At 36.0% G+C, this 72,089-nt stretch overlaps 1 pseudogene; it reads left to right on the top strand.

Moving 5' to 3' along the window:
- Nucleotides 1–23,786: 23,786 nt before the first annotated feature.
- LOC149238605 (BTB/POZ domain-containing protein At2g04740-like) lies at nucleotides 23,787–64,007 on the top strand (annotated as a pseudogene).
- Nucleotides 64,008–72,089: the final 8,082 nt, after the last annotated feature.

Below are 72,089 nucleotides of genomic sequence, written 5' to 3'. Positions count from 1 at the left end.
ATTTTACCATGTCCTTCTTCGTCTTCGAGTTGTTGTTCTTTGTTTGCGGCTTCGGTGGTTTGTCCTGGGTAGCCTCACCTTGGCTTGGTCCTTTTTTCTATGGTTTGGGGCGCCTTTTCCTTACTTTGGATATCACAGATCCAAAGTCCCACTTATTTTGTTTAAACTTCTGCTCAATCTTGACAACGTACTGATATGCCTTGTCGAGCTAGGAAATGTCTAGAAATTCCATCTCGTCTTGTATGTACTTGTGCAGACAGCGCGGTACCCTAACACCAAATTCCGCTCAATATCCTTGATACGCAGCTTCATGTGAAGGGTATGGATTGTGAACTCTGGCACATCTTGGTCCCTTCCCTCCTATAGCGTGGTCCGCTTTATGTATTTGTCTTCATAGCTCTCAACAGGGTAGTATTGTTCCTTGATGGTGACTCAGAAAGAATTCCAAGTGGGTTTGGCTGAAAACAATGAGGGTTCACTCTTGTCCTTTTGTTCACAGTGGGTTTCCCACCTGTCCTTGATGTGTGGGGTAACTTTAAGAAGTGAAAAAGTAGTCTTTTCCTGATTGGAAAATTCACGAACTGAAAAATATCCTTCTAATAGATTTAACCATTTATTGATGGTGTCTGCATCTATCAGGCCTTCGAATATGGGAATATGGAAGTTAACTTGTACCTTAAAATGAGTGGCGCCTCTAGAGTGGCTGCTAGATGAAGATGCATTGCGTGTGGGTAGCCGTCTAAGGATCTAGGCAAAGTTATCCATCATCACGTCCCTTTGTCGCTCGAGGGATTCCTCGAGCAACATTTTGAAAGGATCTCCTACCCCCTCATCTTTCTTTTCTTCCGCCATGGGAGGTTGTCAGGTTTTGCGAGGCTGATCTTGTAATGGTTCAACCAGATCAAGTCCTAACTCCTTATACCCTGATCTCATTGGGGACATGCAAACTTAAACATGAATGCAACAACTTACAGATATAATCATAAACACAGAGATGCAGTAGAAAAAGACTTCATTTCATTAATAGAAAAATACAGAACTATGCTTACAAACATTTGTGGGCCCCGTTGGGCAGCCAACTCCTCAGGTTGTAACTTGGTCATATTATATCCATTTGGCACGTACAATACCTTGTTGGAAATGTCTCTGTGAGTACTACAAGTTTTGCCACAGGCCCCTGCCAGTGGCCATAACCTACCGCGGACCCAAAAAAAATGCCATTTATGCGGTCAAAACTGCTCCGGAAGTTTAGGACCAGAAAAATTGCTAAAAATAGTAAATACTGAAAGTAATAAGGAAACAAATGAAACTGACTGGGGGGTCTAGGTGGAATAGGTGGTTGACCACCAATATCCACTTGGATCAATGTGGGTTTTCATATTAAAAACCAAATTAAATTCTTCCAAGGGATAAGAGGGGTATTTCTTGATGAGGAAGGTTGTCCAAAGGAAAGAATTTGTACATGAGCTTCCAAATTAACATTCTTGTAAGCTAGGATAGCCTTCTCTCGTACAACCATAGAAATAACCAAGGATGGGAGAATTAAGTAGAATATATAAGGAAAGAGATTGGCACTCTTAAAAAGTAGGATGAGTGGAAATCCTCGAAGAGGATAAAATCAATGAACAAATAAGAAAATATTTTCTAGCCAAGCTCTTATACTTGCAAGAGGAAAGCTTGAACTTATATAGTTTGTACAAATAAAGTATCACATGGAAAGAGAGACAAGCCAAGGGCCATGATCAAGCATAATTCTTTGCTGAAAGTTCAAGAGAGTTGTGGTCATGAATATCATGGATTAAAGGTATTAACCAAGGATGGAATATTTGAAGTGAGAAAGAAGTTCGGTATTGGGTTAAGTTGGGTAATGGAACCAAAAAGCAATTTCAATAATAATGGTTTACATGCATTAAAATATGCATTCTCGTAAAAAACACCATATCAAAGAGGAGATGTTACCCAATTGAGTCAACACAATGAAGAATGTACTTTAAATCATTTGACTCTCAAGTCGAGTTGACCGACTAAGTCGACCTAGTAAAGTTGGTTCAGATATATGTATATATACTTGAATCTTTGTATTAATGTAGATTGGTTGTGAGGATATATAATACAAGTGTTGATTTTTTGGCTCTCCACTACTTTGCATCTATTCACTCTTCCATGTATTGCATATGATTATGTAGTTTACTTGTTGTTCCTTCCTACTAGTAACGAATGCATACTTTTTGCTACATTGTGACATTGGTTTCATGGCTGGTAGTGTTGGAATCAAATATACACAATATGCATGCATAAATGTTAGATATGAAAGAGATACAAGAGTGATGGTAGATAAAGATCAATAACTACCTGAAGAATTATGGAAGGAGAAGCAAATTATTGATTGGAGAGGTTAGAGCGCACTTCTTCATGGAAACGCATGAAAAATTTATTGAAGCAAATCCCGTTGAAATAAATAAATGCCTCAACCACATCACTAATGTGATAAATAGAACTTGATGGCTAACTAACTCTAAAATTAACAAACCAATGAAGAACAAAATTGCACAAGTGGGTCAAGAAGACATTAGATGAATTCTACGAGGAATAAGTGATAGAAGAACATACTCATATTGAAAGAGTTAAAGCATAATTTTTTGATGATTTGCATGACAATTTATTTTTCACTATATCTTCTTTATTACAAAAAAAATATTTGATAGAGGAGTTAGACATATTTTTGAATACTTACCATCCTTGGAAACACCATTAAACTATGAACATGCAAGCAGTAGGTTGATTAGGAGAAGTTTCTCGATGTTCGATTGAAAAAACAAAAAGAAAAGGATTACATTAATTTTTAAGAAAATAAAAATGTTCATCGGGTCCACCCTTGATGACCAGGAGTAAGTTGGGTCGGAAATGGGGGGGGGGGGTTTAATGGTTTGTGATAAATAAACAAAGAAAAAATTGAAACAAAAGAGATAAGTAAAAATTAAACTGGAAGTTGAAATGAGAGGAAGGAAATAAGTTGAAAAGGCACTGAAATATACGCTTAAGGAAGAAACATGACAGAGGACCCAAGCATGTTCATGTTGGTACTAACAATCGACTATTATTAAAAAAATTGAAAGGGACCAAAGAAAAAAGAGGAGACAAGAAATAAGGGATGAGAAATTTAACTAGAGACTAAGAATTGAAGTTTGAGAGCGTGAGAGTGATGATACACAAGACTCCTTTGAAGGTAGCAAACAACACCCAGAGTTAAGGGGTGTAACATCGCCTGCTTTGAAAAGAAGTGACAATCTACAATTAAGTTTTGGGAGGCATGTAGATAGTATGGAGGTTGATGACTTTGGGTCAACAATGTTGTGTTCCCTAGTCACAAGAATATCAAGTCCTGTTATCAAATAATTCCGCCAACAAAGACTTCATATTAATTCAAAGACATCCACAATTTGGTATAGAAGAGATGAGTAAGAAAACTTGCGATATTGAGTTGAAATCAAAATTCCCAAAATAAACCAAACTTAGATCGACAATCAAGAAAAAGAAGATATACTTATCCATATTTGAAATGTCATGAGCATGCCCCCCCACCACAATTATTATCTGTTGAAGATGAAAGAGATACAAGTCAAGATGACAGATTGATGCAATCTTGTAAGAATCAATTCACTAAATATATAGATAAGGGTTGTTAAAATGACGTCAGTGTGACAAATTTCACAAAAGTTAAATTTTATGAAGAAATAACCCCACGTATAACTCAATCATCATTGTTGAGACTGAAAAGTAAAACGAGTCAACCAACCCTAAGAAGACAAAAAAAGTCCACCTCCTTGAGCAAAAATGGGACTAAATCATATTCTCCACTATGAAGGTGACAAAGATCCAAAAAAAAAAGTGGTTCTTCTGTGAAAAATTTGGACAACCAATGACATCCAAAATGAAGTTGAACAAATGGCGCAATTTGCAACATCTCTCAAGAAGAGAGCCCTTACATGGTTCATGAATTTTAGAGAGAATTAACATACAAATAAAATTGATATCAAGCGCATTTTCTTCTCCTTCTTTAAATATCAGGATGTTAAACATCTTGTAGCCCAAAAATTAAAAGATATTAAACAACGACCATATGAAATAGTTAGGGAGTATGATAAAAGGTTTAAGGATTTGCTAACTCAAATCCCTTATAATATTGATGAAGCCATACTAGTTCAATGGTACATTGCTGGGTTATTACAAAACATCTAAGGGCCTTTGAGAATGCACAAAGTATAATTGTATGGAGAAACCTTGAATATGGCTTAGCAAATTGACATAGATGATGAATGGAAGCATTAGAGAAATTTTGAGGTCTAAAATGGTCCTCCTAACAAATATTATAAAATAATGGTGGAAATAATAAAATAATAATTACATGATTAAATTTTAGAGGGAAGAAAGAAAAAACTATTTTTTCAACTTATCTCCCTATTACTCTACCTATTTCTTTACTCAAATTTCGAGCGAGAGTATTCATTGGATGCAAAATTTATTTCCTTGTCCCAAGAGTACCCATGTTGTATACTTTTGATGGACCCTACTACATAAAAATGAGAAATACATGGAAAAAAGTGATTGCAATCACATTTTACATGTATTTCTCATTTTTCATGTATAAGAGTCCACCAAAAGTATGGAACATGGCTACACCTTGGATGAGGAATTGAATTTTGCATCTAGTGAGTGCTACTGCTTGAAATTTGAGTAAAACCATACAAATATAAGTTGAAAAAGTATTCTTCTTCTTCTTCTTTTATACTTTTTTACTCCAAAAATGGTGAATCATCCCCCATGGTTGACATCATCATCTTGAATGCTATTAGTTCTTATAAAATTGATTTTGGTTGTACATTTTTGTTTTGAGGCCAATTTTTGACCTCAAAATATCTCTAATGCCAAGTTCCTGAATGATTGATAAGAGATGAGGAGAAAAAATTTAAAATTTAACAACCAAAACAGTCCTTGCTAACGCTATCCTTGCAGAAAAACAACCTCTGGTGCACTAATTATATGAATGAAGGGCATATAAAAGATAATTGTAAATTCACTAACTATGATCAAGATGTCTGACGATTCCATATAGACACACTTTTATATATGTTAAATCACGTTGAGTCATAGCACTAAATAATGACAATATAACTTGAGGAATGTAAAACCCAAATAGTGTGGCATTTGTGAGGATAACACTCTTTCTATGCAAGAATGTCAATTGAATGCCAAAATAATCCCAATTATCATTTCGTCTAGCGTACTCAATGATCCAACTGGATATTGGTGGCCACTCGCCTATTCCACTTGGACCCCCAACACTATTTCCTTTCAATTTTTTGATTTATAGCATAATTTTGTATTTTGATAGTTTTTTTGGCCCTGAACTTCCAGAGTTGTTTTGATGCCCTAAACAAATTTATTTTGGAAAATGGGTAGACCCATATCCTACGATAGGGGTAAAGGTCTATAGTCAATAGTTGTTTTCCTTAGATAAATCTTTTTAACAAGGTATCATACACACTAAACAAAGAACGAATGCCAAAGTTACGACCCCGAGAAGTTGACGTTCCAATTAACCCCAATGAGGCTCACAAACGTTTGGAACTTCATCTCCTAGGGTTAGGTTTTTGAATGTTTAGGGTTTTCCATTGTTTCCTGATGATAAAAAATCTTGTGAGCCTCATTGTAACACAATTAAGAAGGAAGGTAGCCATCACATCACTTCTTAGATATAAGCTACTATCGCCCGAGCTAGTTTGTTTGTCTTATGTATGTAAACAATTTCCAACACTTTCTATTTATTAATTGAAGTTTTGTATGTATGTAAACACTTTATATTATCTATGTAAACAATTTCCAACACTTCATATAGGGAAAAGATTATTTTTTCACTCCTCAAATTTGCCCCCAACATCAAGAGCAAGTGGGAAAATTACTGTGAGCAGAGGGACGAGGAATAATCCTTACTATTTTCAGCGCACCCTCTTGGAATGATTTCAAAGATGACATCAAGGAAGAATATTACCCTGTTAGGAGATATGAATATAAATACATAAAATGGATCACACTACGACAGAAAAGGGACCAAGACCTGCTAGAGTTCACAAATATTTTTCATACCCTTCACACAAAGTTGGGTATCAAGTATTCTGAGTGACACCTAGTACTCGAGTACCACGGTTGTCTGCACAAATAGATCCAGGAAAAATTGGAGTTTCTAGACATCTCATTGCTTGGTTCCACATATCGATATGCTGTCAAGATCAAACATAAATTTAAATAGAAGAGACATGACTTTGGATCTCCGAATCTGAAGTAGGGAAAAGACACCTCCAAACCGCAGAAAAAAGGCTAGAGCCAAGGTGGGGTGACCTAGGAAAATCCATCAGAGCCACAAGAAAATAATAACACTATAAATATGAAAAAGGACACAAGAAAATGGTGTGAGTTCCTTAAGAGCCCCACCCACAACACGAATGAGTGTTGCGCAAAACAACCAATGGTAGTCGAGCCATAAATCTACAAGGGGAATGATAAGGGGAAGCAGATTATTGATGCAGATGCAAAAACCACCATTGCCATCACCAAGGTCTAGAAGAGTGAACTTGAAGATATAGAGGAGGGTGAGCGTATCTTCTACTTAGATGTGTGGGTAAAGGGTTCTTTATTGGAGTTCATTGTTGACAACGGGGGCGAAAAGGGCCTCATATCAGTAAAGGTTGTTAAGCAGTTGGTCCTATCAAACACACCACACCCACAACCATACGCTAGTGGGTGGTTCCACTAAGGATGAGATCTTGATGTTAGATAGCAGTGTTGCCTTCCCTACAACATCAAGCCCTTCACAAACGAGATACTGTGTGATGTTTCTCCACTTGAAGTTTGTGATGTTTTATTAGGATAACCATACTTGTGGAAGCATCACGTTGTGTATGAGTCCAAACACTGCACTGTTATTATTTCTTTGGGAAAAATACTATATAGGATACCAGAGGTAGCCCCACCTACAACCATTTCTTTGATCTTTGCTAAGAAATGCAGTAAGATTATCTCTCAGATCAATAATTTTTTTTCTTTCTGATTTGATCTCAAAGTAAAGGGAATATTGTGGCCATATCCATGGCCCATAGAAAGGGTTCCTCCATGAAACGTAAGCAAGTGGATAATGTTGTGGAAGAGTACATGGATATCTTTTCCTCACCCAAAGGGGTACTTTTGCATTGTTAGGTCAAGAATTTGATCGATTTGACTCCTGGAGAACCTTTATCCAATGGGCCACTATATTGTCGCTTTATTATGGAAAACAAGGAAATCAAGCAACAGATCTAAGAGTTGCTACAAAAATGTCACATCTGACAAAGTTCATCACCTTGCAGGAGCTCAATTTTACTCGTACAAAAGAAGGATGGGACCTGGAGACTTTGCAGTGATTATTGAACACTGAATGAAATCAATGTTAGGAAGGTATCTAATTGCACGTTTTGATGACCTTCTAGACTAGGTTAGTGGAGACAAATACTTCATCAAGATTGATTTGAAGTCAGACTATCACCGAGTTCCAATAGAACCCACAAATGCATCAAAGACCACCTTCAAATCCAAGGAGGGCCTTTTTGAGTGGTTGGTCATGTGTTCTGGATTGATAAATTCCCCTTCAACTTTTATGAGGCTGATGGATGACATCTTGCAACCTTTCACCAACTCATTTATAGTTGTATATGTGGACGACATCCTTATCATTAGAGAAATTTTGAGGTCTAAAATGGGCCTCAAAATAACAATGTACATTCAAAATCAACTTTATAAGAACCAATAGGATTCAAGATGACAATTCAACCACGGGGAATGATTCACCATTTTTGGAGTAAAAAAGTAAAAAGATAAAAAATAAAATAAAATAAACTATTTTTTCAACTTGTATTTTCAACTTATCTCCCTATGATTTTACTAAAATTTTAAGCGGGAGCACTGGTTGGATGCAGAATTTGATTCCTCATCCAAGTAGTACCCATGTTGCATATTTTTGATAGACCCTACTACACGAAAAATGAGAAATACATGAAAAACGTGATTGCAATCACATTTTTTCATGTATTTCTCATTTTTTGTGTAGAAGGGTCCATCAAAAGTATGAGACATGGGTATTACTTGGATTAGGAATCAATTTTTTCATTGGACAAGTGCTCTCACTCGAAATTTGAGTAAAACTGTAGGGAGATAAGTTCAAAATAAGAGTTGATTTTTTTTTTATTCCCTCTAAAATTTGATGATGTAATATAGTATTATTTTGTTATTTCCACTATTACCTTATAATATTCCTTAGGAGGCCCATTTTAGACCTCAAAATTTCTCTAATACTTCAACAAGAGTTGGGCAAAATACTTGCAATATATTTGGTAGGTCCTTCAGACCTCACGACAACACAAACTATGTGTCAACTTGGAGAAACACACGTTTGGCATGAATAAGGTCTAATATCTAGGATACATCATTAATCAGAAAGGCGTTCATGTGGATCTAACTAAGATCCAATTCATTCAGGATTGGCTAGCCTCAACAACTCTGACAAAACTTCACAACTTTTTGGGCCTTGCCAATTTATGTCGAAGGTTTGTGTTGGGATTTTTTTATATCACTTGGCCATTGAGTTAAGTTACCAAGGGAAAAATGAAAGATAATTTTTTTCTGGTCCGAGACCCAAAAAAAAGACTTCGTTGAGTTGAAACAACACCTTTTCTCTGCGCTTATACTCACATTTCCAGACCTGCAACTTCCATTCAAAATTGAGACAGATGCCTTTGACTATGCTATTGGTGCAGTTCTCACCCAAAAAGGGCATCCAATGGCCTAACACAGTGAGACACTCTCTGAGATGATTCAGAAATATCTTACATAAGGAGATGTATTCTATTTTGCAAGCTTTCTAGTAGTGGAAACATTATGTTTTGGGGAAGGAGACGGTCATCCACACAGATCACCAACCTCTTTAATTTATACAGACACAAGGGAAGTTGCAGAATGATCGCTAAAAAAAATTGTCCACATATCTACAAAAACGATTTTTGAAGATTAAATACAAGAAGCACAATACCAATAATGTTCCATATTTCCTCATTCGGCCCCTCGTTGTGGCACTAACCACTGTTTTCAACTATTATGGGCAAGAGACTTCTAGATGGCCACAACTGTACAAAAATGATATAGAATTCGCTACCACATACATTAGAGAAAATTTGAGGTCTGAAATGGGTCTCAAAACAAAAATTTACTTTCCAAAATCAACTTTATAAGAACCAATAGGATTCAATATGACGACGTCAACCATGCGGGATGATTCACCATTTTTGGATTAAAAATGTAAAAAGTTAAAAAAATAAAAATAAAAAAACTATTTTTTCAACTCATTCAACTTATCTCCCTACGATTTTACTAAAATTTCGAGTGGGAGCACTCGTGGGATGTAAAATTTAGTTCCTCATCAAAGGAGTACCCATGTTGCATACTTTCGATGGACTCTGCTATACAAAAAATGATAAATATATGAAAAATGTGATTGCAATCACGTTTTTTCATCTATTTCTCATTTTTTGTGTAGAAAGGTCCATTGAAAGTATGTAACATGGGTACTTATTGGATGAGAAACTAAATTCTTCATCCAACGAGTGCTCCCACTCAAAATTTCAGTAAAACCATAGGGAGATAAGATGCAAATACGAAGTGAAAAAGTAGTTTTTTCTTTTTTCCCTCTAAAATTTAATGATGTGATTTGACCTTATTTTATTATTTCCACTATTATTTTATAATATTACTTAGAAGGCCCATTTTAGACCTCAAAATTTCTCTAATTGTAGATATTGATAGATGGCAAGTAAGTACCATACTTCCACCTCGAAGACACATTGTTATGCTACCTAGGGTACCTTTGTGTTCCTTCAAGCGAACATGCCAAGATGATTTAGGGGGAACACTACAATAGGATTGCAGGGCACTTTGAATTGGAAAAAATAGTGGGAGTACCACAAAATTTTTTTTTTGGCCAAAAATTTGACAGGGCGTTGGAAAATATATCATGTCCCACATTTCCTATGCCATCGCCAAACCAACCATTAAGAGGCAAGGATTGTACACTCCTCTACCTAATCCTATCCAACCTTGGGAATCCATATCCATTGATGATATGTCTAGCCTTATTTCTACCAAGCATGGTAATGATTGTGTATTTTTGGTCATTGATAGATTTTCCTAGATGGATATATTGGTTCTTGCAAGAAGAGTATCATCGAACAAGACACTGCCAAACTCTTCTTCGAACAAGCATGGGTACATTTTGGGATCCCAAAGACCATTGTATTAGATTAGGATGACATGGTCATAAGCATAGTGTATTCGAGCGTGTGGTCATTTTTGGACACTAAGCTTACCAAGTTGAGTGCATTCCATCCTTAGATTGATGGCCAAACATAGGTCGTCAACATGATGATAGTGCGCATACTATGCATGTACAACTCCAATCATCCACTGACATGGGATGAGAGCCTTACCTATGTGTAGCAGAAATATAATAGAGCTCTTCATAGCTCGATTGGCCACAATCCCTTTCAAGTGGGCACGATATTTCAACTATTGTGCTCGATTGATGTTGCCATGCCTCTTGCGACTACATAGGAAAAATTTGCACATGTATAGTCCAACTCTGATAAAGCCACAAGGTTTATTGAACACATCCAACACACCTGGTAGTAGGTTCATGATATCCTAGATAATGCTAATGCTAAGTATAAACAACTTCGTGATCAACATCAGGTTCCACATAAGTTTCAAATCAACAACAAGGTATGGCTGCATCTACATAAGGAACACCTTGCCGAAGCCCATCAGAAGCTTCAATCACTTCAATATGGGCCTTAAACCATAACCAAGGCCATGGGTGATAATTATTTCAAGCTAGGTATTCCTCCATTCCTTAATCTTCTCCCCATATCCAATGTGGGCCGCCTTCAGCCATACTTTCCACCATTGTTGAACACATCAAACATTGTTGAGTAGCTGACACCAACATACCTCAATAAAGATTGCATCAAGCTGATCACAACTAATCAGATCATGGACATGCAAATTAAAAAAAGTCACCAATAGAGAATCTAATTGTATCAATTTTTCAAAGCTTACTAGATCCTGCACCAAGGCAAGTGGCTCACTAGGGACCAAATTCAGTAGAAGTTTCCCTATCTCATAGAGACACTCAACGCAATGGGAAACATTGATTCTTAAGGGGGGATGACTAATCCAGGTGGATATTGGTGGCCACCCGCCTATTCAATTTGGACCCCAACATTGTTTCCTTTAAGTTTTTTAATTTCAAAGACAATTTTATACTTTTGGAAGATTTTCAAGTCTTGAACTTTTGGAGCTGTTTTGAGGCCCTAAATGGTGTTATTTTGGAAAATAGGAAAACCTATAGCTTGTGACAGGGGTCTGCAATTGAAATTTATTTTCCTTGGATATATCTTTTTAATGAGGTATCGTACACACAAAATAGAGATCATATGCCAAAGTTACAACCCCTGGAAGTTGACGTTCCAACTAACCCCAACAGGTTCCGCAAACTTGTGGCGCTTTGTCTCCTAGGGTTAGGTTTTTGGATGTATAGGGTTTTCCACTTTTCTTGATGATAAAAAGGCCCGTGAGCCTCACTATAACACGTTTTAGAAGGCATGTATATATTATGAAATTGCCCTTGAAATGAAGCAACTGGAATTAATTCTTCTAACTTTTTAATTATTTAATAGTTTATTTGCTATGAAAAAAAGCGAATTATTCACGCTACAATTTATTCACCAATAAAACTACCGCAAAAGAAAAAATAATAACTAATAAATGCTAGCACACACATAAAAATTGACACAATTATTTTTGGACAAAAGTCCCCGAAAAATTCCAATCTGGGAAAATTGGTGCAGTAGCTGGGGGTTTATTTTATTATGCAAGAGAGAAAATATGAGTAGAACTGGATGCCAAAAACTAGTAAGCCATTACAAAATAAATACCGGAAAAATCCTGATTACAAACTCCCTCTGAGAAACTAGTTGTCCAACCCCTACCAGGCCCTTCTGCACCCTCACGACTGATCTTTCTGTACTCGCATGGTTCGCACGAATGCACTAGGAAAATCCATGTGATCCTTGAAGTTGTACTGGGAAAACTTGTGCAACCCTAATCTGTGGCTTCTCAAAATAATCTGCACATGCCTTGCAAATGTACTAGGAAAATCCATGTGATGATGGAAAAAAACTTGCATGACCCTAATCTGCGGCTTCTCAAAAGAATCTGCACATGCCTTGCGACTGTATCAGGTGATCTTGTGTGACCTTCTCTTCTGACTCTTCCAGAATTGGAAAAATTCCTTCAGATTTTACTGTCTCTACCCCTCTGGTACTTGCTACTCGTCTGAATCAATCTCTCCTGCTGAATCACCTGCACTAGAGAATTGAACTATCTAGATCACTGAGTATTTGCAATTATGTGTTTTCCGTCTACCCATAAACCTCTTCTTATAATCTCCAGTTGGGACTCCAACAACTAAGATTAAAACTTAATTGATGACTGAGATCATCTCCAAGTCGATCTGTGTGTGTTTCTAGAGAATTTTCACCTTTCTCAATTAATTGCCATTGATTAACCATTTTCCCTACGTTAGACTTAGGAAAAGTTTAAATTATGGTCAATTAATTTAATTGAGCTATCTCTAGGTGGAATTTCCAGAAATGATTTCTGGGTTTTGGAGAATTCTTATGTTTTGGCCTCTCCATAAAGTTTCGAGACTATAACTCCATTCGATGCTACAAAAACTAACACTCTTAGCGAGGAAGGTGTTCTCCAACTCTGTCTCCATAACATCTACCCATCTACCCATGCTGCTGATGTCTGACAACTATAGCTTCCTGCCACTTTCCATCAACCACTGCGATAACTCTGATTTATATTCCACTGACTGTAGTTGAACCATGTTGCATCTATGCTACTATTGACATTGCACTGTACATGCTGTACTACTACCAACTTTGTGTTTGCATTGCAACTCTACTATCGCTCCTTCTCAATTGTTGTTATGCACTTGACCCGTGAAGAATACCAGAATGCCAGGAATACGAAACAATATTTCTAGAAACACATAAGTATCATATGAATTGAGACAAGCTACAAAGATATTTTATTATTCAGAAGAATAAGACAATGTTCACTTTCCTCTTCGAGGGGGCAAGCTCCAACAAAGTAGAGGTCGATTAGAATAAGACTTGATGATTCTTCCCTTGCTATCTAAGAATATTTATAGCTTTATGACATCCAAAACCCTAACTATTAGTGGTCCCTTGCATAATATGAGTTAACCACTTTATTTACTAACTATGTCCCATTTATAACTAATTGTAGTCCCTTCTTTATAATGCGGGTCAACCTCTTACAATCATTATTAATGCGGATAACCACCTATGGGCTTTATTGAATCAACTAAGTAACTATGACTATGATGATGCCCCTTGGGATTATTACATAAATGAAGGGTTTAGGGTTGGACCCTAACATGCCCTCCCTCATCAAAAGCAACCTTTTCCTCAAGGCTGAAGCTCTAGAAGTTGTTGAAGAATAGTGGTTCGTTCCCATGTCACATTTTCTGGAGTATCTTTCCACTTGATGAGGAATTCCTTGATCGTGGAGCCACATACATGTTTTCATGAGTATCGAGGACCTGTTCATGCTAGAGCCAAAGTGAACCTTTTTTTTCCAATTATGGCATACTTGTTTGAACTCCACAATTCTTTTCTACAACTTTCTTGAGGCATGATAAATGGAAGACTAGATGGATTTTTGAAGTAATTGGCAGGACTGGTTTGTAAACAACTGCTTTTATACGCTAAAGTACCTAATAAGGCCCATAGAATTTTGGGGCTAGTTTATGGCAACCCTTTTCTTTGAGAGATGCCTACTTCTAAGGTTGGAGTCGCAAGGACACCTAATCACCTACTTGAATTGACCTCTATAAACGGTGTTGGTTGTCCTGTTGCTTCATTCGATTATGAGCTTGATGTAGATTGTCTTTGAGATGAGTTATCATGACTGCATAGTTTTGCAGGAGCTTATCAATTTCCTATACTTTAGAAGATCCAGGGATATAAGAAGCTGGTGAAGGTGGGAGTTGGCCATATATTGCCTCATATGGAATCATCTTGGTGGCTTCATGATAGTTAGTATTATACCACCATTTAGCTAAATGAATCCACTGTACCCAATGATGCTGCTTGTATTTTGAAACCTTGAATGTCCTTAAATGGAAGAGGAGTGCAACTCTTCCAAGATGTATATTTTGAGGGTCGAGGTTGAGGATAAAATCACCCAGTCCTTATAGTGAATAACCTCATCCTTCCAAGATTAATCCTATGAGAAATTAAGATCTGTTCGTAATATTTTAATGAGTTTGGACAGAGAGGGGTGGGAGAACCATTCATGATGAGATTTTTCAATCCAATCATGGATGGGTATAGAGACGGATAAAATGGTGCCCTCTTCCTCAAATTGGTGCAATAAGACATTGACCACTACACTTTCACGCCCTTTCTTGTAAATTATCTGATAATCATATCCCAACATTTTTGTGAGCCATTTATTTTGATGTGGCGATGATAGAAGTTGCTTTAGGAAATATTTTAGGATATTATGGTCGGTGCGGATTTGGAAATGACGCCCCAATAATTATGGTCACCAAGTGTCGACTGTATGTATGGTGGCCATAATTTCTTTCTTATATGTCAATTGACCCAAATGCTTGCCATTGAGTTGTTGACTGGTAAAAGCTAATGGTCTACCTTCCTATATTAATACTACTCCAATGCTCGTACATGAAGCATCACATTCAATAATAAAAGATTTTGTGAAGTTTGGTAGGTCCAATACTGGAGTGGAGCACATGGCTTATTTGAGAGCCAAGAAGGTATGCTGAGTTGTGTCAGTCCAAAGAAATGATTTTTTCTTGAGAAGAGTAGTCAGGGGTCGAGGAATGCATCCATAATTTCTGAAAAATTTGCGATAGTAGCCCATGAGACCCAAGAGTCCCCTTAAAATCTCCAAGGTTTTTGGTTGGGGCCAATGTTGCATTGCTTGAATATTTTTCGGATCAAACCTCACAACTTCACGATCCACAATGTGTTCCAAATATTCTACTTCTTCCATGCCAAAGTAACACTTGGATAATTTGACAAATAATTTGTGAACTTGGAGCATTTGCAATACCTGATCAACACACTGAAGGTTTGTGTCCCATATTATGTTGTAGATGAGAATGTCATAAAAAAAATACCAGGAAAATTTTCTGAGATATGGTTTTAGAAGGTGATTCTTGAGGCTTTGAAAGTGGATGGGGCATTACAGAGACCAAATGCCATGATTGGGAATTCATAATGGCCTTCATGAGCGCCGAAGGATGTCTTGGGAATGTCAACTTCCTTCATCCATGTTTAGTGATAGCCCAAGCACAAGTCCAATTTTGTAAAACAATTGGCACCATGTAGTTCATCAAGTAGATCATCAACTACTGGGATAGGAAATTTGTCCTTGATACTGAGCTTGTTAAGGGCCCTAAAGTCTGGACACATGCACCATTCATCGTATTTATTTAAAACCATGACCATTGGAGATGAATAAGGCTGGTGCTGGGATGAATAACAATGGATTCTAGGAGTTCCTTGATGATTTTTTCAATTTCATTCTTTTGTCAAAAAGGATATCGATAACAGACATTTGGCGGCTGTTTACCTAGGAGAAAAGGTATGCTATGATCATGTTCACGCTTAGAGGGTGGTAGCTCCTTAGGTTTGTCAAAGACCCGCTGGGGGCAATCTAATACTTGCTTCATATCGGGATGAATTCTAACAGGATTAGATTCAATGGCATGGATAGCATTAAATTTTTGATACCCTTTTTTAAAAGCTTCTCCAATTGGTGTGAGCTGATGATAGTAGGAGCACCTTCCTGGAGTCCCCATAGTGTATGAGAGTGGCCATTCTGCTTAAAGCTCATATATAAATCTTGGAAGTCTGTCATGATAGGGCCCAATGTACAAATCCATTCAACGCCAAGGACAATGTCACAACCGTACATTTCAATGGAAAACATGTGGGTTTTGAGGTGATAATACCTTATCTGAAGCTTAATATTTCATATCGTCCTTCACATTTTATGGTCCCCCCATTAGCAATAAGGACTTGGAAATTAGATACTACGTTTACAAACAATGAATGGCTCCTGCTACTCTCTTATGGATAAAGTTATGCGTGCTACCACTATCCATAAGCACCCTTATTGGCAAATTTTTAATAAAACCTCTGATTTTGAGAGTTTGGGGAGAATAAATTCCTGCCAAGGCATGGAGTGAGATAAGCTGTTCATCTGACATAGCTATAGTATCATTTTCCAATGCTATTTGGGGTTCATCCTCTTCCTCCTCAAGCACCTAAATGCATGGACATTCATCGATGAAGCTGTTTTGGTTAGGGTAGATTTGAAAGAATTTTGGTTCCTTGCATTTATTTTTTGGGGAGTACTTGTCATCACAGTAGTAGCAAAGTCCTTGTTTCCTTCTTTCGGTGATTTATGCTAGGGACACCTTTTGAACCTTAAGTGTTTGGGTGGGGCCCGTAGTTAGGGTGGAATGTGGGCGTGTGATTAAATTTGGATGATTGGATTGGGCATTTAAAGCTTCTTTTGCATCTAAGGCCTTGCAACATTCTTCAAGCCAAGTAGTTGGGTGATGCATTTAGACATGGGATTAGATGGATTCCTTTAGGCCACTGATAAAACATTCTGTGTAAAAGGCATCTCCTAGTCCCTCAGTCCATATGGTCAATTGTTCAAAGGCTGCAATGTAGTGCCATACTGTACTCGTTTGCCTTAGCTTAGTGAGATGAAATAGAAAGTGAGATTCCCTATCAAGGCGGTCACAAATGGATTTTGAGAGAATGTCCCTAGATAGAATTTTTGATACCATTTCCACCACTGCCATCACTCTTGGTCCAAGTAAACAACTCCAACTTGTATTTTAGTGTCATCATCCTAGATATTGTTAAGGTGGAAATATTGCTCCATTTGTGTTACCCATACTTCCAGGTTAGAGCCATCAAATTTGTACATGTCCAGCTTGGGTGTTCGGTGGCTCGAATATTGGTGACCTCCATGGAAATGAATGTGATGGCTGGATTATCCTTCTACATGTGCATCAACACTATGTTCTCCCCCCCATGAGTTCACGATATTTTCTTAGGTCTTGCAATACTACTTATTTGATTTTATTGTCAAAGGACGCCTGGAAATCATTGAATTTTTTCTCGAGGGATTCAAATTTCTCTACAACCATAACTTGAGACCTGGTACTATTCATACATGAGCCCTGGTGAAATTTTGAGCTTACTTAAGAGTAGTATGCTCTGAAATAGGGCAAGCTCAAGAGTCTAGTAATGTGGGACATTTGAAGTTAATTCGGGAAAAATTTGGGACCACATGAAAATTAGGGGCTTATAGGTGAATGGTACTACTGCGATCAACTTGTTGTCATGAATCTTATGAGCTAGGTCTCTTGCAAGTGTCCAGTGATGACCCTAGTATTTTTTTACACCAAAAGGATTTTTACTCTCAGTTGATCAATACTGCAGTGGCCGAAATGCAAAATGCTCGATACTACCAAATATCCCACTCGGGGCTGGACTGTAGTAGCACAAACCCCAAAGTATCGAAACTGAAAAATGTTCTACAAAAATATGATCTTGACTATAGCGGATAAAGTCTGATCTGCACTATGAAACCCCAACTACTGATTCTGATCTGTATGGCAACAGTAGAATCCCAACTACTGAATCTGATTTGTACAGTGGTGACCGAACCCAAACTACTAGATCTGATCTCAACAAAAAGGTAGGGGGGTGATCTAGATAGTTAAGGGAACTACGGTCACAAAGGAGTGTTAGGTGCTACAAATTGTGATATATGCAGGGGTCCAATAGTATTACTCGACCTAATCTTTCGGAGCACCAACTAAGGAGGACTGACCATACCCTTAACCTTACTACATGACTACCCTTTTGTATGTGCGAGTAATCTCCCCGAGTGCTGTTCTTAGTGTATTATAGCAGTAAGATGATCGACAACTTGTGTAAGGCGAGGTTTAACGTTACCCTAGGGGGGCTTATGATATACCCAAGGGTATGTGAAAGTGTAGTCCGTGTGTGGTTCTGTCTAATGCGCTACTACTCGAAGGGGTACCCATATGGGTTACAAGGGAGTCCAACAAATGTGACCACCTCTTGCAGTTCCTATGTGCATACCTCCCCAAATATGTAGGTTTAGGTGCCCAATGATAGATCCCATGGTTTGAATATGTCGAAACACGACTCTAGCCTAATTTTTTTTTTACAAAACTAGAGGTACAACTGGCCCTGGAAAGTGCCTGATACCACTTGTTATGCACTTGACATATGAAGAATACCAGAAATACAAAACAATATTTCCAAAAGCACAAAAATATCACATGAATTAAGACAAGCTACAAAGGTTTATTATTTAGAAGCAAAAGACAATGTTCGCTTGCCTCTTCGAGGGGGAAACCTACAACATAGCACAGCTCAATTACAATAAGACTCGATGATTTTTCCCTTGCTATATAAGACTATTTATAGATTTATGACACCTAAAACCCTAACTACTGGTGGTCCCTTGGATAATACGAGTTAACCAATTTATTTACTAACTATGGACCGTTTATAACTAATTGTTTTACTTTTTCTACAATGTGGGTCACTAACTTACAATCATTATTAATGCGGATAACCACTTACAGGTTTCATTGACTCAAATAAAAACTATGATTTTGACGAGGCCCCTTGGGCTTATTACATAAATAAAGGGGTTAGGGTTGGACCCTAAAAACTATTGCTGTTACTACTGCAACGACTGCAATTGAGAAGCATCCAAAATATTGTCCCTACTACTGAAAGAAATTCTCCACTATACCCATCTATTTTATGAAATATACGAACTTAGCTCTTCCTAGAGCCTTTGTGAGTATATATGCAACCTACTCTTCTATGGCAACATACTGTAGCTAGACTACTCCATGTTGCACACAATCTATGATGAAATAACATCGAATATCCATGTGTTTCAACTTGTTATGAAACATAGGAATTTTAGAGAGCTTTATGCAACTCTGATTATCATAATAGACACTGGTCGCCTCCATCCTCTGCATGAACAAGCTCACTAACAACTTTTGAATTTGGATAGCTTCGCACGTGGCTGTTCTAGATACCATATACTCTGATTATGAATATATCAATGGTACTGACTTCTACTTCTTTTTGCACCAAGAAACCATCCCTGATCGAATACTGAAGCGATACGTAGAGGTATTTTCCTGTCCACTAAAATTCCTGCCCAATCTACATATGTGAATCAACATAGTTCGACATCATCCCGATGGGTATATTTCAACCCATAATCTATTTTGTTGCACAAATACTTTAGAATATTCCTTGTTGTTGTATAATGCATTCTCTTCGGTCCCATCATAAACTGATTGAGAGTGTTGACTATGAAGAAAATATTTGGCCTACTGTTGATCAGATACATGAGAAAACCGATAAGCTATCTATATAAGGTGGGGTCCACATCCTTGTCCTCTGATGCATTCATCTTCTTCAAGTTGGTGATCATGGAAGTAGACATGGGTCTACAATCCTGCATCCTAAATATTTTCAGAATTTTTGTAGCATATCTCCCTTGACCAAGGAAGATCTCCCCATCTTTCTTCCACACTTCCAAACCTAGGAAATAGTGAATCAACCCCAAATCCTTCATGTTGAATTCTGCTACCAGCTTCCTCTTGTAGTCCTTTATGAGCCTTGATGACCCTGTTAAGAAGAGTTCCACTTACAACACTAGGATGAGTGGCTCATCCTCTACCATAAAATAATAAAGATTAGGATCTGTGTCGCTCTTAATGAATCACATCTACTGCAAGTAGTTGTTAATCTGACCATACCATGCCCCTAGAGCCTGTTTGAGCTGGTATAGATATTTCTTCAGTATGCACACTTGTGTGCGCTTCTCATCTTTCTTGAAACCCTTTGGTTGTTCTATATACACCCCCTCCTCTATCACCCCATTCAAGAAGGATGTCTTGACGTTGATCTGGTGAATCTCCCATCCCATCTGAGATGGTAAGGATATAACTTAGTGGATAGAAGTATATTTGGAAACTAGGGCGAAGGTCTCCTCATAATCTATCCCTTCCTTTTGTGCATACCCATTTTCCACAAACCTAGCCTTATACTTTTCCACGTTGTTGTATGCCGTGTACTTGATCATTTAGATCCAACAAGAACCCACAACTGACCTGTCCTCAGGCCTAGACACCACCTCCCAAATATTATTCGTCATGATAGAGCTGTATTCATCTACCATGACATCTATCCACACCTGATGCTATGGCCTCCTAATAGATGGGAGGTTCTTCAACCTATGCCACCAATCCTTAGTACCTGTATGGAAATATGTGTTCTCTCTTATTCATCCTAGGAGCTCCAACAAAATCCTCTACATATTTCAGTGTCTGATAAAGTTCTCTACTGGTTCAACCACTAGTGGTGGAAGGCTCAACCAAATCCTCATCCCTCCTCTGCTACAAGGTCTATCATGAACTCATTGGATCTCCTGTACCTGATGATATGCTAGTACTGGTGTACTTTATCCCTATGAATGTGATACCGATTGTCCTATTGGCTGTACCTGTGGCTATCCCCGCTGCTGGACCAATGGAGCTTTTGTTGGCTCACTCCGACCTTCTATTGGCATCTTGTGAGAACTCTTGAAGGCTATATCCCCCATGAACTTCACATTCCATCTCACTACGATCTTCCGGTTGCTAGGAATATAGGTTCTGAATTCCTTTGAGGTTTCTCTATACCCAATAAGGAACCCCTTCTTTATAGTTTGATCTAGTTTGGCGCGCTTCTCATTTGGCACATGGAAGTAAGCAATGACATCGAAGATCCTGAAGTAACCAAATTCAGGCTTCTCACCTGAGAATACCTCTTTTGGCATTATCTTCCCCAATGCTCTATAAGGAATCCTATTCTAAATATACATCACTGTGTTACATGCCTCTTCCCATAGGAACCTGGGAACATCCTAGTCATATAACATCACCTTTGCAACCCAAACTACAAATCTATTCTTTTTCTCCACTACCCCATTATGTTGTCGATTGTAAGGAGTCATCCACTCTCTTATGATTTCTTCCTTCACATACAAACCTGTGAAGTATTTACCTGTGTACTCTCCACCATTATCTAACGAAGCACCTTAATCTTCTTTCCTCTTGCATTCTCCACCGAAGCCTTAAACTCTTTGAAGCGATCGAATACCTCATCCTTGAGCTTCAATAAGTAGATCTAGGTTATCCTGGAGTTATCATCAATAAAGGTGATGAAATACGTAGCCCCACTAAGAGCTTTAGTGGACATAGGGCCACACATGTCTTAATGTATAATTCCTAACATGCACCCTTTGCACATGTCATCGTGTTCTATTCTAATTTTTGGAACACCTGTCACTGTCTCCCTGAGCATTATGAGTGCTCCATGGTGTAAATGTCCCGTTATTCTATGCCATTTCTCATTTAGTTCCTTCCCATTCTACTGTTTCTCCCTACCAGTGCCATTGGAGAATTGAGTTGTAACCAATTACTTCCAAATCCAATCTATTTCACCCTCTTCTAGCTTGGATGTTTGAAAAACACCTTATTCCCTATAAATTGGACATCATATACCTTATCCTATAGTCGGGATACTGAAATTAGGTTCATACCAAACCCTTCCACATGTAGTACATCTGTAGCACTGGTACTTGCTCTTGTCTCCCTTTGAAAATCAATGGTACCTTTCCCTACTGTAGTGCACTTGGTTCTATTTCCCATCGTAATATGGAAGTCCATATTCTATTCTTTGTGGGTAGAGAAATCTTCTCTAACCTTATCATGTGATTTGATGCTTCACTATCTATATACCAGACAACCTGTGAAGCAGAGCTAGATAAGGAAGCAAATTCATCCTCCAATCTGGAAGACAACTTTGAAGCCCCCTAAATATCAAATCTTTCCATGGCCATACTGGAGAATTATGGAGGATTTACTGAAGACAACTTGAAAAGAAATCTGTGTGCTATTTCTCTTCCACTCGACACTGATTCTGTTCTAGCAAAATGTTGCAAAATCATTTTGCACCCAAACAAGAGATCTGCTCTACGAAAATATTGAGCAGCTGCAACCTCTGCCTGCTGGAAATTCTCTCCCAGAAAAATAAAACTTTCCTACAACTTCAATGGGAAAATTGAACCCTGTCTAACAATGCGCACTACTTGGCTAGGCACTGTGCAACCTATGGTAAATTTGTCATGCTTCTCCCTCTGAAAAAGAAAAAAAATTCTCTTTTTCGACTCTTAGCCTCATGTATTTCAAATATGATTTGATAGCATGTGGAAATTCCCTTTAAATGCAACAACTAGAATTACTTATTCTAACTTGTTAATTATTTAAAATTTTATTTTCTATGGTAAACAACAAATTATTCACACTGCAATTTATTTGCAATAAAACTATTGTGGAAGCAAAAATAGGAACTCAAAAATGCTAGCACATACACAAAAAATGGTGCAATTATTTTTGGAAAAAAGTACCTAAAAAAACCCAATGTAGGAAAACCAGTGCAACAACTGAGGGTTTATTTTATTATGCAGCAGTGAAAACTTGAGTACAATTGGATGCCCTTCTATGCCCTCATGGTTCATCTTTCTCTATTTGCACGATCCATGCAACTGTACTTGAAAAATCCACGCGATCCTTGCGGCTGTAATGGGAAAACTCGTGTGATCCTAATCTGTGGCTTCTTGGAAGAATTTGTGCATGCCTTGCAACTATATCAGGGGATCTCGTGTGACCTTCTCTTCTGACTCTTTTGGAACTAAAAAACTTCCTCTAGATTTCACTATCTATGCCCCTCTAACATTTCTACTTGATCTATTATTCAATCTCTCCTACTGAATCACTTGCATTTAAAATCTAACTATTTAGATCACTGGCTATCTGCAACTGTGTCTTCTACATATACCCATCGAACTCTTATTATAATATCCAGTTGAGACTCCAAAGACTAATATTAAAACTTAATCAATGGCTGAGAACATGTCCAAGTCAATCTGTGTGAGCTTCTAGAGAATTTCACCTTTCTCAATTAGTTACTATTAATTAACCATTTTTCCTAGGTTAGACTTAGGACAAATTTAAATGATGTTCAATTAGTTTAATTGAGCTATCTTTAGGTGGAATTTCTAGAAACTATTTCTAGGTTTTGGATAACTCCTGTGTTTATCCTCTCCACAAATTTTTGAGACTAGAACACCATCCAATGCTACAAAAACTAACATCTGACACATCTCTTCTCAAAGATAAGCTACTATCAGATGAGCTAGTTTGTTTCTCTTATGTATGTAAACAATTTCCAACACTTGCTATTTATTAATTGAAATTCTATTTTGCTTCATCTCTATGTTCTTGTTTAAATCTGTATTTCATTTTGTTGTTGCATAAATCCTTATAAATCAATCATCAGATCAATTTAATGAGCCAAATATGCAAGAAGGAAGAGGAAATGATAGAGGTGGATATGGTGGATGAGGAGGAGGCTATAACAGACAAGGCCAAGGACGAGGTTGTGGTCAAGGAGGTGGCTATAACAGAGAAGGCCAAGGCCGAGGTCGTGGTCGAGGACGGCTATACTGCTTCATGTGTTGGAAAGAAAGCCATGCGGTGCCAAGTTTTCCTTTAAAGGATATAACCGAATTAAGATTTTGCAACATGTGTGGGTTGGGAGACCACTCTCAAGAAGATTTCCCCAAAATTATGGAAAAAATATTGAATAAAAGAGTTGTGAATCTTCTTCAAACTGTTCCGAAGCAAGAGGTTTTAAACTCGAAAACGTCCATGTTATTACTAGATCAAGAGCTAGTCAAGAGAATATTTTAAGAAATTAACAAGTTATTCAAGCTTCTAGGAACATTACCAAATTCCTACATATGAAATAACATAGTGACACAATGGAGCAGGCGATCGAGTTCCTAAAAAATGAAGTTGGTCAGCAAAAAATCATGAAGGACAATATACTCGAATTTTTTTTGGAATTGTTGAAAGAAGAGCAGTTGGTTGGTTGTTTAATTGAACTTCTCAATATATTGAATGATTATAATGAGGAGAGGAACCAATGTAAAAACTTGCACCAACTACCTCAGGGAAAACAATTAGACGATTATGATCCTCAAGTAGACTTGGATATAGATGGAAACACGATAAAAAAATTCATGGTTGGCTTTGGATTATTGTTTTTCCACGATATTAGAGTCTAGGTTATAATATTAGAATCTCTGATGCTACCAATCCAAGTATCACAACAAACTACTTTGCACAACATAATATAAAATATAACATTAAATCATCATGTGCACAAATATAGACAATGTTTTACAAAAACCAACTTCGTTATATTAAGAAAATGATAATACAACTATCTAGGGGTCCTGTACTAGGGATAATTGCCCTCATACATCCACTAATACATGAATACAAGAAAAAACCATGTTGATAATCTAGATGATGTTGCACACCATCACAACTCCTTGATCGTATCTTGAACACTACTGCTAGTCCTTGTGCTCCCCATCTGGAACTCTTGCCTTTATCAAAGGTCTTGCTCCTTTAGGTCACTAAAATCATCTTCTCCATATTCTCTCTAGTTGATAGTTAGTCCATCAACACATCAACACATAGAGACTTCTGTTGAGTTATTCACAACTCCATTTGTGAACAACTCTCCATTTCCCATTGCTTCTTCTTAACTCCTTTGGGACTTCTTCCCTCTAATGTCTTCTTGCACTACTCCAATGAAGACAAAATTTAGGCCTAAAGGCTGCGACCTATCACTGCAATATTTCATTCTCCAAATTTTAACTTGGATTGATGTAATTTTCTCCCTTTACCTCCTTCCTTTTTCCTTCAAGAATCAATCTCGAGCTTACAATATTCACCCTTCCTTCCTATTGGGATGGGGTCCCTGGGGCTAAATTTTGTTAAATTTTGTACGTCATTTTTGTAAAGATGCAAAGTCTCCATGATTTGTGGAAGTAGAACACGAATATAGTAATGGCAAAAGGGGATTTATTCCCTTAGGTGGCTAGGTGATAGGAAGATTTTGAGACCTGCCCATGGTTCACAGACCATGGTATTGTAAAAGCAAGGGCTATAAATAGAAGAGTCATAGCGAGTCTAGAAAGTAAGTGATTGATAGAAATATCGGTAAGAGCAAGTAAGCTAAGGCAAGAAAGGTATGTTTCCTATACTTAGGCAAAGGTGAAGGCTCCTGCAGCTGAGTGCGCAGAGACCTTGGTAAGTCCGCGGGCCCCTGCAGCTGAGTGTGCAGGGAAAAAGAGTCTGTACTTGAATGATTACATCTAATAAAAACTGTTTTGATCCAATATTTGTGCATCTGTGTATTTATTCTTACTTCTGCAGTTTTATGTATTTTCGATATGTATCGCAATTTACATAAATAAATGCTTATCTTGTGTGTGAAAGTGGTAGATCAGTACAATTGATACATGTCATGAATAATCAAAGGCCTTCATGAAGATCTAGATGCTGTTTAAGTGAATTACGGTAATTATATTTTTTAGAAGAGTTAGGGCTCCCGAAGACAGAACTAAGCCCTATGAGCCTCAGGAACCTATCGCGCATGCCTCTGGATGCAGAAACCTGGTTTTGTCATTCCCTAATACTGCTTCGGGTGACACTGCAACCTGCGCTACATGGTTTGTTTCCGAAAGGGCCAACAGTTAGGGTTTAGTTTGTTGGCGCAGTTAAATTTGAACATGGGTCATCCACCATCAAGCCAACACTTCCGACTGTCAATGTACTTCTCAGAAAATGATCTAGGGCTACTTTGAGCACCTAGTTATTTCCCTTGAACGACCACAAGGTGCCCAATACCAATATCTCCCAACTAGACCAGTCATCTACTAGTATCAAAACTACTTAAACAAATCATCAACATATATTTTAACTCTTCCTAGGCTAGTGCATTTGTTGTTGGTCCTTTTGCTTGGTTAAGGATGATATCAATCCATGCCATCCCTAAATATCTTGTCTTAAAACCCTTATAATAGCTATGGTCTTGCTCCATTAGTATGCTTCTCCCATGCATTGGATCCAAGGGTGAAATTCTCTTGGTTATAGGCCTTTCAACCCCTCCAAATAACCTCCTTCAGACCTCGACACCTTCTTCAACTTCCTTAGGGATTTTGGCCTTCATAAATAGAGAAAGAATCACACCAAAACTTGCTCCTGGAATCCCTCCAAACTAACTCAACCCTTTCTTTTGATCAATACCTCCCTCAAACAATCATAAAGGAAGCCAAAAGAAGCCACCCTTTCCTTCACTGAGGTCTGCCTTGATTTGCAGCCCAGTACAGTCCCAAACAATCACAAGAATATCCTAATTCTCCTCTTCACTTGGTCTCCCAGGGCTACGACCAATTTTAGATGATGAGTACTATGAGTTGATGCAATTGAATGTGACAAAATTAGGTTTCATTTCTCTCTATTTATATGTTTTTGTGGGTGTCATGAAAATCCCTTGAAAGGGCATCCTTAACACAAGGTTGACATGAACTTAGTGTCACTTTTGCCCACCTAAACATATAAAAATTCATATTTCGCTTTCTATACCTCTGATCTTGGTACTTGAAGTTTCCTGTTTCTTATCTAAGAGTCCTTTTTCATGTCCAAGAGTTAAACTAATAAAATTCCTCATGGTTTTAGCTACACACCTTTGGGTACAAATACTCAAGCTTGGGTTCTAAGCCACAAAGCACATTTGTGGTGCTCTTTCCTCCAAACCCCAAACCCTAGGAGTTGGAGTACCTCTCAAGATATTAATATCAACATGGACCGCAAGTGAACATCGTTCCAATAGAAATGTGGATAAAATTAGGAAGGCCGACTCTCCAAAGAAAAACCAACTATCTTAAGCTCGCAGATCAGAGATTCATCAAACCCATTGGAACAATAAAACAAGTAAAAACATGAATTATGGGGATTTCAACCTTCATCAACTTTGAGGTAATTTAGTCGATGGAATATTGACTTACCTATCTTTAGTCAAAAGATCATGGGGTCAAATAATGAAGGCAATGATTTTCCTAGAAAAATATAGAATAAAGCTAAAGGGAAATATGGAAAAGATCACAATGCAACTTGACCCCCATGAAGTAAACCTTAAGTCCAAACCTAGGAATATGACATAAAACAAAGAGGTTGTACCAATTACTGCACAAGGACAAAGATAACGTGGAGGTGAATGCATTTGGAGAAATTCTAAGATACTTCCCTGTCTCCATAGGACAAAATTTAGATACTAAGTTATTGTTGAATTTTATAGCTCAGAAGGTACTTCTAGTCTTGTGTCTTGAATAAAAGGACCTTGATTTTCCTTGTTAGGATTGCATTCGACATGCAGAGTGTGCAAGTAAGTTGAATGCATGTTGATGTGTTGCATGTGACATGCATGAGATATGCATGGAAGGAAAGCTAAATGTATGACTTGTACTTGAGTTAAAGTAGATAAAGCTAAAAAAAAGATAGTAAACTAAAGTAAAGTCACTTATTTTTAGTTAAATTGACAAGCTAATTGTGGCCATCAATATTAACTTAGAAAATTTATAAATTGACCTTAAAGTGAGGTTCTAAAATACAACAATAACACAAAATTGAGAGAGGATTCTCAGTGAGCATGTGCTGGGTCCGAGAGAGTGCAATGAGGCTAGTGATCAATATTGTCTTTTCTCATCTAGGTCATTATCCATGGTATGGGAGCCCAAGTAAGTTCTATGATTATTTTATTAACTAGTGATTGGGAAGAAATATGTTATATGTGTGATTTATATTGAGTAATTCTTTTTGGTCGCACTGTGTTTTTTATGTGGTAGAAATCTCAATGTGTATTTGTTTTGCTATTAATTTGCTAGGAACTTAATACCAAGTGCTAGGTTCAGAAATTTTACATGGTATCATGCCCAAACTCTTAATTGGTCTCAGAATTTCAAAAAACCAATTTTTTATTGCATATTTGAAACCAGGTTGGATCAAATCATATGAACATAATTTTTTTTCAAGCAACAAGTTTTTTTTAAAGGGTCGAGAGGATTTTTGCTTTATCAATTTTTTTTGGAGTTGAGAAAAAATTTATGATTAAAAAAAAATAAAGGCGATCCCAATTTTTTTGGGAGAAAAAAAGGGCATTCGGGTGGTGGCCAACAAGTGGGTAGTTAATCCTTGTTTGAGCCATCAGTCACTAGCGGACTATACGTCACATGGACGTTTTCGAGAAATGGACGATCCATCAACCTCCAGTAGACCAAATGATGCCAGGCTACTGGAATCCAACCGACTGGTTGACCAGTCATATCTACAACCACCACAACACCAGGAGATCCACCAATGCAAATAGAGGTGACATAGAGTGTCAAGAATGGCGTGAACAACTCAAAACATAGATTCACATGAGGCTGCGATAGATGCAACGGGCAACAGCTGAGAGTTAAGCACACATGAAATGTGAAGCTTAGTAGACGATAAAGGCGGTTGTGAGTTGTAAGGTCTGCATAACAATAGGATCAATTGGGTTGTCACATACTCATGCTGACTAGCTGGTATGATCATCATGACAAGAGGAATTTGTTGCATCTCAGGGCTGTGACAGTAAGAGGAAACTATTGACATGAAGACGAGGTTGATTGTGTTGGGGAAGGTAGGGTGCAACTAAAGGTAACAACAATAGGGACTGTTAGGGTGACAATCGAGTCAAGTAAATGGCCCCCAAAGAAATGGAAAAACTCGAGTGCAAGCTGTAGTGGTTTAGGGGTTGCACTAGATGAAGTGAAAATAGAGCCTCGGATAGAGAAATGGCCAGTCCAGCTTGCCAGAAAAAGGTTAGCCGTCATCACAAACATGAGAGAAAGCAATAAAGGAAGAGATGGTAGGGTTGTAGGCCAAGATCAAGTGTGGATCAAGGCCAACCACCACATGACAGGGTGCAAACTGGCCTGGTAGCACATAGGGAAATTAGAAGTTGTAGGCAAAGGACAAGTCGTGCAGAGGAAGGGACTTGTAGGACATATCTTAGGAAAAAGACCACACCATAGGCTGATAGAGAAGATGCAAAAAGATTGTTGTCAAATGAAAACTAGGGATGGTTGCAGAGGATCATTCCATGAGAAGGATGCCACTTGGGCATGATCAAGCAATTGCGAGATTGGCTAGCAAGATTCGCTGGGTAGGGGAGACATGCATGGGTTGGAAGAGTTGGTCGTGTCTAGTGACAAGTACGAAGGATAACACCAATAACTAATAGGATTGGCGAAGGTAAACCCTCAAAGCGAGGAGGGAGACTATACTAATTGGGGGTTTGACAATGTTGATTTTTGTAACTATGGTTAGTCTTGATAATGTATGTTTGAGTCATTAATGAATTTTTAAAGCATATCTTAGATGCTAAGTCAAAGGAAAAATATTTTTTGTCAAGTCCCATTTGGACTCGATTTTTTTTTTTTTTTGAAATTTTGTAATTAAAGTTTTGGCTCTGAAAAGTGAAGTCAACCTCTTCTAGTCAAGTAATCTTAGTTGAAGGATACACACTTTCGACCCAAGGAATACCTATAAATAAGAGGCAACATGTACTCCCTCAAGGCATCGAGTATAGGACACATATATGAAGCAAATAACTCACATTCTGAGTCAGAAAAAGTCCAAAGTCTGAGGCATCCAATGAAGGGATATTTGAGGCAGACAATCGGGTATGTCTGAGGTAGAAAAGAGGAGCGAAGTCTGAGGCACAAAGGCTCCCATATCTGAGGTAATAAGCTTGTATATCCGATGGAGGTTATCTATCATATCTGAGGCAAGATTTTGAGGATAATTTTTTGAGGGAAGAAGAAGGATAGGCCAGAGCATGTGCCATTTGACTTGATTAGGAGGGTGGACTAGGTTTGACCTAGTTGTTGAATTATACATGTCTCTGTTTAAATGAAGAATTCTCTATTGAAAAAGGTTGCTATATTTTTTCCCCATGAGGGTTTTCCCAGGGTTAATTTCTTGTGTTCTTATGTGGCTTCTTATGTGGCTTTCTCTTTATGATCCTACTGTCTTAAATGTTTTATGGTTGATGTCTTTTGTGTAATTATTAAATGATGGAATATTGAATAAGAATGTGAAAATATCAAAATAATAAAAAATAACTATCAGTATAGAAGAGACTCGTAAAATCAACATGGAATCAGAGCTTGGGTGGAAGAGAAACCTCAAAAGTTGGCCTAAATATTCCCTATTATAACATCTATGAAGATCTCATAACTTGTGAAAAACAAGTATTCTCTGGAAAGGTCTAATCCCCAAAATTCATTTAGATTCTAGCATAAAATGATCTATATTCTATACATACAAGAAGGTCATACAAACTAGTCAAAATACATAGCAAGAAGTCGACCTGATATTTCTTTGAAGAAAGCATCCCATAGAATTTTGAATAAATATCTATAATCCTTTTCTTATTTATGATGGATATTATGAGAAATACAAAGAAGGCCATATTGGAACAAATGGATCTCTGTTGGAAGATGAAGTGTATATCTATGGAAGGATGAAAATATTTGTATTAAGCCTCTAATTTGACCCACTGCGGAAGGCCAAAAATCTGTGGTTGAAAGCCTCAAACTTGTCTTCTAAACTAGCAATGTCATTCACATATGGAGGGCATTGTGCTCAAGAGAAGGGTTTAATCCCATTACAAGTTTGAGAAGGACAAACATCTTAAATATGTTTCCATGCAAGGAAATTCTATATAAATCATGATCATCAAGAAGTCCATCAAATATCTAAGTTACGTATAAATTTGCAAACAATTATAAATATGTTCAAAGATGAGTATTAGAACAACAAGGTACAAGAGGTCTACTTGATATCTAAAATGTAAGGTACACATTATTGATCAATTTTTGACTTTAGATTGTTTTGAATATTGTTGAGCCTCACAGTTGCTTCTTTTTGACACCCTTTTTCACTCAATTTATTTCTTTTTGACGATCATAATCACACAATGGGCATCAAATCACAGGATTTATGGCATGACAGGTATATAATCATCTTGTATTTTATAAGTTGATAATGTTCTTTATTATTAGTCTAATATTTTCTTTAGCTACCGAATTGCAACGATTCTGCAACTAATATTTGATTCTGCAGCCAAGTCCATGGTTTGATAGATTCCAAGGTGCCAGCTGGGAGGAAAAGCATATGGATAGGTGGCAATTGATTCTATCAATGATTCCCTCCTACCCTCATGAACCAGATTAATGAAAGAAGATCTTGATTACATGGTCAAGGATAAAGTCAATTCTGTCATCTACAAGAGGCGAGTGAGGAGCGAGATGTACGCCTCATGATTTTCTTTGACAATAGAAAATCATGAGAGAATTTTGCTACGTTATCTTTTCGAAGTTAAGTTTAGTATTATGTTAGCAAGGATAGACATAGAGCTCTAAACATTTAATGATACGATCTTTATAACTAGGCCTCATAACAGACATGAACATAGTGGTTTTTCATTAAGAATTATGTGACAATGAACTGTGTTTTTAATCCAGTTATAAAGAGAACCTTTTCGTTTCAATGCGTGGTTGACTATTTGATCAAATATCATGATTCCATGCTTCTCGTGGGGGGCCCCCTCAAGCAGTAAGGTTTCTCATTTGTTTTCTATAGAATTCATGTATAATTTCATAAGGTTACTTTCTGATTAAGTAGATGTATTCTTTAGATTTGAATAAGGATTGTTTCACTAATCATTTTATTATTTGATAATTTTGGAAGCACATGAATTAAGTTTAACATTAGTGAAAAATAATAATGTAATTTTACACTATAATAGTATTTTGCAGAATAGAGGATTTGCTTGCAGGATTTAATGTTACATTTCAAGCATGAGTGATTTATAATTTGAGCAGGTGTGAATATATTTAGACAAAAGTTTATTTTATTTCAATTATGAATGCAAATGTGTGATAAGATTGACAATAGTCTTTTCTCTTGAATTTGAATGTAAAAGAGTGAAATTAGTGTAAGGAGTGTGATTCATTTTTCGTCAAAGCGTGGGATTGATTTACTTACATGCAGAGTTGTGAGGTTTTCTTTTAAGGAAAATTGTGAGGTTTTTCATAAGTAGTTTGAGTGAGAAAGTGTGATTATCATCGTAGAAATAATATATTTTTTCAGGAATCATTAATTCAACTCATAGAAGGCATGTGCATTCATGTAGCTCAATTTTACTACAAGGCTTCTAGCATATACAATGCATTTACACTTCATCAACTTACCAACCATGGTCGATACTTGATATAAACAATTCAAGATAATTAAGTTGCTAAATATTTTGGTGCCATTGTCGGGGAAGTGTATATAGAAGTCATTTCTTTACTTTTCTTAAAATAAAACAAAAAAACAAAAATGAAATGCATAGGGAAAGAGAATCTAAAGGTATATTTGTAGGTAGAGATAAAATTTTAATTCCATCATCATCACTCACCCCACTTAGACTTCATAGTGCCACACCATCCACTCAAACTCATATTCCATCATTTGAAGGAAAAGATAAACTTCCTGTGGTACTCAGATATGAAATCCAACCTAGAGATTCACCAAAATCATCAAATGAAGCCATAATAGAAGAAGAGGATCCTACATCCCCAACAGAAGGAGTAATTTTCTTATCTTCAACATGAGGGAAACTTCTAGGACAAGAACTAGAAATTCCTAGTGAAGAACAGGAGGAAGAAACTTATTTTAATCTACCATTGATAGAGGAACCCTAAGAACTAGAAGAGGAACTAGAAAACCAAATCTTGGAACCTTATATTAGTTCTAAAGAATCCATAATGGCTGGGGAAGGGGAAGGGGAGGTATATAATGTGAATGGTGAACAACCTAGGATTTGTGGAGGAAGAGGAAGAGGGAGAGGAGTTACAGAATCTTTTGGATTTCCTATCCTTGATGAAGACACAACAACTACAATGAAAAATATCTCACCCTCCATCCTTCCAAATTTTCATGGATTAAGAAGTGAAGATCCTGAAACATTTCTCTTTGAATTTGAAGTCTTGTGTAGATATTATGATTACTTACTCGACACTCAAAAGTTGAAATTGTTTCCAGCAACTCTTAAGGATGCAACATTAAAATGGTTCATGAGCTTAGGAGTAAATTCTATAAGGATATGGGAACAAATGAAAAACACATTATTAGAGAAATATAAGGATTATTGTATTCCCCACAATCTTAAGGATGAAGTCTTTAAAATGATACAAAAAGAAGATGAAAATCTTGAAGATTTTATTGAAACATTTGCTTATAATGTAAAAAGGGATAAAATGCATGAATTAGACAGAGAAACTTTGAAAGTTTCCTTATTAAAATTCATTAGAGATGAGTGGATTGATCTTATCAATCTAATGAGTAAGGGAGATATTTCTCAATTATCATTTGGAGAAATTTGTGAGTTATGCATACACATTTCAAGAGGTAAAACAAGAACTGGGAAAAATCCAAGAGATCCTCTCATGTCTAGAATTAATAGATCTACAACTAGGGCAATAAGTAGGTCCGAATTAGGCAATTTTCTTGGCAACTTTAAAACAAATATTTTGTGGAGTCTTAGTGAAAAAATAGATACCCTTAAAGTACAAAACAAGCAAAATGTTGCGTTGTCATTTTTTTTCGCAAATGTAGGAAAAAACATGCTTTGAGAGAATATCCTCTTAATTTAAAAGGTGTAGAAACCTGTGTTATATGTGCAGAAAATCATGATACAAAGAAATTCCCCTCGATACTAGGTCCAAAAGCTGTTTATCAAGAAGAAGTAATACCAAAACAAGTAGAGCCTCTATGTTTTGTTGCTAAAAGACCATCACAAAATTCACAAGCAAATGTGACTCAAGGTTTCAACACTTAAGCATTTGCACAACCATCACAAAAAAATTGGACTGCACCCATGCCTTGGCAATATTTGCAACCTTGGGCACAAGGATGGAAAAATCCTTATGGAAAATATCCTCAATATCCTTAGTATCAACAAACTTACCCTAATTTTTCACCACAATACTTTCCTCAACATATTCAACCAACTCAACTTCAGAATCCAAATCCACAACTTTCACTACCATTTTCTCAAATACCAAATCAATTGCCTGCTCAACCACTTCGAAATCCGAATAATAATAAAAATTCACAACCTATTTACAATATGGAGGGACAACATTTCCAAACTCATATGATAACTCCATTAGATCTAAACAATGTTCAACTTAGATCTAGTAGAGTATTGGAAAATAAGTCACCATTAGTTGTTATTCAGGAATCTGAAAAAGAAAATCCTTCTGAAAAAGAAAAATCTCTTAATCGAGAAGAAAAATCTAAAAAAGAAACCACCCCTAAACATTCTGATGATATCTTAATAAACTCAACTCCCATCATAGAACAACCTTCAATACCTGTTCAAACACCACCCTTTCTTGAAAGATTGAAAATTGATAACGGGGTAGAAAAACAAATTTTATTGCCTAATTATGATATGATAGATGAACTAAAGAATGTTTGTATAAAAATTCCTTTGTTGCAAGCTATCAAATAAATACCAATATTTACAAGAACAATTAGGGAGTTAAGCATTAAAAGACCGAGGAAAAAGAGAAAAGAAGTTCAAAGAATTCAATTAGTTGGAAAAATAGTAGATATCATGGTGGGAAAAACAAAAATTCATAAATATCTTGATTTAGGAAGTCCCATTGTAAAAACACACATTAATGGTATCAAAATTCAAAACACATTGATTGATTTAGGAGCAGCTATAAACATCACGAGTAAACAAAATATGAATCGACTAAAACCTCCTAATCTTCAATATACTTATACATTGTTACAATTAACATATATATTTGTTATTAAACCTGATGGTGTATTAGAAGACATATTTGTATCCTTAGATTCTTAGGAATATCTTGTTGATTTTATGATTTTAACACCCAAGAATAATTTAGGAGGACATCCATTGATTCTAGGAAGACCATGGTTAGCTACAATTGATGCTTTTATAAGTTGTAGATCTGGTGATATGTTTATTTCTAATGGAAGTTCAACAAATAAATTGACATTATATCCTTGTGCAAAAACAACGATAGAAGTAGAAAGTGAAGAGTGGATAGATGATGATATTGACATATGACCAATATTTGTTACTTCACAAATAGATGAGGAAGATCAGATTTTGAATTTAATGGAAAATAATGAGTCTTCCTCATATTGTGAATCTAAGAAAAGTTTTCAAGAACAATGCAGTATTGAATATTTTTCATCTCGTCAATTATCTTTACATTCTATGGAAAAATTTGGTAACTATGCAATATAAATCTTTCCATAAAAAACCTTGAATATAAATGATAATCTAGAAGAAAACCAAAATAAAAATTTAATAAAGGTGTTACAAGAACATTCCTCTGCTTATGCATGGGAATACACTCACATGAAATGAATTGATCCCAATACTTGTATACATCATATTAACATTGAAGAAAATGTTAAACCAATCCGATAACCTCAGAGAAGAATGAATCCAAATTTGAGAGAAATTGTTAAAGAGAAATTACAAAAATTGTTAAATGTGAATTTCATTTATCCAATATCAAATAGCCAGTGGGTTTCACCATTGGTAATTGTTCCTAAAAGGAATGGAAAATGGAGAGTATGCATTGAATATAGGGAACTGAATAAAGCTACCTTAAAAGATCATTTTCCACTTCCTTTTATAGATCAAGTTTTAGACACATTGACAGGAAATAAATATTTCTCATTCTTGGATGGTTTTAGTGGGTATAAACAGATCCAAGTAGCTCCAGAAAATCAAGATAAAACCACTTTTACCTGTCCATGGGGAACACATGCATATCGAGTACTTCCTTTTGGATTATGTAATGCACCTGCAACATTCCAAAGGGAAATTTTAGGTTTTCTTTGATCTAATTCATGATTATGTGGAAGTCTATATGGATGATTTTACTGTTTATGGAAATTGTTTTGAGGAGACTCTAAAATTTTTGGAAAAGTTCTCATTAGATGTAAAAAAGAAAATCTCTCATTAAGCCATGAAAAATGTTTTATGATGTTTACTGAGGGCATTGTTTTAGGACACCATATTTTAGGAAATTGAATTAGAGTGGACACATCTAAAGTAGAAGTTATTTCTAAATTATCAATTCCAACTTGTCAAAGAGATGTCAGAAGTTTTCTTGGTTTTACTGATTACTATAGAAGATTCATAGAAAAATATACAAAAATTGCTTCTCCACTTTTCAAATTGCTCACAAAATATTGTGATTCATTTGGAATTTTGATTGCCAGAAATCTTTTGAAACATTGAAAGAAAATATTTCTGAAGCACCTATTCTAAGAGGACCAAACTGGAAGTTACCTTTTCACATTTCAAATGATTCTTCAGATACAACATTAGGAGTTGTATTAGGACCAAAATATTTAACTCCTTATGCCATTTACTACACCAGAAAAAATTTGACTCCTACAAAGTTAAACTATATTGTAACATAAAATGAGTTTTTAGCTGTTGTCCATGCCATTAATAAATTCAGACATTACATCAATAGTTATGAAACCTTTGCACATACATATCATTATGAAATTAGGTACTTAATGAATAAACTAGTCACTAATGGCAAAATTACAAGATGGTTATTGTTGTTACAATAATTCAACATTACTATTTTGGATTGACTTGGAAAAAAAAATACAGTTGCTGATTTTCTATCTAGGTTTCAAAATGATAATAATGATGTACCTGTAGAAGATAATTTTCCTGATGAATATTTTTTTGCAGTATCTACTAAATCTCCTTAGTTTGTAGATATTGCTAACTATTTGGCTATAGGGAAGTTACCATTATATTTGTCTCCTTGAGAGAAAATAAAAGTAATTCAAATTAGTGCATCTTACTCATGGATGGATGGAAAATTATATAAAAAAGAGCGAGCCTTAATCATTCAGAGATGTGTCAGAGAAGATGAAGTACCAGAAATATTAAAGGCTCTTCATGATGAACCATGTGGAGGACACTTCGCTGGTAAAAGAATTGTTTACAAAGTCCTTCTCTTAGGATATTATTGGCCTTCCCTTTTCAAGGATGTCAAATAATATGTAAAGAGATGTGATAGTTGTCAAAGAATGGGGAAACCTGTTCCTTCAGATGAAATGCCTCTACAACCTCAGGTACTTATTGAACCTTTTGAAAAATGGGCTCTGGATTTCGTTGGTCTAATCAATCCACCATCAAGACAAAAAATGTACATTCTTGTTTGCACTAATTATGTTACAAAAGGGGTAGAAGCTAAAGCACTTCTTTTTTCTACTGAAAATGATGTAGTTTCATTTCTTTTTGAGGATATTTTTACCCGTTTTGGTGTCCCAAGTAAAATTGTGATAGATCAAGGTACTTAATTTACATCCAAGTTGGTACAGGAGATAATGAAGGAATATAAAGTCAAGGATCGAAAGTCCACTCCTTATCACCCACAAGTAAATGGATAGGTGGAATCCATCAATAAAGTAATTGAAACAATTCTTACCAAGACTGTGCATTTGCATAGAAGAGATTGGGCAAAAAATCTTCCAAAAGCTTTATGGGTATACCGTACCACATGGAGAAACACTACAGGACATACTCCCTATGAAATTGTTTATGGGAAATAAATCTTGTTTTATTGAGTTCTAAGTAAAGAATTTCAAGACAACAGTTAAATTGGGTGTTGATTTATCTGAAGCAAAAAAAACAAAGAATAAAGTAGCTGAATGAACTAGAAGAGATAAGACAAGATGCTATTCAAAGAACCAAAATAGTTCAACAACAAAGAACCGGGTGGCATGAAAAATACATAAAAGAAAGGAAATTTCAACCAGGAGCTTGGGAATTACTTTTTGACTCAACGTTTAAAGATTTTCAGGGAAAATTTCAAACTCATTGGCTTGGGCTCTATGAGATTGAAACAATGTTTGATAGTGGTGCAAATAAGGATCAAAACCATTGATGAAAAAAAGTCACCTTCCTTGTAGATGGTCATCGATTGAGAATTCATCATAAGCCATTGAAAAATGAGGAATTATTAAAAAATTGCAAGACAATATTGATTTAAAGTTGGTTAGGAAGGATTCTCTTTCTCCTCCAACTTGATTCACAAAGCCTTTTTGTTTTCTAAATAAAAAAAAAATATATAAATTTTTTAAAAATAAAACAAAAATAATTTGTATAAACATGAAAACCAACACTGTTGGCATGTTTATACAGAACATCTAGGATGAAAACCAAGTATTCATGGCACCCTAAATTTGATTTTTCAACCCTATTCTAAGTCCCATTTTCTTAAAACCCTCTTTTTCTTCCAGAATAAGTAGATACAACATTGATGAGAATCTGCAACTTTAACAAACTTCTACAACTGATATTGATAGGAATCATTGACTGGGATAATCAAAGATTTTAGCAGAAGAGAATGATCAAGCCTACAATTGAAAGAATCTAAGGAAAATTCAAAACAAAGTATTAGAATTATAAACTCGAAGGTATATAAATATTGGATTCAATAATAAAGGTAAAAACATTATATTTTGAAATAATGTAGAAGTTGTACTGTGATTCAAAATAATCATTACTATTTTAACTTCGAATTAAGTTATAAATAGTAGTTATCCGTAAGCCCATTTGTCATTCATCATTACACAAACGCTTCATTTTCGAAACCCTGTTTCACTAATAATTTCACTTCACTCATACTCATTCATACTCTATTTTCCCAAAAGCCTTTCACTCATTTCCATTTACGATTTCACTCTCGTTCATACTCACATCTACGAACCTTGTCAAAGAAGAAATTGCAGAGTAGAACTTCGCCAACATGGGAGTAATTATTAGAACAAAGCTGAATGGGAAGAAGTTCATGGAAGGATACCCACAGGTTAGACAAATGCTACAACAAGCTTAGTGGTTGGAATTTGTAGAAAAATTCGATGGCTATGATAGAGAAGTAAACAGGTCTTTTGCTCGAGCCTTTGATGGAGTTGAAGCGAAAATTGGGATATCAAAATAGTGGAGACAAAATATTTCATGGCCGAGGTAACTGGACTACCTAGGGTTCGTGAGAGGTGGTTCAAAAACAAGGGAATTTAAGGGAATGAATGGAAGACATTTCTTAAAAACCTAGGTATGGTCACTTCAATTTTTAAAAAGGGTATCCCAAGCACAACTCTCAAAAGTAAATGGAGGAATTTACTATTAATTATTCAAAAATTCATTACATGTGAAGGTAGATTTGGAAGCATGTACTTCTATCATATGCGTTTAATGATGCACTTTCTTGAGGGTAATGAAATAAATCTACCATGTTTTTTACTTAATAGCCTTAGGAATATGACTGGTAATACTCAGGAAAATACAGTCCATTTAAAATACTATGTATCATCATGGACTTGTAAAAATGATTATTGAAGCCCATCTTAAGAGTTTAGGAGATAACTGGGAGAATTTTCTGGTCAGAAATCATTTTAAAGAAATAAAGCAAGAAGAACCTAGTAGTAGTAAAGTAAAGAGACGTAGAAGGAAGCTGTCTCTAAACCCCAAAGATGACTTATCTCCGCTGCCAGAGCAACCTTCAGAGGATGAAACTCCCCTCATTGATATGCTAGAAACTCTCAAGAAAAAGAATGATAGAAAAAGGAAAATCGGTGATGAAGGAAAAACTGAGGAAATGAAACAAGAAAAGATTGAACAAACAAAAGCTCAAAAATAAGTTTCTCTTACTAAGACTTCATCTACTATTAGGAGGAGTGCAAGGCTCAAAAAATTGACAAAGGAGTCATCTCAACCTATGGAGTTTATCAACTTGGAAGAGGATGAAAGGTTAAAAATTACGTTGCCTACAGTTCCATCACCGGTTTATCACCAATTTCATCACCAATTGATAATACGGTAAGAAGGACACCTTAAATTGACCCAGTTCAACAAGAGATATATGACTACATTGAGTCTTTAGAGAAAAGAGCTACAAAAAAGGAATCTTCCTCAAATCAAGAAAAAGGAATCCAATTTGATAGTCCATAAGAACCTCCAATTGTGAATACTTTGAAACAAGAAAATTTTGAATTGGAGACACTAAATAGACATTTAAAATAGGAACATGAGACATTAAAGGTGCAAAATGAAATACAGAGAAGTAAAAATGAAAATATTCTCTTACATCTTGCTCTGTGGTATGACATGAATAAAAAGTTAAGGAAAAGAACAAGTCTCTTAAGAGTAAAGTCATAAGTTTGAAATACAAAATTTTGATGAAGAAACCAAGGATGGCAATTACTAAAAGGAAGGAAAAGAAAACAAACTTGGATGTTTTAGCTCACGTTTCCGAAGGAGTGCAGTACCAGACAAAGGCTATCAGTTTTGAATTTTTGCATGATGACATGCAATGAATTCCGTGTGGGGGAATGTTGAACCTCACAGTTGCTTCTTTTTAACACCCTTTTTCACTCATTTTATTTCTTTGACATCATAATCACACAATGGGCATCAAATCAAAGGTTTATGGCATGGAATGTATATAATATTCTTATATCTCATAAGTTGATAATGTTTTTATTATTACTCTAATATTTTCTTTAGCTACCAAATTGTAACGATTCTGCAACTAATGTTTGATTCTACAGCCAAGTCCATGGTTTGATAGGTTCCAAGGTGCCAGCTAGGAGGAAAAGCATATGAATAGGTGGAAATTGATTCGGTCAATGATTCCCTCCTACTCTCATGAATCAGATTAATGAAAGAAGATCTCGATTACGTGGTCAAGGATAAAGTCATCTTTTCCATCTACAGTAGGTGAGTGAGGAGCGAGATATACGCCTCATGATTTCCTTTGACAATAGCAAATCATGAGCGGATTTTTCTACGTTATCTTTTCGAAGTTAATTTTAGTGTTAGGTTAGCAAGGATAGGCATAGAGCTTTGAACATTTATTGATATGAGCTTTATAAATAGGCCTCGCAACACACATGAACACAATGATTTTTCATTAAGAATTATGTGACAGTGAACTTTGTTTTTAATCCATATATAAAGATAACCTTTTCGTTTCAATGCGTGGTTGATTGTTTGATAAAATATCGTGATTGCCCGCTTCTCATGGAGTCCCCCCTTGAGCAATAAGGTTTCTTATTTGTTTTCTATAGAATTTTTGTATAATTTCATAAGTTTAATTTCTAATTAAGTAGATGTATTCTTTAGATTTGAATAAGGATTGTTTTACAAATAATTTTCTTAATTGATAATTCTGGAAGCATGTCAATTAAGTTTAACAGTAGCGACTTCAGTAATGCAATTTTACACTTGGAACTGAATTGTATTTTGCAGAACAAAGGATTTTTTTGCAGGATTTAATGTTACATTTCAAGCATGAGTGATTTATAATTTGAGCAAGTGTGAATATATTTAGACAAAAGTTTATTTCATTTCGATTATGAATGCAGATGTGTGATAAGATTGATAATAGTCTTTTCTCTTGAATTTGAATGTGAAAGAGTGAAATTAGTGTAAGGAGTGTGATTTATTTTTCGTTAAAGTGTGGGGTTGATTTACTTATATGCAAAGTTGTGAGGTTTTCTTTTAAAGAAAATTGTGAGGTTTTTCATAAGTAGTTTGAGTGAGAAAGTGTGATTATCATCATAGAAATAATATAATTTTTCAGGAATCATTAATTAAACTCATATAAGACATGTGCATTCCTGTATTTCAATTTTAATACAAGGCTTTTAGCATATACAATGCATTTACACTTCATCAACTTACCAGCGCTGGTCAATAATTTATATAAAAAATTTAAGACAATTAAATTTCTAAACAAATATGCTCGTGGAAAAAGGTTTGGTGAACAAGTCAAGATATGATGTTCTTAGTTCAAAATTGATGAGTCCAAAATACCAAATGTTTTCTGCTGGAAAAGTGTTGGTATCCTAAAGTCAAAGTGAAATAATGAGAATGTTTGGCATCATGACGTGTGTATAAAGTACTGCAAGTGCAAATGTCTCATTACATAAATTTAGAGGTAAAAAATGGGGCTCAAAACAAAAACTTACAACCAAAATAAACTTTATAAGAACCAACAGGATTCAAGATGATGATGTCAATTATGGGGGATTACTCACTATTTTTGTAGTAAAACTGTAATAAGACTAAAAAAAAACTACTTTTTTCAATTAGTATTTTCAAATTTTCTCCCTATCATTTTACTCAAATTTCAAGTGGGATCACTTGTTGAATAAGGAATTTAATTCCTCATGCAACGAATACCCATGTTGCATATTTTTGATGGACCCTACTACACACAAAATAATAAATACATGGAAAATGTGATTGTAATCACATTTTTTTTTTTTTTTAATCTTCTGTATTTCTCATTTTTCATGTAGCAAGGTTCATCAAAAGTATGCAATGTAGGTACTCCTTGGACGAGGTATTAAATTCCGCATTCAACAAGTTCTCTTGCTCAAAATTTGAGTAGAACCATAGGGAGATAAGTTGTAAATATGAGTTTAAAAAGTAGTTTTTTCTTTTTCCCTCTAAAATTTGATGATGTAATCTAATCTTATTTTATTATTTCTACTATTATTTTATAATATTTCTTAGGAAGTCCATTTTAGACCTGAAAATTTCTCCAATCATATTGTTGAAAAATGTAACTAGTGTCGGTCTTCATAATTGTATTTGAGCCGTAATGTAATGCATTTATCAAAAGAAAGAAATAAATTTTTTATTGTAAAATAAATTGACTTATTAAAGCATGGGTTTCATGTTTGGGTCAATGGTTAATAGGTCAAAGCCTCTATTTCAACCTTTTAGGGTTTGCGTAAAGATTCCTTGTCCTTGTCATTATGTAATAGACCCTTCTTGGGATCTTGAGTCAAGAAAGAAATTTATATTAGTATAAAATAAGTCATTTAGGCCTCCTCCACCAAGTCAAAGGATATAGATTTATTCCACTTAAGTCCAAAAATGTTATCATTAGAAGAGATGTAAAGTTTGCTAAAAATATATCAGCCTACGACGCTAGTTCGGTGGATGTGCCACCTCTCTCTATCCCTTCTACCTCTGAAAATATTTCTTCTTCAGATGATGATAGCGAGGATGACAATCCTCCCCCACCTTCTCAGGATCCTCCTTCAGCTCTTCAGCTTCCAAATGGGCTCGTGCTACTCAGGATGCAACAGATTCTCTTGTCGGTGATCCTACATATCAACGACGTACACATTCTCAGTTCGATAGAGCCTCTTCTTTACTGGCTCAAGCTTTAGTGAATTATGATCTTGACACCTTTGCAGAAGCTTCAGGAAATCCAGATTGGGACACAACTATGAATGAAGAATATCATTCATTATTGGCAAATGATCCATGGGATCTTGTTCCTATTCCAAAGGGACGAAAACTTGTTAGATGCAAATGAGTTTACAGAACCAAGTACGAACTAGATGGAAAAGTTGATAAACATAAAGCTCGTCTTGTTGCTAAGGGTTTTTCACAAGTTCAAGGCATTGACTATACTGAAACCTTCTCTCCTATTGCTAAAATGAACTCTACCCGCCTTGTTCTTTCCCTTGCTTCCTCTTTCAAATGGGAAGTCCATCAGATGCATGTTAAATATTCCTTCTTGCATGGGGATTTGCATGAAGAAATCTATATGGAAAAACCTACTGGATTTATAAAAACGGACTCCAGCCTTGTATGTCATCTTAAGAAATCCCTTTATGGTCCAAAGCAAGCCCCTCGGGCTTGGTATGCAAAAATGGATAACTTTCTTTTAGAAACTGGATTTTATAGGTGTCATTCTGACAATACTGTCTACACCAAGAAAGTGGGCAAGTCTCTTATCATTGTTGTTCTTTATGTTGATGATCTTATCCTTACTGGTAGTGATCCCAACCTTATAAACTAACAAAAAAGAAAGAGACCGCTTGCCTCCATATGTGAAGTCCAACCTTAAAGAGAAGTTTGAAATGATATACTTAGAACACTTGCATTGTTTTCTTAGTCTTCATGTCTTGCAATCCAAGGAAGGTATTTCCTTTTCCCAGTCCAAGTATGCCTGTAATCTTCTACGCCATTTTCACATGGAAGACTATAAGCCAACCCCTTCTCCCTTTCAGTTTGGAGCCAAACTTTCAGTCACTTGTACTTCCTCTGAAGTTGATGCTACCTTATACCATCAGCTTTTAGGAAAAATTTTGTATCTGACCCATACTCATCCTGACCTTTCCTTTGTTGTTGGCCTTATTGCTCGCTTTATGCAAAACCCACATGAAATTCATTGGAAAGAAACTAAAAGAATACTTTGTTATGTTTGAGGTACAGTTCAGTTTGGGATTCATTACAGTGCAGAAGCATCTCCTTTATTGGTTGGTTTCACTAATTCCGACTGGGCTGGTGACCCTGATGATCAAAAGTCTATTGCAGGTTATGTGTTCACTCTTGGTTTAGGACCTATTACATGGGATTGCAAGAAACAAAGTGCCATTTCTCTTTCTTCAGCAGAACTAGAGTATCGTGGCGTCGTAGAAGCTAATAAGGAAGCCCTTTGGCTTCGTCAAATCTTGTCAGAGTTTGAATTTCAACAACATCTGACTACACTATGGTGTGATAATCAAAGTGCCATTCAACTATGCAAAGATCTAGTCCAACATCAGCGCATCAAACACATTGAATTGCACATGCACTTCATCGGAAAGCTCATTCATGACCATGTTCTTGAAGTGCAATATTGTTCAACATATGATAAAGTTGCAGACATCTTTACAAAGGCTCTCACAGAGGTGAAGTTTACTAAACTTAGATTTATGGTTGGAGTTCAGGAAGTTGTCACTAAGGGGGGATAGGCTCTAATGCCTCCTTCCTTCTCCTATTGTGTCATATTTGTACATCCTTCAATCCTATCCCAAGTTGTTCTTAAGAGGGGATGTTAGGATATTCTGACACATAGTAAATAGTTAAGTATAACTTGGTCTAGTGTAGAGTTAGGTAAACTATGTTTATTTACTATGTACTTTTGTAACTTACAATCCGATGATCATGATATGTTATAGAAATGAAGTGATATGACAGTTCATTCTCTCCTTGGTATTACCGACACTTGATCCGTGTCTTAACACCCGATTGGTCCATGATCTCTATTTAAATAACATGGAGGGTCATTTGTAGGGTAACCATTCATGAGAGAAGCTTATGTAAATTTTAATTATTTTATTAATAAATTTCCTAAGTGGCCGCATTGGCTCAGGCTGTGGACTTTTTCCCTCTTTGAGGGTTTTAACCATGTCAATAATACTGGTGTATTGATCTGTGATCTATTTGTGAGCGGTGTCCTTTGGTGTTCTATTTGAGGAACTTACCCCGTAAATTCCTACATCAAAGGACAAGTCAACCTCATCAAGGGAATTCTACCTCATGGAAATAGTATAAATAGAGGTAACTTGTCCTCATTTGGAGACAGATTCAAAAAGTTTGATTTGCAATAGTGGGAAGAAGAAAAAGGTGCGAAGTTCAAGGAAAGAAGTGGAAAACCTAGCAAAGGAAAAGGAAATCTTTGTCAAGAAAAAAGAAGTCAAATTTTCTCTCTTTGTCTCACATGTATGAAGGAGCTAAAGTTACAGGAGGGTCGAAGTTATAAAAATTGAAGCTGGGCCGAAATTCTAAAGCAATAGCATTGAAATTGTGTTTCGATGCAGTGTTGATGAAATATTGTTGAATTTGATCATTATAGTCTGGAAGGATAGTTTGAGGGATGAATTGGTAGAGGAGGAAGGTCATTTGGTCTATCTCAATTTCATTTTTCTAGTGGAAGAGTTTGACTGGGTTTTCCCCTATAGAGGGGTTTTAGCCCTGGCCGAGTGCCTACATTTGGTGTCATTGATCTTCATGTTTTGATTTGATGATTTCTTGATGAAACAAATATAAAAGAATAAAATGAAGAGAATATAGTAAGACTATAAGAATATCACATGTAGTTATCAATATAAGAGAATCTTTCTACCTTTCCAATTTTCTAACACATATTGCCTTGTTGTGAGAAGTAAAGCAATTATATTGTATCTAAATTCACAGAGTACTAAAAATTTGAAGATATTTCCATAGACTGGGTGTTGAAGCATATTACAAAGAATTTTTTTGCCATGGATCTTGTAATTTGGATGCCCAATCTTGAAGTCCAAGTTTAAAATATGGAGAAAGATCTCTGTCACTATTATATTCTTGATGAAACAAGTTTGTTGGATATGACAAGATCATAAAGCCAAATATCTCTTCAAGATTAAAGATCAAAGTCACTTTCATATTTGAGTGTGTTGGACCAAATTCAATCAACTAATGAAACAATGATGAATTTCATTGAATTCTACGATTTCTAAACCCTAGCAAGCAATAAAGCTTGGAAAGCCCTAGGTTTGGACGTTTCTACTGAAAGAAGAAACCCAAACCTTTGCAAGAAAGTAATGACACCATGATGGCGACGTGGACAAGCTTGACTTTCAAGTTGGGTGCAAGAAGGCTAAGATCAAGAGGGAGTCGACGTGTAGAAGATAAGTATTTTGACTCTCTCTTTCGTGATTATTACTATCATTGTTATTGATTAGATAGTCTCTTATCCTTGAACTATTTTCTTAGTTGTGATTATTCTTCCTTGGCATCCTAGTGAGGATTGCATGTACATAATGAAAATTGCCAAGGCTTTGGTAGTAATTGGAAAAGAATGGAAGAATGAAGCTTATGACAAGAGGAATTGTATTGAGAGATATTTTCCTAGATGGGATTTGAGCTTAGAGGGAGCAGACATATCAACCATATTGAAGCATGCCTTGATCTATGCCAACAATAATTCAATAGCGACTTCCAAAACAAAGTATGATTAAATAGAAAGAAGTACAAAGCAAAGGATTACCTCTATAAGAGGGAGACGACTATTAAGGGACATTTTTCAAGTACACTTTGTTAAAAGTTTATTCTTTATATGATTGCTGTTATTAAATCATATGGATGTAGAGATTGTATTCTTTGATGAAAGAAGAAGTATAGATGAGGTTGATTTTTCCACGACACTTAAGAATCAGGTTTGAGTCTAAGATCAAGATCACAAACACAAATAAATTCCACAACAATTCTTCTTTGCACAACAGAAAATATACAATAGTGAATCAACTAGTACACGAGATAAATTTTAACCCAACACTTGCTATATTAAAAATATTTAATATAAACAATCTTAGGGCTCCTGTACCAGGGATCATGGACCTTATAATCAAACCTAATGCAAGACAACAACTAGGGCTTGGTATCAACAACTATGAGTACCAATTTTTCCCTAAACAAGGTACACTTTACCTACTTGATGATGGTTCACATCCGCAGTCCTTTCAGTCCACGTACCTTGGAAACATCTGGCAGGTACTTTTCTGTCCATTCTACTAATCACACAACTTCTTCTCCCTCAGAAAGAATCCCTTACCAACTCAAAAATATTCCACTATCAATGATCATTGCTTCTATGATGTCACTAAACTTTGGAACAATTTTTTTTTCTCACTAGCTACTCTCCTACTCCTCCAAGAGTGCCAAATCTTAGGATCTTTACCACTGCCCACTTCTTGCCTCTCTGCTACTCCAAATATGACTAGAATTGAGGTTCAGAGGCTTCTCTCTTATCTCTAATTTTTGACTCAATATCGATCAATGTACTAAGGAACAACACATCAACCTTCTTATTACTGTTTTAGCTCTCCCCAAATCACTAAACTAGGGCTTGGTTATCAAACTTCCCACTAACAACTCTTTTTATCCACAAAAAGGACTATACTTAGGGCATCAAGAAAACCACTAACAACCCTCCAAATAATTGTTCTTAGGTTTATCTAATACTAATGTTCAAACACATCAAACAACCCTACCATCCCTTGCAAATCATCAACATGGAAATAAAAATGTTACGTCCCTATAATACTAGTGATTCCCCATTAGTATTTTCATTATATCCCTTATTGTTATTGTTGTGCCCTTATTGTCCCCATATTGTTATTATTATGCCCCATAGAAGCCCACTATTGTTAATTTTTGTGCCCTTATATTATTATTGTTAGGTCGACTTTGGCTATATTGTGACCCCTTAGACTCCTATATATAAAAAGGAGGTTTTGTCATTTGTATCATCCAAGAATTGTTCATTTGTGTAATGTACAGGAGGTTGCCCCTTCGAAGAGGCTTATTTTGAAGGCATTTATCTATCTTTTCTATCTTTTTGTGGGTTAGTTTCATAACATTTGGTATCAAAGCTTTGGATTCTAGGGTTTTGCTGCTCCAAACAGGACATCATGGAATTTTTGCTATAACATTTTTGCTACGAAGTTTTAGAAGCTAAAAAAAACCCATTTGAGAAGACATTAGTCTGAACCTTGGGTCCAGATTTTAGATCTTTTCTTGCTATAGTTTTGGAGCTATGACTGAGGAAGTTAGGGTTTTTGAAAGCTCCAAAATTTCATCTCAAACAGGTCATCGTGGAAGTTTCGCTATAATTTTTTTTCTACGTAGGTTCAAACTCTGAAATTAAAACCTATTTGATCTGAAAGCTTAGTGAAGCTCAGGTCCGAATTTAAGATCTTGTCTCGCTATATTTTCGAAGATATAATCTGAGGAAGTTAGGGTTTTTACAGAGTCCAAAATTACATTCTAAACATGTGACCTTGGGAACATCATCATAACTTTCTATATAAGCATCAAATTGAAATTTCATAAGAAGATATAGGAAGAGGACAGACTATGCATTTTTGTATATTGTTTTTAGGTCCGAAGGTCGAAACAGTAACACATGGCACTTCATACAAGTTCGCTCTACTGAACAAGTATATAAGCAGGTCATCTTGGGAGGTGGGGCATAACTCTTTTTTGGAGAATCCAATTTCGATCAGAGTGGTGGCATTAGAAAGAGAGCATAGAGGGATACTGCAAGTCTTGATTCATACCTTGGAGATCCGAAATTACAGAGTTATAGTCGTTCAATATCGAGCTCCTACAAAGTGAAAAAATGTGTGTAGTTTTTTTTTTTAATTTTTGCTTAAGTTTGGTTTGAAAAATTAGTTTGAAAGAATTCAAAGGGCAGAGTGAAGCATTATTATCAGTAATTGATGCCCCGAAGAAAGAAAATGGAAACACCTAGTAATAAACTTGAAATATCTAGCATGACTCATGAAGAAGAGGAAGAAATGCAACATGATATATCAAAATTATGGAAACAAGTGCAACAAATTTCACTCACACAAAAAGTGACAGAAGCTAAAATGGATGGTTTAAAGAAAGATGTAGACGCTAAGATGTATGGTGTGGAAGCTAAGATTGGTGGTTTAAGGAAAGGCGTAGAATCTAAGATGAATTTTGTGGAAGCTAATATGGATGGCGTGGAAGCTAAGATGGATGATTTAAAGAAAGGCATGGAAGCTAAGATGGAAGATTTGAAAAAAATTCTACAAGAAATGCTTACTAATGGCGAAACAGTAGTAAAGGAAACTCATGATGAGAAAAAAATAAATGTTAATCATGATTTCATAGAATCTAACGTTGGATTGAAGAACCACCATGTTCCAAAGATCGATATGAGGAAGTTTGATGGCAAGGATCCTGCAACATGGATGCTATAGATGGAGCAATTTTTCGATCTCCATAATGTCCAAAACACACAAAGGTATGCATTGAAACTTTATATTTGGAACCAAATCAGTTTGCATGGTATCGATGACTTTGGTCTCGTAAACAAATTGTCACTTGGGCTATTTTTACGGATGAAATGATAGCACATTATGAGGATACAAAAAGCAACACTTTTTTAGCCAATTGATAAATCTCAAACAAAAGGGTTCAATGATGGAGCACATTGAGGACTTCCAAAAATTGAATATAAGGATAAAAGATATTCCAGAGGAGAATAGGATTGATGTGTTCATAGGGACTTTAAAGGATAACATCCAACATGAGGTTTGCCTTTGGGAACTTGATTCAATGGAGAAGGTGTTTAGGTTGGAAAGAAAAATTATGGAAACAAGGAAGCCTACCACTCACAATAATAAAGATGGAAGTGTTGTTGCCCCTAGCCATCCACAACCTACAAGGTTGACACCACAACAATTGGAAGAAAAAAGAGCAAAAGGGCTTTGTTACAGTTGTGATAGAAAATACACTAAAGGTCATAGGTGTGCTGAGAAGATATTATTTTACATAGAGTGTGAAGAGGAGGAAGACAAGGAAAAAGAAATGTCAAAAGAAGAGGATATACACCAGGAACAAACCTTAGAGAAAGAAGAAATGAATCTGACCATATCTTGTAATGCATTAGCTGAAATTACCACTCCTCAAACTATCAAGAAAGAAGGGCATATCAAGAAGAAAAAGGTAATAGTGTTGATTGATTCGAGCAGTAACCATAATTTTATTCATTGTAAGATAGCCAAGGAATTAAATTGCTTCCTATATTCAGCACTAGAGTGTCAAGTGATGGTTGCAAGTGGAGGAACCATAACTTGCTCGAGAAAGTGCCATAATATCAAGCTATCCATGGGAGAATATGTATTGAATAACCCAATGCTTTCCATTCCAATGGGTGGTGCTGCTGTTGTACTAGAAGTCTAATGGCTACAATCCTTGGGTACAATAGCTTTTAATTTTCAAGAACTTTTCATGAAATTTTTCTTCAGAAGGAAAGGAAGTTAAATTAAGGGGTATCGCAGGGAAACCGGGAAGGATAATTAGCCCTAACAGAATGCCAAAGCTTCTAAAGAAAGAACAATGAGGCATAATTGCACAATTATGTTCACTAGAGGTTCCCACATTGAAATCATCTATTTCTCCAGATCTCCGAAAAGCCTTGGACAATCATTCCAAGGTATTTGAGACTCCCAAATGCCTCCCACCTATTCGTGATCATGATCATGCTATTCATTTGATTCCAGTAAGTGTTCCTCCAAACATCAGTCCTTACAGATATCCCTATGCCCAAAAGAGTGAAATTGAACGTATGGTTGCAGAAATGCTAGAGGATGGTATAATTCAACCTAGTCAAAGTTCTTTCTTTGCTCCAGTAGTATTGGTTCGCAAGAAGGATGGATCATGGTGCATGTGCGTAGATTATAGGGAGCTCAACAAGCTCACTATTAAAGATAAATTCCCCATTCCTGGCATTGATGAATTATTGGATGAATTGCATGGATCAATTTACTTCACCAATTTGGCTCTTCGTTCAGGATATCATCAAATCAGAATGAAGACTGAAGGCATTCCAAAAACAACATTTAGAACTCATGAGGGTCATTATGAATTTTTGGTCATGCCTTTTGGCCTTACCAATGCACCTTCTACATTTCAAGGTTTGATGAATTCCATTTTCAAACCTTTCCTTAGAAAATTTGTGTTAGTATTTTTTGATGATATACTAATCTACAACAAGTCTTGGAAGGATCATGTTCAACCTATTGACTGGGTGCTCAAACTATTGGAGGAGAAAAAATTATATGCAAAAATCTCCAAATGTTCCTTTGGAGTACAAGAGGTGGAATATTTGGGTCATATTGTATCTCATGAAGGTGTTAAGGTAGACCCTAGAAAAATTAAAACCATTAAGGAGTGGAAAATCCCCACATCCATAAAGCATCTACGAGGATTTCTCGGGTTGAAAGGGTATTGTCGCAAGTTTGTTAATAATTATGGGAGAATAGCAGCTCCTCTAACAACATTATTGAAGAAAGATACATTTTCATGGATTCCAGAAGCAACGAAGGCCTTTGAACATATTAAAGAGGCAATGTGCCAAGCATTGGTCTTAGCTACACCGAACTTCAAAAAATCCTTTATTGTGGAATGTGATGCCGGAGGAAATGGAATTGGTGCTGTTTTAATGCAAGAAGAAAGACCCATTGCTTTCGAAAGTCATCCAATCAAAGGAAAGTATTTACATAAAGCTATTTATGAGAAGGAAATGTTGGCAATACTACATGCACTTAAGAAATGGCGACCCTACCTAATGGGAAGACACTTCAAGGTAAAAAAATATCATGATAGTCTTAAATACTTTTTAGAACAAAGATTATCTTCAGAAGAGCAGCAAAAATGGGTCACAAAGATGTTGTGTTATGGCTTTGAAATCATCTACAAAAAAGGGAAGATTTTTTTTTTTGGCAGATGCACTCTCAAGAAAGGATGAGGACGTGGAAGCATTTCTTTGCGCCATTTCTATTATCCAACCAGATTGGATAAAAAAGCAAAGGATGAATGGAAGAATGATGAAGAAGTGTGGGCACTCATTCAAAAGTTACAACAAGATCCCAGTACATCTAATACATTTAGTCGGAAAAATGATTCGTTATGGTACAAATATCGGTTATAACTATGTAAAAATTCCCAACTCAAACAAAAGATTCTTAGGGAATTGCACAACTCCCCCTTAGGAGGGCATTCTGGAATTCTAAAAACTTATCACAGGGTTAAGAAGGAATTTTTTTGGGATGGCCTTAAATCGGATATTCAAAAGTTTGTGGCGGAATGTTTGGTTTAGCAACAAAATAAAGTTGAAACAATTAAGACACCAGGTCTATTACAACCTTTATCCATTCCAAGCCAACATTGGTAGGAGATTTCAATGGATTTTATCACAGGTTTAACCAAGTCCGAAGGAAAGAGTGTTATCATGGTGGTAGTTGACATACTTACCAAGTATGCACTCTTTTGTGCATTATCTCATCCATTTAAAGCGAGTACAGTTTCTATTGCATTTATGGAAACAATTCAAAAGCTACATGGAAACCCAAAGATTATTGTAAGCAACAGAGATCCCATTTTCACTGAAATTTTTTGGACATAATTATTTTCTTGTCTTGGTACTAAGTTAGCTCAGAGCTCATCTTATCATCCTCAATTTGATGGGAAAACTGAGATAGTAAACAAATGTTTGGAAGGATATCTTCGTTGCTTTGTATCTGATAAATAGACACAATGGGTCAAATGGTTGCCTTTGGTTGAATGGTGGTATAACACTTCCTTCCATACTGCAACAAAAATGACCCCATTTATGGCACTTTATGGATATCATCCACCATCCATAACATCATATTTAAGAGAAAATTCTAAGATTCAAGCAGTGGAAGATCACATCGAGCATCAACAACAAGTTTTCCAACTCTTAAAGGATAATCTCACCTTGGCGCATAGTAGAATGAAACAACAAACAAATCAACATCACAGCGAAAGAAGTTTTGATGTAGGTGATTGGGTATTCCTACGGCTACATCCATATAAACAAATGTCTCTCAAGCAAGCTAAGAAGGATAATAAATAATCATCAAAGTATTATGGTCTATACAAGGTGTTGCAAAAGATAGGTACTATGCCATACAAATTGGAGCTTCCTGCAACTTCTCGAGTGCACCCAGTTTTCCATGTGTCATGCTTAAAGAAGGTTATAGGTGAAAAACTCCCAGTTCAAACAATATTGCTAGAACTTGATGAGGAAGGAAAAATCTTATTGGAACCTGAAGCAGTCAAAGAAACAAGAACTCGACAACTACGAAATTGATCAATTTCAGAGTATCTCATCAAGTGGAAGAACTTACTCGTTGAAGATTCCACATGGGAGGGTGATAATTTTATACAAAAACATCCATAACTACTCAAGTGTTGAGGACAACACTTTTTTGAAGGAGAGGGGCATGTTAGGTCCCTATAATACTAGTGATTCCCCCATTACTATTTTCATTGTATCCCTTATTGTTATTGTTGTGCCCCTATTATCCCCATATTGTTATTATTGTGCCCCATAAAAGCCCACTATTGTTATTTTTGTGCCCTTATATTATTATTGTTAGGTCGCCTTTGGTTATATTGTGACCCCTTAGACTCCTATATATAGAAAGGAGGTTTTTTCATTTGTATCATCCAAGATTTGTTCATTTGTGTAATGTAAAGGAGGTTGTCCCCTCGAAGAGGCTTATTTTGAAGGCGTTTATCTATTTTCTATCTTTTTGTGAGCTAGTTTCATAATAAAAAACAACATACCTATTTAGGATGTCTTCTTATGCACTATAGTCCATAAATATGTGCACTTTTTAATGAGGCTTTGACCCTTATTTTAGGGCTTCTTTTACAGCTACAGGTGAGCCCTAACTAGGGCTTCAAATATAGCTCGAAACTAGGTGTAACTCTCACTTCTAGCCACTGAAACTTTTGCATTGTCCCTTGAAGATGCTTAACCTTACTCTAGATACCTGCCAACCCTTCCAGACCTCCAAAAAAAATGCTTATAACCCTCCAACTAGGTGTCATAGGGGCTCGACCTTTATTCCAAAAGAACAAAAAAATTTGGCCTTCTAAAACAAATAATTCACCACAAACAAATGCACAAAATCTGCCTTATAAACTCAACCACCACTTCCCTAACTTGGCCCAATCCAAACACAAGAAAAGATGCCAAAAACTTGTCCTTCCTTCACTTGGATTTTCTCTTGTAGGTATGTGACCAGATCATATGCCCTTCTCCTTTTATGAGATTCAATTGGATGAATGATTGAATGAGCTCACTTGCCTTCCTATTTGTAGAGTTCTCAGTGGGCTTATATAAGCCACCAAGGGTCTTCACATAACTCCAAGATGATTTTAACAAAGTGTTAAAACTCTATAAAACATGAGACATAAAATTATTTTCATTCAATAAATATCACCTCATTGATGCCTTTTGTGCCCCTTAATTCCTTAATGGTGCCCCACATTCCCCCAATGACCAAGCCATCAAAAAATCCTCTTGGTTTCCCGCCCGTAACTTTGGGTGAAAATCCCACTGCTTGGGTACACTTGCCCACAAAGCCCATGTGGGTCAACTTCTCCAAAATAATGTACCCTAGGGTGTGGGAGTACCTCCCAAGCTACACAAATCAACATGTGAGAGCTAACTAAAGTTTTGAGAGAAGGATTTGTATAATCCCCCTAGATTTGATGCACTTGGATTAATGGATGAAGGTTGATTCTATATGATTTGTTCTTTGACAAAAGTAGAAGAGCTCATGTGTCTGAAAAAGTTGCATTGACCAAAATATTTTCTCTAGAAAGAGAAATCAAGGCTTCAACATGAGCCCTTGCATAAGCTTAAGAGGGATTTGACCTTAGAAGAAGGATCTTGACTAGATATACGAAGCACCATTGACAAAGGGGGAAAATGAGGATTTCCATAGAAGGATTTGTTTTAGGAAGAATTCCCAGTTAGGATCATGGGTCAAATAAAGAAAGCAAATCACTTTATAGTTGAGCCAAAGAATGTGGTTCAACATGTGTTGAAGTACCAACATGGTATAGTTGGTCATGACACAATCAGTTATGGTTTGAAATATGTCTCAAACAGATATGTACAACTACAGGAATTCAAATTGGGAAAGGAGTGCTAAATACAAAGAGAGTTTGTATACTGCTTCAGTTTTGGCTCCATTATGATCTTTTGGATGATCATGAAGCATAAATATGCTTCACTTAGTGGTAGAGTATATTGTAGCTTGGTTTATCAGGTGCAAGTGATAGCATGATGATAGGTTAGGACATCTTGAGATCTAGTACCAATACATGGTACAAGAAGAGAGAAGTAAGGCATGAGTACATATCCACTAATGAGCAGACAAATAATAGCTTGACAAAGCCATTGCTTAGAGATAAGTTTATATACTTTAGAGACAAGATGGGGCTTCTGGAGATTACCCGTCTAGTTGAGAGGGAGTGTTGATATGACAACAACATGGATGGACATTCTCCTGATAGGGAAAATGGTCTAAGAGGCCTAGAGTTCTCACCATATAGATTTGAATGGGTGCCTCTCGGTGAGGAGACCCGATTAGTCACCATGAAGGGTTGAGTAAGGTTTGGAATCGATCATACACCAAGAAGGGTGGAGTGAGGTCTTTCAAGATATGGACCCAATCATACATAAGGAAGGGTGAAGTGAGGTATTTCAACATCTGAACCTGATCACACACCAAGAAGGGTGGAGTGAGGTCTTTTAGCATTTGGACCCAATCACATACTAGGAAGGGTGGAGTGAGGTCTTTCAACATCTAGACCCAATAACTAACCAAGAAAGGGTTAAGTGAGGTATTATCCTTGAGTGCTCCCCAAGAAGGGTTGACCGAGTTCCTGCTACTTGTGTTGGTATATCAACATTTTTGCCTAATGAGAGACATTGGGATTTAAGGACCATCCACTTTAGTAGAGTGAGTGCTAGGACTGATCACTCTAGAAGAGTGAGTCCTGATATGCTGATGATAATCCATGGGTTAGGTACCATCCCAAATATGACTACTAGTAAATGTTGATGACGATTTAATAATGAAGATATTGATGTTAGTGATGTCTACTAGTTGATGCTGACAAAGTGCCTGAGATTCCAACTAGTGGATGTTGAGGAGATAACCCTGATGATGTCAAATATGTTGAAAAGGTTGATGATAATTTGTTATAACCTTTTCATAGAGAATGTTTTTCAACATGAAAACATCTAGATAGTCATTATGAACACCTCCCTATTTAAGAGGGAGTGTTGATTTTTGTAACTATGGTCAGTCTTCATGATGTATGTTTGAGTCATTAATGAATTTGTAAATCATAGTTTAAAAGCTAAGAGTGAAGGGGGTTGGATGTGTGAGATTCTAGTTAGAGTGAAGAGGATTTTTGGAAGTGAAATGGATGTTGTTTGTTCTAGGGTTGATGGTAGATGTGGTCTCAGTATCAACTTTGGGAAATGTTGGATATAATTTTTTTTTTTGGGATGGACAGATGTTAATCACGTTTTTCTGACAAAAAGTGATTAACATATGTTGTAGCTTTATATTGTTAGATGAAAATGATCCTTTTAAAAAAATCCAAGGAAAGTTTCAAAAGAAGACACTGAGTCGTTAAATTGTCAGTTGCCTTGTGAGAAAAGGAGAGACTTTGGTCAAAGATTGTGAAATTTTTGCCAAATTGGTTCCTTTATTACAATATTAAGGTTTTCATTGTTTAAAGGATTAGGCTTGAAGACCTAACCTTTGGGTTTTTCATTCCATGAAGTGTGTATTCTTGGCTCCCATTGATCATAATATTTATATTACAAATCAATGCAGCACCCATATAAAGCACTGAGGCAGGAGGAGTTCACCAAAAGACCAAATATTATTACACTATGCATCGTTATGTGGTGGAGACAATAGAAACAAATTTTGAACTAATTTTGCATGGGTCGGAGTACTTAAAGGTGATATGTGGCGTTGTTAAGGATGTCCAACCTAAACGCATATTGTTGAGGATGTTTGGAATATATATAAAAAGAAAGAAAGAAATAAATTATTTTAGCGTCCACGAGGCTAAAGATAGCCTATGGGACAAATTGCTTCTTCATCTGCTTGATGTATTCATCCCTTTTTATGTGAAGCTTCACAATAAATTCTCCCAACTTCTCGACAAACCCCTCGCTAAATATATTATCCCAAGAGCTAGCTGTCAGCATATCTGCATAACTTTCCTTGTTGTCTTTGAAGGCCTCACATTCTAAAATGAAATGTTTTTCTGTTTCCACTTTTCCGGAAGAACGAAATATGCATACTCTTTCCTCCCACACTTCTTTTGGCCTTTTCCAGCGCCCTATTTCACAGTGGAGTTGATGAGAATTAATCCTTAACTACGCAATAAGAATTTTGGCTCTCCAAGAGATATTGGCCTCTATGTATGCTTTTGGTTGATGGTTATCAGTGGGATTAAACACTTCAATATAGTACTTTTTTTTCTTCCTATCTCCTTATCGCAAGTACGCTTGTGGTACTTTTCCATAACAAGAGTTTTTATCTCTTTGCTGTTTATGGGACACACGTTCAAGCAAATACCCCATTTACTAAACCATTTGTTATTTTTCTGCATCCAAGTTTTTTTTTTTGCCTGTTGCACAATTTGTCATTAAAGACAACCTTAGGCCATTTACCCTCTTCCATTTTCTTATTTTTTAAAATAGCTTATGGCTCGCACCATAGCAATTGCTTCAATAGGAGCAACCCCTGTTTCACTTAACGAGATAGCATAAGGAACTGCACTTTTAATATTTATTTTGTTTGTAATTAAACACTTTTGAATTCAATTTGTCTCCGTTGCATGTCAGATATACTGCTAGAAAATAGTTCACAACCATAGAAAATCACCAGAATCACTAGAAGCAGAAAAAGAGTTTGAGTGATTTTCCAGTCCCATAACTCTGCCTCTCTACACCTATTTTGTAAAGCATAAATTCTTTCCAACCCCCCAAAGTTCTTTTCTTTCTACAACCATTCCAACTTAGATTTTTGTTGAAGTCAATTATGAGGTATTTTTAATCCACAACTTCTTCCAGAATGTTTCCTTCAAAGTAGAAATTATGCTGGTTATGTTTTCTTTTCTTAGAGGAAACCACTACTTTTGTTTTGCTGATATTGACTTCATCTCCACACTTCTACAAAAATGATCAAGGGATAATAAGTGCTCTTGCAAACCAAGCACTGATTTAGCAATCAGAATAAGGTCATCTGCATTTTCAAAATAAGCCTTATAACAAACTTGGCCAAATAGATACCATCACCCCCTTGCGAATTTAACAACTCCTAAAGCTTGTCGATATATAAACCAAAAAGGGTAGGAGACAGTGGGCAACCTTGCTTGGCCCCGATATCGTTTCTAAAACTTTCAGAAATGCCTGTTGAAGTTCTAATTTTGACTTTCACCTCTTCATACAGCATATGCATAACTACTCTCAAATGTTTAGGAACCCTAGGTTCCTCCATTCTGTGCCAAATCTTATCCCTAGGAACCGAGTCAAACTCTTCTCTGAAATCAACAAAGCAACAAAAGACTTCTTCCTTTTTCTCCCAAACTTTTTCAATGACATGCCTTAAAGTTATACAATGATCAACAATGGAATGTTTAGGTCTAAAACCTTCTTTCCCTTTAGCACGCTTATATTTTTCTTCTGTTCACTTGCTAATTTTATTTTCTAGCATGCTTCCAAATAGATTTGCAAATAAAGGTTTTATCATGATGGTCCTATAATTGGAGGGATTATTGACGTCACTGCTCTTGAAAAGAGGTATTGCTAGACTAATTATCCAATCTCTGGGGAGCCCCTGTTGTATGATGTTGTTGAATTTTTTTGTAATGTGAGGTGAAAGGATCTTTGGGCCCCACTTTAGATATTCTTCTTGGAGTTCAGCTAAGTATTTTGCTTTTAAAACACCCAAATTCTTGATATCCATCTCTACCTCTTGCACCGTGAAGAGTTCAAATCAGTGTTGACCAAGGGGGGGAGGGTCAACCTTGGGATCCTGCTCATAGAGTTGTCTTGCATAGTCAAACCATTTTGAATTTGTAATACTATTTCTAGTTTGTATCTTTATTGGTTGGAGTTCCTTCCAAAATAATTTGAGATTATTTTTCCCAAGGAAGATTAGTTATTCCCTCCTTGAAACCATGAAATCGACCTTTTTCTTGCTTAATAACTGTTTTAAGCTTTGAGATTTATGGTATCCTTGTTTGAATCTTTCCAAATTCTCCTTGCCTTTTTGCATTCCTCGTCAAGCCAAGCATTAACCGGAAAGCAATTTGTTTCTAACTTCTTAATTTTTTTTCTCTTTTTCACTTTGCAAGTGCGCATTGAATTAATTATGTGAATTCATGACTATGAAGGTTGTGAATTGTGATTCTCTCCTTCTCGAAGAGCCTCTCTAGCGTCATTTTGAAGGTATTACAATTTTCTGGAGTCAAAAGAATTCTGTCACGTGGGAGATTTTGTTGGACATGCTGAATTTTTGACTCTAATTAATTCTTTTTAGTCCAAGAGAAACATAAATAAATTGGCTTATGATATGATTTTAAGTCTCACAATGGATCTCCAATCAAAACTTCCTCCATTTTCTCACAAAAACCATGTGAGAAAATTACATATTCTACTACACGTGCTCCATTGTAAGTATTGTAAGTGAAATTACCAAACTTTTCCCATCTAGTCAAGCCATTACAAATGATTAAATCAAAGGCCCCACATAGAGTAAGAAATTGTTCATCAAAGAGATTGCAACCCTTGTCCTCTGAAATTATTTCCCACTAATCATTACTATCTTCTTTAAGCCAAAGAGGGTTGCAATCATCTTTACAACAAAGAATGCTAGCTTGCTCACTTGCAGTCCTAGCATTGAAATCACCCACTATAAGGACTTCACCTAGTTGCGAATATGTTGCAATATTTGCTTTTAAGGTTGCAAATGGGTCTTTGTGGTCAAGCCCTCTACCTTTGTATATTTTTGAACTTGCGACACAAAATAGCATGCTGCAATTCTGACGTGGTTTCCATTTTCTGATATTTTAAACCAAATGAATTGCTTATTTGAGTCGTCTTTTTCTAACTGAATGAGACGACATTCTTTCTTCCTTACTAAAACCATGATACCCTTGTTCCCTTTGCCATTCCTTGCTGCCTTGTTCCACACTACCATCTTCCAGTATCCTTCAAACAAAGGTGTCTTGCACCCTTCATGCTCATGTGTTTCTATGAGGCAAATTATCTCTCTATCTTCCGCAACAAGCCCTAACCCAGGTCCTTGTCTCCATGGGTAACCTCTTCAGTTCCAACAAACTAATCTTAAGGAAACCTAGGTATGACTTGATTTCTATTTATCTTGACATGCAAGACTCACATTTGAGTATTTTTCCCTGCTTTCCCATACTGACCTTACTTCTTGATTTCCTGTTGAAGAGTTTGTTTCTTCTTCTTTATTACCATCTTGCTGCTCTGTTTTGGAAGGAGGTCCAAATAGTGCGATCACCTTTTTTCCTTTATAAATCCATGCTCTCTTTCCTTCATCTCTTTCTGCCCTAACCTTTCACATTTCCTCCCTCCTTTCCTCCTGTTGTTTTATCGTTAAATCTTCTTCTAGGAAAAAGTGAGAACTCCTCAAGAGATGCTTCTTTCTTAGAATGATATATTTATCGTGCAAGCTAGGCATGATGACTTTTATGGGCTTGGCTCTCTCACCGTTAAACTTACCCACCCTCCATGCTTAGCATATTTGTCCTTGCCATAGCAACTTGTCTTTCAAGAAGTCTCTTGTAAGGTCAAGAGTACATTCATTTTTCCCATAGTCTTTCACCCCTTTAATAATTATGTTTGCTGCCCTATTTTGTCTTTCCTTGCCTTCTCTATCTTGCATGTCGTCAACCTGAATGTTTGTTTCTCCTTCCTTATTAGCAGAACTGCTAATAACTTGAGCCCAAGTTTTGGAAACTTTGGTGGAATCCCCTTTCCTTTCTTCTCTCGCTTTCTCTTCATTGTTGTCTATTTGGGCAATGATTTTCCTTTTATCCTGGGATGATTTCACATTCACCACCTATGTACTTTCCACTAAAAATTTCTTTATGTTTTGCACATTCGCTTTCATGCATTGCCATTCTATCTTCCTTATTAGGAGAGATTCTTGTAGCAATGCCATTTGTTCTTTTAAAACTTTATTGCTTTCTTCTAAAACCTTGTTCTTAGTTGTTATTATATGAATTTTTTGATCTATTTCCTGCTCTTTAGCTTCTAAAACTTCCAACCTTTGTTTTGCATTTAACAATTCTCTCACATAAAGATCATATGACGAGGTGAGAGGCATGGATGTGGGACTATATAAGGCAGAATCATCAATGACTTTTCCTCTGGACTTATTGTTGCCACATGCTGGTAGAGGGAACTTGTTTGAGTGCTTCTTGTGAAGAGATTCTAAAGGCATCGATTTTAGGCAAATTCAAAATTTTAAAATACAACAACATTCAATTAAGGTTGGCGCACATACATAGCACCGAAAGGAGGAAGTCATAGTATGTTGCACAACGCGTTGGAAAATCATTTGAACATTGGTATATATCAATAAATGGAAACATAAGGTTGTTATGTCTGCCCTTACGGATTAACATTCTTTCCAGAGGAGAAAATGTCATTGCAGTGAACTGGAGCCTGAGCCGTGAGATTGATGATAGCTCTACCATGCATCGTCTAGCCAACGATATTAGCTCGTGGGAAGATATGTGTTATAAAGACTTTTCAACAGAAACAAAAGATGTTTTGATTATATTCACAAACTGTGGCAATTTATCAAAAAGGGGGTCCTTCTAAAGTATGGCCAAGTTCCACGATAGGGTATGTCACCTTTATAAACGCTGCAAGGAATCCCAGACATGAAAGAATCGTGGTATTGACCATGGAGCATTAAGCATACCAAATCAAGGATTTAGTTCAAATCCATAGAGAAGGCACTCTGGTTTAAACATCAACCTTCCGAGGCGAGCTAATTTTATGAAGACGATTAGGAACTGCACTTAGTTTCCCATCTCAAATGGGTTTTTCGCTCGCTACCTCTGGATGCTTCAAAATACCACGAAGACTTGGAAACCCACCTCAACAACACAGGTGCATTCTTAAAATTTCCAAGGAAATGGATTGTTGAGTGAGCATTTTAGCAATGAATTTGTTTCGAACATTACATTTTCTGTTCAAGGAAGACCCATCGAAGCACACAGAGCTATATTAGTTTCATGATCCCCATTTTTTTAAGAATAAATTTGAGACAAACTGGAAGTATCGCAAAAAAATCAGATTTATGAAGAAGTTACCTTATCCTGAATTATATAGCCTTACCCATTTCTTTTATTCTGATAGGCTTGAATTTGTTGTGGATGAAATGGAAGCTTTGGTTAGAAGTTGTAGGTGTGCAAATGCAAGGGACTGAAAAATGTTCTTGAGCAAGAGCTTATCCATAAGAAAAATGCAGAATATAAATCACTGAGAAATGTCGATGACTCGCAAAAGAGATTTATTTTACAGGGATCTTGTCTTCTAGAACAAGAGAGGCTCCATGCTACCATGCACCGACTTTTGAATTTGTCATTTGAGATGTCTAGGAGAGATATGGAAACTTTTCAACTTACCACCAACATTTCTACTTTAGATATGTTGGAACATTCAAATGGATTTGACACAATGAAAAATGACTTTGAAAATAGTGAAGTTTGTAGTGAGGAAAGGGATGACAAGGAAACATCTGGACAAGATGTTGTTACTGCAGATGACCACAAGATGGTGAATAGATGAGAAGTCTGTTATGATATAAGCACCCTGTTTCAAGATAAATGAGAAATTGTAAATGATAATTAGTCTGAAAAGAAGAATCAAGAGTGTGGTCGGAATTGCAGTGAGGATGCTGATGAACTATATTTGAAGGATCATGTGGTGTCTTTTTAATTATACAAGGCAAGAGATTTCGAAGCCACCAAGTGATATTGGCTTCACGACCAGAGTACTTTAAGGCAAGGCTGTCTCTGACTACTGCTTTTCATGAAGGAAAGGAAGTATTTCTGAGCGGTTCCCTTCCACTTCTTGAGGAACATGATTTGAGTGTCGAAGCATTTGAAAAATTATTGGAGTACATGTATACTAAAAAGGTGATGGACATTGATATAGACCAAGCAGAAGATTGCCAACTCCAAAACCTTCGATGCGGAGAATGCTGGTGGTATTTCTTCTTTGAAATCACAAAACATAAGAGATTTCAGCACAAAGGTTGAAATTAGGAACACAACATATAATAGGAAACCTCCACTTAACAAGATTGAATTCGACAAGAAGATTTAGAAGTTTTAGGCCATGGTAAGGAAGACTCTGTTCTTTTTAATCAATGGTTCATAATATTCTAGTGCAGATCCAAGGGGATCCATGGGGGACAAAATGCACGAAAGATAAGTAGTGCAGAGCTCCCATAAAGTTGATTCTACAAACTTCCTATCAAACAAATTGACAACTATTATTCGACTCAACATCACCACTTGTACTTTCAAAAAAAACGTTGTGAATTCCCCCGTAAGAAGTATGCGATTTTCAAAAATCCATACATGATTTTGTGAGCGTGTATGTGGAGATTAACACCTGGGACCCGCGCTCCATCTCTTCACCCCCAGCTAGACTTTATGTGACTTTTAAAAAATCCCGGGCTTATGATTGACATTCTTATTAAATTTTATTAACATTTTGTCGAGACTCGAAATTGTATTGGTATTTTGTCCTCTCTAACTTATAAAGGAGGCGGGGATTTATTTTTAAAGGTTTTTATTTAATAATATATATATAATATTGAAACTACCTTTTTGTAATTTAAATGATTTCAAAAGCCTTTTTATAAAAAGAGAGAAATAGTTCCCGAAACTGTTTCAAGAATCAATTAGTACACTTAGGTTAGGAGACAAAAATAATAGCTTAGAAATTAGATCTTGAAGGGGTTCAAAGTCTTGTAGCTACGACTGACATTGTAAATAAGAAAATATTTCTAAAAGTTGAAAAATATATCACAGTTTAAGTTTAATTCTAACTTTGAGTAGTTTCATATATATTTTCTTCTTTGTGTTTTCATTTTTTCATTTATTTTTTTTCTTCTATCAACATGAGTGTAATGAAGTTGTTGACTTCTTTAGTAGATTTACTAATGTTGTTTTCTCAGCAGAGAGTACCCGCAAATCTTATTTAAATAGGCTTTAAAGGGCCCTTTGCCATAATGTAAATTCATCCACATTTTATCACTCTTTCATGCTTATTGCTATAGTAGTCGTATTTAGATTCTTAATTGCCTGGGTATTTAGGAACCTGCAACACTCAGTTTCTTTGGTCATTCTATTTTGGAAAGTTAGGGTTTCAGAACTAGAAGTTTTGGTTGCAATCCCTCATGGCCTTTCCCTTCGACCATTGATATTAACTATTTTTATTCAATCTAAAGATGTCTCAGGCACTGGTTCCCCCATAACTAGGAACTATCTCCAAGAATTACAACAACATCAAACAGGTGCAATCTTATAGTTTGTTGGGACAACATGTCATTATATCCAAGGGGACCTTGGATACAAGAAAATTTTAGTTATTGAGAATCCAAAAGGATATTGGATACATGAACAATGTCAGTTATTGAGAGAGAGTAGGTGGCAGGGAAGAGTGATTCTTTGGGTATTATTAAGAGACTTAGTTGGTATGATATGACATTATTAGATAATTTGGAGCAAGATCCTAGGAGCATGGTTGGAAGGAATAGGTCTTTAGATAAAATTCTAAAGCAGGTAACAGAGAAGTCTTCTAGTTAAGAGGGAGCAACTACAACAATGGATAATGTGGTGGTGTGGAGACTGATTCAGGTGTAAGAGGTTCTTCCAGAAGTACCTCCCTCACTAAGAGGGAGTTTTGAATTTTGTAGCTCATAAGGTACTTATAGTCTTGTGTCTTGAATATAAGGACCTTGATTTGCCTCATTATGAGCTTGCATTTGACATGTAGAGTGTGCAAGGGATTTTCACACATGCTGACATGTTGTGTGTGACATGCATGAGATGTACATATAAGGCAAGCTAAATTTGTAACTTGTACTTGATTTAAAGTAGAAAAAACCAACGATATGATAATTAACTAAAATAAAGTTATTTATCTTCAGTTAACTTGACAAGCTAATTATGGCCGTAAATCTTAGCTTAGGAAAGCTATAAATTGTGCCTAAAGTGAGGTACTAAGGTACAACAACATAATATTGAGAGGATTCTCAGTGAGTATATGCTAGGTCTGAGAGAGTGCAATGAGGCTAGTGATCGATCTTGTATTTTCTTCGCTGGGCTATTATCCTTGGTATGAGAGCCAAAGTAACTTTTATGATTAATTGATTAATGAAGAAATGGTGTTTGGGCATAAATATGTTTGTGTGTGATTCTTATCGGGTAATATTTTTTTCTTCCACTATATTTTTTATGTGTTAGGAATCTAGATGTGTATTCATTCTGGTAATAATTGCTAGGAACTGAATATCAAGTGTTGGGTGTGGAAATTGTAACAGTTATATGAATGGAAAAATGGAAAGCTATGAATCCATGCGGAAGGAGTGTTGGTCAATAGAAGCTATGCTAACTGAGAATTTCTGAGATTACTTTGCTATAAAAGTAGTGCCTATCATTCAAGAAAATAAATTAAAGGAAACTCTGACACTGTTGCCATTCGATTTAAGTAAGGATTCTATTGCCCCACTTAGATTTAAAGAATGAACTTCCCCTATAAACCATGTTGAGCAAGTAACTAAATCCATTTGAGAACATCGAAGAATGCAAAGCTTAGTCCAAACCTTCATTGGACAAGCATCTAAATGGTGGGACAACCATGCTTCTCGACTTTAGAACTAGACAACAACAACAACTTACTTTGTAAAAAGTTTTGGAAGATGTAAATTGTTGGCATAAGCGAAGATTCCAAACTTTAAGCTTGGAAAATTACCTATAAAACACATCCAAAACTACGAGTCAGAATGGAAGGAAATTGGGTGCAGGGATGATAGTGTATGACTACATGTGTTTCCAAATACTCTTGATGATTTTCCTAACAAATGGTACAAGATTGAAGAAGCTCGAGGTAATTCACTCCAATGGAGTGAAATAAAAGGAAATTATATAGATATTTTGAATTTTGACCATAGCAGTAAGAACTAGTTGATACAACTTAATAAATTAAAGAATTTGTGAAAAGGGAGTCTCCTATTCATCATAAAAAGAACCAAGGAACAACAACCAAATTCTTGTTGATTTCTGTATGTAATTATATATCATGCTCATCAAATCAACATTCATCTAGTTTTTTGTAAATGGAAACTATCCATACTCCAGGTCAATGTTTCCTTTGGAAAAAGGACCATCCAAATAACTTAAAAAAATTGAAAAAAAATATGAATAAGGAGGAAAGTGAGAAACCTAGAAATTCTTGTTGAGTTGTCTCGACCAATTCTTGATCCTATGGTCGAAATTCAAAATCTCTAATAAATTTTCCTTTTAGCTCGCTCCATTGGAGTGAATGACCTCGAGCTTCTTCGATCTTGTACCATTTGTTAGGAAAATAATTGAGAGTATTTGGAAACACATGTAGCCATACACTATCATCCATGTATCCAATTCTCTTCCATTCTGACTCGTACAAATTAAAGAATTTCTCATGAGCTAGTCTGAAAACCACATTATGGTAATCTAGCTAACCGACTAAATGTATATTATCCTTCCTTAAGTTAATTTAATTTGTTAAGAATAATGAATAAGGAGGATTACCAACAATAGTTATAAAGTCGGTAAGATAACAACCGTGTCAGCAAATAAGTACCATCAAACAATAAGGAATTCTAATCAAATTAGCAAGTGTTGCAAAGAAATGGAGTGAGGACAAGACTTAAGAAAATTTATGAATAGAAAACCACATGAAAAAGCAAGTTGAAACTGACACCCACAACATTAAGGAAGGAGAAAATACCGACGATTTCAAGAATATTTCAAAAAATAGGTTGACTCGACCAAAAAGAGAGAAGATAGACTAAAAATCAAACCTAAAACTAACCGAATGACTACACTCAACCGTGATGCTAGAATTGATGGAGATATCACATCACATTTAAAATATCTTGATGATTTTACATTTTCAAAAAGCGAGTCATCCACCAAAGTTCGAAAACTAATGTGGCCACATGCATCACACTTGGAAATTTTTTTGGAAAATTCAATTATTAATGCGACAAGACAAATTCGACAAAAGATGTGGACGAAATTAATGGTACACTTAATTAAATGGCTATAAAAATAAGTGAGCAACCAAACTTAACTCATGTTGTTTCTGAATTTTTTCCAAGTGCTGCATTTGAGCTCATTGAACTCCTAGATATCCCTAGTGCATCAATTTTAGACTGAAAGCTTATTAATTACCTTATAGGAAAGGAATTCGAAGATAATTTCAAGATGACAAGGAAGGGAGTTCACTTTGAATTTGAAAAGACCCCCATAGAGATGAGTACTAAGGATCAATTTGACAAAAGCACATCGATGGATTTGGAGGTTCAACTCCATAATATCAAAAAAGCTAAAATGGTCAATCTGACTTGGGTGAAACACTTCGAATCTTTGAAAAAATGGGGGGTGGTTGACAATAAATGGACCATGAACATTTAAATTCTTCACCAAGATAGGATACAGGACTACTTGGGTGCACCACTAGTTGCGGACTTTCAGGGCTTGAAAGAGGAAGCCGCAAAGTATATTATTAGTCAACACCATGATGGTAACTTGTGGTTGGAGAAAACATTGAATATTACAACCACTTCCATTTACAATATCACTTGTTTTCCACACATCAAGGATAAAATACTAGAGTTTACAAATGTAATGACAACAAAAAACTCCAAAGGGTTAATTATCAGTCAAGTCTAGGACCACTAAGTGAAATAAGGGTGCATTATAGTCTCATTATGCCTCACACTAGCTGGGTGATCATATGACGTAAAATTAAACATGCTTGAAGCCATTGGTAAAATCACAAGGTCAGGGAAACAATATAACTGAGCATGCCATGTGACCAACATGGTAAAAACCAATTACCTGGAATGCCAAAATTCTGGTAAGATTAATTGCTTCCCATCATTATTGATTTGGTTATCGATGATGCAGGTCTTTCTAGTTGGTGAAGAAATATTTACAAGAAATGGTGTCCCAATGATGAAGAAATATAAGATTTTTTCACGCAGATGGTCGAGAATGCATGAGTCAATTTCCATGCAAGAAATATTAGAAATTGGTTGATGAATCTAGAACTTGTGTTGAACAAATGGAGGGTCCCAAAATTTTTTCAATGCATGCTACTAAGTACTTCACATATCTAGTTGGGCATCGACACAATGAAGGTCTAGTATGTTGACTTCGACGATGTTTAGCCTAATGAACTCCCATACCAGCCTTTGAATCAACATATTTTTGATGAGCTCAGTTGATAACAAAACACAGTCTTCCCAATTCCAGCAACCACTTGGGAACCCTAGGCTAAAGTATTTTATCCACTAATAGATGGGGAACATGAGGAAGAAAGGGAAGCTGAAATGTACATAGTGCCTTTCAAAATCTACTTATCAGGCCCTTTGTTGGAATCTTCAAAGGAACCAAGAAGCAAAGAAGTTGAAAAATCAATGTAACTTGAATAGCAGGCAATCAAAATCAATTGGAAGGAAGTATTAACGGATATTACACTCGATGATTCAAACCTACAACAATACCTCGATGCAATAAAAAAACAAGTGTTGGAAGAGACAACAACCAAGGGAAAAACAATGAAGAAGCTAAGGAATAGGCAAGAGTTTTTTGGGTCATTTGTTGGCCCAAACATTTTACAATCTTTGTTAATTTTTTGTTAGGGCAATATTGTTCTTTGCTTTTGATAATTCCATTTATACTTTTCATCATTTATATATACATTGAATTCATTCCACATAATTATAACATCATCATATGAAATTATGTAGAGTGAAAAATATCAATAACAATGCAACATAACATAAAGGAACAATAGAAGAAAAGCAAGCACACATAGAGACACCAAGATTGGTTGGAAACCTGGGAAAAACCCCACAAATGGGAAAACCCAGAATTCTTCTTCTTCTTCTATTAGGTTAAATCAATTGTTCAAATGTGATACAAAGTACATCTAGAGAGAGATATATCAACCATATAATAGCAAGACTTCCGCACATATACTGTTTTGTGTTTTCTTTAGAGATACTAAGGATAAGGTATCTGTACATGTCTCAGAGATATATAAGATGATTCCATACTAATACTAATTCAATGTTTCTCTACGATGCGATAGAAATATTAATTTATGATGCCATAAAAAAATATTTAGAGAAACCAAAGGCAAAGGGTGACATACATCCTGTGAATCAACATACTGTGTAGGGATTGTATATACTATTGGAGCTAAAATGTGAGATACACATAGCATACAAATATTCATCATATACTATCATGTCGAGACTTAACTTCTGGAGAGAGATCGATACTACAAAGCTTTAGACATTCCATGCAAAGCCATGCCAATAGGTCAAACTACAATTCCAAACCAATGCACAGAGGAACCAAACTTAACTGAGTGAACATAAATGATATTATGCAAAGAAGCCACATATACATTTCACATAGGTGATATGATGTAAAGAAAATTCCATAGTGTTGAGACCATAACAAAGACACGATTATTTATAATGTAACAATGTCGAGACCATTGCAGAAATGAGATCATTTATAACAGTGTTAATGTAGAGACATACTATATATATTTTAGTGTCGAGAATTATCGTGACGAGACTAAAAAACATATATAAACCTATATGCTGAGAATACTATGGCATATGTTAGGTTCCTATACCAATAGGAGTCATAATTTTGAATGACTAAGGTGAAACCTTGTAATATTGTACATGCCTTTTATTTCTGCAAATTTTTTCCATATTAAAAAATAAAGAAATGTAAAGAGAGTATGTCCTAAAAGAATAATCAAAGGACAAAAGAATAAGAAAAGGTCAAAAAAGAAAGATATATGAACCCCAAAAGATAAAAAGAGACCATGAAAGTGTGCAAGTCAAAATGCCACTGCTATTTACTTTTATGCATAATAATGATTATGTGCAGCTTGTTACTCATGCCACCAGTCCATGGTAATCAAGCTGTTTAATCTTGATTATACCATGCTTTGAATTTTATGTTTATAGTTAGTGAATAAAATCTGACCAAACAGTGTAATCTTGGCAGATCATTAGATAGGTAGAGTAAATAAAGGGAGCTCATCAGTTTAATCTGAGCCCTTGGATGTGATAAGGCTAGAATTAGATAGTTTACTTTGTAAAAGAAAAGAAAAAGATTGATAAGGGTTTGCTAGCCTAAATGCACCCAAATAAAATGAAGAAAAAATGGTAGTATGAGTAAATGGGTAAGTAGTAGAAAAGTTGCAGAAATATCATGTGATTACACTAAAGCATTTATGTCATGGTTTTAAATGCATCTTTCGAATGAGCATAAGCAGTAAACAAAGCAAAGACAATGGTTTATTTAACATCCCCTCATTCATTTCACCCCTTTACTTCACTAATTTCCCATAAATAAGTTTTAGTACTTAAATCCTACAAGTCAAAAAGGCTCAGAGCATTTATCTGACTTTTGGAGGAACCAGACCCTTGGCTTAATGACTTAGGGGGACAAGTACTAGAATCCCCTTCATGAAAACAAATTTCCCCTTCATTTCCCCTCATTTCCCCTAATTTCCCCTCATTTCTCTAATAAAATCACACTTTCCTAGGGATGACATCATTTACCTAGGAAAAGTGTGAACCCCCTTGTAAAACCCTTTCACACAAAAAACCCACCAAAATATTTTATCCTAAGTATAAATCAAAACGTGCAATCACATACACTTTACCCTCTTTTACTTAGGAAAACCCACTTCGCCATCATTTTCATACTAATTAACTAACTCTATTATATAAATCCACTATAACCCTTTTCCCATAAATAATTAAAACCCTATATAGAATATCCCAACCCCTTAGTTTTAATAAAAACTAATGTAAATCAACCCTTGTCCCGATATAATTTCACTTAATTTACCTAACCCTGGTAAAATTTAAGTTAGTCCCGCGTCGGCCTCACTCGACTCCCTAATCCCTCATTAAATCCTGACCCGATCACTTAACCCTGTATTAGTCCCTAAACTAATCCCGAACCACCATAAATAAATCCTTGGGGCCCCCATCAACCCCCGTCATTTTCCCTCGCGCAGCT

Source organism: Pinus tabuliformis, chromosome 8 (assembly GCF_031772625.1).
Source record: "Pinus tabuliformis cultivar Carrire ecotype Pingquan chromosome 8, CPIR1, whole genome shotgun sequence".
NCBI lineage: Eukaryota > Viridiplantae > Streptophyta > Pinopsida > Pinales > Pinaceae > Pinus > Pinus tabuliformis.
Note: the sequence above shows the minus strand (reverse complement) of the source record. Positions and strands in the feature narration are given on the sequence as shown.